The sequence below is a fragment of the Mauremys mutica genome, chromosome 5, assembly GCF_020497125.1.
Source record: "Mauremys mutica isolate MM-2020 ecotype Southern chromosome 5, ASM2049712v1, whole genome shotgun sequence".
Lineage (NCBI taxonomy): Eukaryota > Metazoa > Chordata > Testudines > Geoemydidae > Mauremys > Mauremys mutica.
The window spans coordinates 3,706,993-3,767,940 of NC_059076.1; the positions used below are offsets into that span (position 1 = coordinate 3,706,993).

General features: G+C 50.0%; 1 protein-coding gene across 1 annotated transcript; it reads left to right on the forward strand.

The window, feature by feature from the left end:
• Positions 1-21,461: 21,461 nt before the first annotated feature.
• Positions 21,462-54,136, forward strand: LOC123371945 (class I histocompatibility antigen, F10 alpha chain-like). The gene is made up of 8 exons (XM_045019860.1): positions 21,462-21,618; positions 29,730-29,993; positions 38,641-38,916; positions 42,275-42,550; positions 44,423-44,524; positions 44,942-44,974; positions 53,286-53,327; positions 53,878-54,136. The coding sequence occupies exons 1-8, from the start codon at positions 21,525-21,527 to the stop codon at positions 53,880-53,882; spliced, it is 1,092 nt and encodes a 363-aa protein (XP_044875795.1). The 5' UTR covers positions 21,462-21,524; the 3' UTR covers positions 53,883-54,136.
• The last annotated feature ends 6,812 nt before the right edge of the window (positions 54,137-60,948 follow it).

The following is a 60,948-nucleotide window of genomic DNA, read 5'->3' on the forward strand; positions in this document are numbered from 1 at the left end:
CCCCTCTAGCCTTTGGTTCAAAGTTACAGCAAACAGAGGTAAACCCTTTAGCAAAAGGAACATTTACAAGTTGAGGAAACAAAGATAAAACTAACAGGCCTTGCCTGGCTGTTACTTACAAGTGTGAAATATGAGAGACTGATTCAGAAAGATTTGGAGAGCCTGGTTTGATGTCTGGTCCCTCTTAGTCCCAAGAGCGAACAACCGTCAAAACAAAAAGCACACAACAAAAGCCTCCCCCTCACCAAGATTTGAAAGTATCTTGTCCCCTTATTGGTCCTTTGGGTCAGGTGTCAGCCAGGTTACCTGAGCTTCTTAACCCTTTACCGGTAAAAGGATTTTGGTGTCTCTGGCCAGGAGGGATTTTATAGTATTGTATACAGGAGGGCTGTTACCCTTCCCTCTATAGTTATAACAGGGCTACCCTGTCCTTGGTATTCCTCTTGCTTCTAATGTATTTGTAGAATATTTTCTTGTTACACTTTATGTCTCTAGCTAGTTTGATATCGTTTTATGCCTTTGCCTTTCTAATTTTGCCCCTACATACATATGTTATTTGTTTATTTTCATCCTTTATAATTTGACCGTGTTTCTACTTTGTGTAGGACTCTTTTTTGATTTTTAGATCATGGAAGATCTTCTGGTTAAGCCAGTGTGATCTCTTGCCATTCTTCCTATCTTTTCTAAGCACTGGAATAGTTTGCTCTTGTGCCCTTAATAATGTCTCTTTGAAAAACTGACAACTATCTTCAATTGTTTTTCCTCTCAGACTTGCTTTCCATGGTATCTTACCTACCAACTCCCTGAGTTTGCTAAAATCTGCCTTCTTGAAATCCATTGTCATTATTTTTCTGTTTTCCCCCTTATCATTCCTTAGAATCATGAACTCTATGATTTCATGATTACTTTCACCCAAGAGGCCTTCCACTTTCAAATTCTCAACCAGCTCCTTCCTATTTGTCAAAATCAAGTCTAGAACAGCCTCACTATCTCAAGACTCTCTCCTACAAACTCCCTCTCAAACTCCCCTGGTCACTTAGCCTCTGGCTTTTAAGGCCTTTTCTGCTAGGGCAGTCCTACCCCCCGCGTTAATCACACAGGGGGAGGGTGATCACTAGGCTGATTGAGGCTGAGGGACAAAAGCTCAAACAGTCCCCAGACACACAATCCCAACTGACCCAGTAACTGAAATAATTGAAATAAACCTAAAAGAGAAAGAAAGAAAGAAAGAAAGAAAGAAAGAAAGAAAGAAAGAAAGAAAGAAAGAAAGAAAGAAAGAAAGAAAGGAAGAAACCAACCTGGTTTACTGTCTCTGCTCCGGGCCCTGGCCAGGGTGGATGACACATTTGGGGTGTGGACAGGTGAATTTCAGGGGACAATTGAGCTTTGGAGGGATGAGAGTGAACAGTTATGTTCCCAATATATTTTACATTGGTTCAGAGCGGGGTTACTGCGGTGTGCAGGACAGCCTAAGGCCTGTTTCAGCTGTGGCTCATACGAGCACTTCTGTTATGGGTGCTCTAGCCTGTGCTGTGAGACCCCAGAGTACAGGATGGATCACTGCCGGCAGGGAACTAATGCAATTTGTGTGGTAGCCTCCTACTCTTCTACTCTGAGCTCAAACCAGACGCAGATGGGGTACATCTTTCTGCGGAGACAGGCGTAGAGTTTCATCGACCGGATTTATGTGAAAGAGAGCACGTTGACAACCCAGTGCAGGGTAGTGCCAATGGACTGTTCCGATCATGCTGTATTTACCGTGTGCCTCAATGTGGGCAACTCCTTGATCCATGGCAGAGGATATTGGAAGTTGGAACACCCAGAACTTGCAAGATAAAGGGGTGGTGCACAGGCAGTGCTGGCCGAACGAGACACCATCAGACAGTTCTATGGCAACCAGGGGGGTTGGTGGGAGTCGGTAAAGGAGGAGCTGGTCGGGTAAACCTCAGAATATTACAGAATACCAAAAGTGCCAAGTCCTGCAGTATTGCCTGTGGGATTTCCACAAGACCATCCAGGCAGGGGAGCCAGTCAACGTGCAATTGCATGACCATATCAAGTGACAACTAGCCACTATCTGGGAGATAAGTTGGCAGCAGGCCCAATTTAAGTGAGACCATTGAGTGAAGAGAGAGGCAGCCTCCCCAGATATCTTAGCAGCCTGCAGGGAACTGTAGCCCTGAGGATTAATCTGTTGGTCTGTATAAAAATTTTTTTGATAAAGTGTGTAAGCTGCATAGATTAATAGAAATTTGCAATAAGCTGTAATGCAAGATACCTAGAAGCTTCTAGGCCAGACATCCTGGCCTATTTCCTCTGTGACGCTGACAGCAACCTTTAAGACCCTTACTCAGAAAAGTAATAATAGGAGACAAACCTACGCAAATTGTCTAGGGACTTTTTGAATGTCTGCTAACCTTTCACCTAGTTAGGGTATTTCTGCCCACAAAATCTAACACGTACACCACAAGATACGTAGATATTTGTCATCCATACGCACATAAAAGGTCAACCTATGAAAACAGGTACCCTCACCTTTCCATGGGGGAAAGACAAATTTGGGCATAGGAGGAAGGATTTCTCCCTATAAAAAGGTTGACAATCCTCCATTAGGTGGGCGATACATCTCTCTGTTTCCTTGTCGTCTCAACCTGCTTCGAAGCCTCTTTCTCCTACGAAAGCTGTCAATACTAAGTCGTAGTATTAATTCTTTTCAAAGTTGTGAGTATGAACAAATTCTTATTTCTGCTAGAGCATCTATACTAAGAAGGGTTTAACTCATAGCCAGTTTCTTTGTAACTTCCTCTAGCAGAGGTGTAAAATTCACTCTAGTGCTATTGCTGCAAAGTGCATTTAGAACTGTGTAATATCATATCATATCTCTTAAAGAACTGTGATATTTTCTAACTTTGTAATCTCATACTGCTTTTAACATTTTACATTTACTTCTTGTTTCATTGATTTTAAATAAAAGGTCTTGTTTGACTAATTCTGTCTCAGTATAGTTTTTCTGTCACATACCCCAATCTCCTTGTATAAATTCTGTAAAGCCTAATTCAAAACGAACTTTATCTTCTGATCACACATATTGGCAAGCCATACCCATATTATTAATATCTATCAATTATTACTAACATTACTAATTAATTAGAAAATTAATTATTAAATAAAACTAAATTAAGTGGATAAATTCCACTGTCCCTATTAACCCTCCCCAAATCAGGCTACAGAACGGAGACAAAGCAGGGAGATGTGGGGACTCAGGGCAGGACCTGCAGATCTGGTAGTGCAAGACCACAGTGCTGGCCATTGTGGAGGCCTGTTATGCGGACCTGTTCCGGGGTTGGGACATTGCTCAGCCGGTGCAGGAGCAGTCTCTCTGCTTAGCCAGGAACTGCTCAGAGCTGCTGTCAGGAAACAACCAGAGGAGTTTTACTGAGCTGATCCAGGAATGTGATGTGAGGGAAGGGGTCCATCACAATATGATCCTACCCTTGTCTTGCTGACTAAGACAAAAGACCTGGCTGAAATGCAAAACTGGAGGCCCATTGCCCTGTTGTAGTATTCCAACTACAAGATCTACTCAAGAGCAGGCTGGGAGGGGTAGCAGACTGATTAGTGCATTGTAGCCAGTCCAACGTGCTGCAAGATCAGAATGTCACAGATTCTTTAGGCAGCATGTGGGAGGTCTGCAAATTTACATGTTGGAGGCAGTGGGATGGGTACCAGTTGGCCTTGCAACAATTCAAGGCTCTTGCTCAAGTCAACCTAAAGTATTTGTGCAAGTACTCCAACAGTATGGAGTTCCTGGGGACTTTATCGGATGGCTGCAGGGGCTGTACAAACCGGCCTTGATCTGCCCGTTAGTGAACGGTTGCCAAGGGAACAAAATCCCTGTGCCCTCAGGGCATACAACAGGGCTGTCCCCTGAGTCACCTTCTGCATGTGTTCTCCTTGGACCTTTTTCTGGGAGTTCTCCACAGCAGTAGGGCAGTGCAGGGCATGGTTTGCCCTGACCAGAGCCTGGTGGGACTGAGTGATGGAGCTGATGCATTGAAGGTGGTCGCTCATGCAGATGATGTGACTATGATAGTAAGTACTCCAGGTGACTGCTGGACTTTGGTGACACTGTTGGAGGGGTATTAGGCTGCAGCCAGAGCCATGGTGAACCTAGAAAAGAACAGGGCCCTGGGGGTGGGATTGGACTCTGGTGGCAGGTTTCCCTCACCCATCAGGGATTTGTGAGCAGTAACCAGCCAAGATGGGAACACCCCCATAGTAGTTAATATCTTGGGGGTACTGTTTGGTGTCAGCAACAACATGGGGAACATGACCTGGGAGAAGTAGCTGTTGACTTCTGAGGAACAGTTTGGTCAATGGCGTAAGTGGACTTTGTCATTAGCTCAGAAGGTCGTCATGCTCAAGACCTATTTTTGGCTGCAGGAAATTTCCTCTGCCATGTAATTCCTCCTGCTCCATGAGTACTGCTGCTATTGAACATGATGGCCTCCCACTTGTTGTGGGGCAGTCGGGCGACTTTAATTAGAATATGGAATCCCGATCACCTGTAGGACAGTGGCAGCAGTGGTACAATGACCCCAGAGCACTGGACCATACTACTGGCCCCACATCAGATGCTTCTGGCTCAGACTGTGTATCTGTGTCTAGACTGAGAAGAAGTGCAGAACTAAACCAGATTTAAACCACCATCTTAGATGCCTTTGCGATCACCCTTAAATGCAGCACCAATGCTACTATCAAGAAAGATTCCCTGTAGGCGCTGGATCCCAGGCCATGACTCAGCACCTCAAAGAACATTATTGGAGGTGGCTGCAACAGGAAAGGTAAACAGGGGAACAGGTACTGGAACAAGTGGCCCTGGAACCATTCACCCAGGTACCCCAGATGGAAGTAGGGATACCGGCTCGGAACGTTTGGCAGAAGGCGCCATAGGAATGGCCACCCATGTCAGCGGCCCTAAGACTAGAAGTGTCATGCCTGAGGGGTCCCAAGGCTACTGGGGATGATGTGCACATGGGTGACTGGGCTCAGGCCTTGACCCATGGCCCAGCAGGGGGCTGGACCTGATCACTGGTACAAAGTCCCAGATTTATGAGACCCACAGGCCCTCATCTGGCATGAGAGAGGAGGCCCCTGATCACCCTGAGCCCCAGATGCCATGGATGGAGATGGGGAGCCCCTCGGCCAGCCCCTGCTACTCCTGCAGATGCCCTGGTAATTTCTGGCATAACTGCCCCTTTATGCATTGCTCATATGAACAAACCTGGATGGCAGACAGCTGGGCCAGGAAGAGAGGGGCTGCCAAGCTTACCATTAAATTGTTGGTCAATGGAAAGTCTGCGATGGTGCTAATAGACTCGGAGTATAGCCAGACCATGGTCTGGCAACAGCTGGTAGATTCAGGAGATGATGTGGACACAGTTTACCTCAAGTGTGTCCATGGAGATGTAGACGCATGTCCTGTGAGAGAAACTGAACTCAAGATAAGTGGGCACACTAGGATGGTGTGAGTTGCAGTCACGCAGACTCTCACAGACCAGGTGGGATTTAGAAGAGTTTAAAGAGATCGTGAAAACTTGGGGCAACTGCTGTTTCCAGGAAGAGGGAGGTCCCTAGGGGCAGAACTCCATTCCCCCAAAGGTGGGGACCCTGAATCAAGCAAGGGGTGATGATGCCGACCCTGGAAAAGGCCTCTCTGTACAAGGACTGACAGAGGGGAGGAAGAGGAATCCTAATCCCCAAGCCTCAGGCGCTCTGATGATGGAGGTGGATTTTATCAGCATCCAGAAGAAGGACCCGACACTAAGCCGAACCTACGAACAGCTTGTCAGTGTTAATGGAGAGGTGGTCAATCCTCATTTGGGGAAGCTATGCCATTTCAATCTGCAAAAGAAGACATTGTATCAGGTGACCAGAGACAAACAGAGAAACTAGACTAGAGCCCAACTCCTGGTCCCCAAGAGGTTCCAGGGGCAGGTGTTACAGCTGACCCATGCAATACCCGCTGGGGGCACCTCAGAAGTTAGAAGATCCTGGACTAAGTAACACTCAGGTTCTATTGACTGGGGGTACATGCCCAGGCCAAAGGCTATTGTGTCTCCTGCCTCAACTATCAACTAGCAGGGACCAAGAAACTCCTAAAGACACCACTGGTCCCTCCCTGTTGGTCAGGTTGCCATTCAAGAGGATCAGGATGGACCTGGTGAAAACCATGGAGAAGACAACGACTGACTACCGATACATACTGGCGATACTGGATTACGTCATCCTATACCCTGAAGCCATACCTCTCCGGTTGACAACTGCTGCCCACAACACACCCAGGTTGCTGAAGGTGCTTGAGTGGGTAGGGGTGCTTAAAGAGATGCTGATGGAGCAGGGGACCAATAGTGACAGAACCATGTGCCCCTTTAAAAATAAAAAAATACGAAAGACGTCTTTCACTTGAGAGGAGTTACCTTGTTTCCTTCCTGTTTATATTTATTACTACACGGGGAGGGTTCTTACACTGAAAGTGGAGGATGCTGTGTTTCAAGTTAGGGAGTTGCGGGAGGGATATCTCAGTGGTTTGAGCATTAGCCTGCTAAACCCAGGGTTGTGAGTTCAATCATTGAGGAGGCCACTTAGGGATCTGGGGCAAAAAATTGGTCCTGCTAGTGAAGGCAGAGGGCTGGACTCAATGACCTTTCAAGGTCCCTTCCTGTTCTAGGAGATTGGTATATCTCCAATTATTACCTTTTAGTTGGCATAGATTTTTCAGCATTTATGGGATATTTTGCCAGTAGTTTATCTAGTAGACAAGCCCAAATTCAGTACATCAATGAAAACTGTACTTTCTATTATTTGGATTCCCTATAGATCTTTTATAAGTGTTTTGCTTTCATTTGTAAATGGTGTTTTTTTACTAGATCCGCTATTTAAATTAAACAAAAATTCTTGTTTTGGGAGTATGATGTCCCAGGTTCAAATCCCAGAGAAGCCCTGCCAAAGTGAGTCTTTACCAATGGCAGGCAGGGCGAGCCTGGACAGCAGCCTTGGCCACCCTTGGGAAAAGTGGATTGAGGTGATGACCCGTGAAGTCAGTTGCAGTGCCACCAGGTTGACCCATTGGGATGTCCCGCAAATGTAGCCCAGTGCAGACCATGCTCCCGAGCACAATTGACAGAGGAAGTACAAGTTGAGCTGTAACAGAGGGTGGGGAGAGTTTTTCCTGAGCACCCCATTGAAGGGGAGAGGCTTAATATTTGGCCTCAGGAGGGTGAGGTTGAGGTCCCTAGACCAGATCCACCCACCAGGCAGAGGCAGACTCCCCTCCCTCTACCAAAGAAGCAAATAGAGCAGCTAGCTCAGCTAGAACGGAGCAGCAGGAGCTGGAGGTGCCTGGACTTGCTCTGACCTGCTCTGGGGGTGCCTGGACCTGCACCCTGTTCAGCTGGAAAGGAGAGATATTGAAGCTTTCCTGGAGTTGTCTTTTACACATTCTTCTCCTAATTGGCATGGGATCAAAGTATCCCTCCCTGGGAAGCAAAGACATAGACATGGAATTCTACCTGTCAGTAGCCATCTGTGCACACATACACAGATTGTTTCCTATTTTATTGTGGCACTGTAGAAGCGCCATTTAGAAATGGTTACATTTTACAGTTAGATTTGTCTGTTGTATTTTAGACCAAAAAAAAACAACAATAAAATCAGGGACCTGACAATGTCAGCCGTAGCAAAACCCGGGTTTTTGGTCTAGGGGTATGATATTCCCTTCTGGTGTGAGCTGTTCTGGGTTCAACTCCTTTACAAGCCCTCCCCAAGGTGAAGTTTGCTGCTGTACCTTCAAATTCCTGAGCTCATTTTGCCTCTGTGTGTGGCTTTGTTCCTTTGTTTCTGAAAATTTCTGAGGAATGCTGGTTTCCTTATAGTTCTAAGAGGGCACATGAAATCCTGGGTTCCAATTTCATCTGAGCCTTTGTCAAGGCGGAATTTGCTGCTGTCCCTTTCGGGTTTTTTTGCCTGTGTTTTTCTCCAACATCCTGTAGACCAGGGGTGGGCAAACTTTTTGGCCTAAGGGCCACATTAGGGGTGCAGAACTGTATGGAGAACCGAGTAGGGAAGGCTGTGCCACCCCAAACAGCCTGGCTCCCCCTACCTGCCCTCTCCCACTTCCAATCCCGACTGCCACCCTCAGAACCCCCAACCCATCCAACCCCCCTACTCCTTGTCCCCTGACTGCCTCCTCCCGGGACCCCACCCCCAACTGTCACGCTGGGATCCCCTGCCCTTTATCCAACCCTCCTCCGCTACCTGTCCCCTGACTATCCCAACCCCTATCTGCATTGTCACCACCTGACAGGCCCCCCGGGACTCCCATGCTTATCCAACCGCCCCCTGCTCCCTGTCCCTGACTGCTCCCCGGGACCCCCTGTCCCTTATCCAACCCCCCCGTTCCTTGTCCCCTGATCGCCTGCCCCCAGGACCCCACGCCCTATCCAACCACCCCTGCTCCCTGTCCCCTGCCTGCCCCCCCCAGATCCTCCACCCCATCCAACCACACCCTGTCCCCTGACTGCCCCCCAGGATCTCCTGCCCCTTATCCAACCCCCCCTTCTCCCCACTCCCCGCCCCCTTACCATGCTGCTCAGAGCAGCTGGACTGGCTTATTGGAAAGCCTGGGAGGTGGGCAGATGCAAGCCGCGCTGCCCATGCAGCGGCGTGGCTGCAGGGGAAGGGGGACAGCAGGGGAGGGGTCGGGGGCTAGCTCAAGGGCCGGGCAGGACAGTCGGCCCGCGGGCCATAGCTTGCCCACCTCTGCTTTAGAGTGAGAGCTGCATTAGGGTCTCAGTTCATTGGTCTAGGAGTATGACTCTCACTTAGGGCACGAGAGACCGTGGGGAAGACTTTGGAAAGGTGAAGTCAGGTGCAGTATTTTTTCATTCTATGCCTAGCTCTGCCCTGCCTGTTGTTGTGGAGCTTGTTTGGTTTTTTGATTTGTTTCTTTTCTTTTTGCCAAAGTTTTGAGAAATTATGTTCACTTTTGCTGTATCTCATGATCCTTGTGTTTGTATTTTTCATGGAATTGAGCCATTAGAGAGGGATAGGGTCCATAATCTGCTGGAAGGGGTTTCCCAATAGGCGCTACCTCCGAGCTGCAACCACCCATTTCACCGCCAGTGCCTCCTTTTCTATCATTGAGTACTTGGTCTCTCATAGGAATAATGTCTGACTCAGGTGTAGGATGGGATGGTCTTCACCATCCAGTTCCTGGGATGACACTGCCCTGAGACCCACCTTGGTGGCATCCATTTGGAGGATGGTTGGTTTTATGAAGTCCGGGTGGAATAGGACTGATCCCTGGCTTAGCCACTCCTTTAAGGTCTGAAAGGTCTTTTCACATTCTTCCATTATACCCTCCGAGGTCAGGAGCCCATCTTGAGGTCTGTTTAAGGGGTGGCTCTTGTTGCAAACTCAAGTACAAAGGTCCTGTAACAATCAGACAGTCTGAGGAATTACCTCACTCATGAAATGCCAGGAGGGCATTTCAAGTGGGAATGCTCCTACATGGATTTTAGTTATGGCCAAGTATGGATGGCAATCCCCTGGGCTCGGAAGAGAGGCCCAGCCAAACTCCTGGTCCTAGTGTGAGTCAATGGTACGCCAATGATGGGCTTGGTTGACTCCAGCTGCAGTCAGATGATCATTTGGGCCAACCTGGTGGAGTCTCCATACCTAGCATGGGCCTCCCATCTACCTCCAGTGCATTCATTATGATGTATGAACTTACCTGGCTACCAGGCTGTGGCTGGAGGTAGGGGTATGTGAGGACATATGCTGGGTCGGCTTAGCAGTGGCTCTATCATACCCAAAAATATTGGGGCAAGTCTGGAGGTGGTTTGGAGAGGTTCTACAAGGCTGGAGTAACAGTCACCCTGCCAAAACCAACCCAGAACCAAATCAGAGGGGGAAACTAGGCCAGAAGGGGCCAGAGGACCTGGGTGAACGCCCTTCAAGACAGGTGGAGACCTTGGTCTTATGCCCCACAGAGGTGGAAATCTCGGATGAGACTGGCCATGATTGGCTGGAGGACAATGGAGATTTCATAAGGGAACAATAGGAGGACCAGACTTCAAGTCACACCTGGGAATAAGTGGTTGACCCTGAGGAGAAGAGAGATGGAGAACAGTGGGTACTGCAGAGCCTCATTTTGAGATACACAATGAGTGTCTCTACAGCATAACCAGGGACCTCCAAACACAGAAGGTGTTGCGACAACTGCTGGTTCCTTTGAGGTTCTGGTGCGGCTTACTATGGTTAGCCTAATCAGTGTCCTGGGCCAGACACCTGAGGCAGGAGAAAACACTCCAACGAGTGGCCCTCAGGTTCTTCTGGCCTGGCATTCATAGGGAGGTATAGGACTTCTGACCTTCTGACCTGAATGCCAGCTTCCCTGATCCCCCTAGTGGTTGTCGGGGTGCCATTTGAGTGGATTAGAGTCGACTTGGTGGGACCCTTAGAGAAAAGCACATTGGGATTCCATCATATCCTAATGGTTGTGGACAATGCAATGTGGTGCCTGAAGTCAGTCCCATTATGGACCCACACACACTTACTATAGCAACAGAACTTATGAAAATCTTTGCTAGGGTTGGAATCCTGAAGGAGATCTTCACCGACAGGGGATCCAACTTTTCATCTTGTCTAATGAGGAAATGAGCCAGTTACTGGGGATATGGGACCTCAAAACATCTGTTTACCACCCACAGACTGATGGCCTCATGGAATAATTTAATGGTACCCTGAAGGCGACACTAAGGAAGTTAGACACTGACCCATGGACTGGTAAAAATTGTTACCCACAGTGCTGTTTGCAGTAAGTCAAGTGCCTCAGGCCTCTATGGGTTTCTCCCCCTTCAAACTTATTTATGGGAGACAGGGCCAGAGGATCCTGGACCTCCTTCAGGAGACATGGGAGGAGCAGGAGCCCCAAGTCATGTGCACAGTGACCTATATCATACAGCTCTGGGAGTGCTCAAGATCTTTGGAGGTTTTGCCAAGGAAAAACTTCTGTGAGCCCAAAAAAACCAGGCATGCTTATTGAATCCGGGAGCCCACCTATGAACGTTTGAACCAGGGGATTGAGTTCTGCTGTTATTACCATCAGCTGAGTCGACGCTATTCATGAGGTGGCAAGGACCCTTTGAGATGGTTCAGAGAGTGGAACCCATGGATTACAAGATATGATGGCAGTAGAGCCAAACATACTATGTCAACCTCCTGAAAGCCTGGAAAGCCCCAGAGGGCTTGTTGATAGCCCCATGACTCTCTGAACCAGAACTGGGGTCTCAAGCAGTGGTTCCACCAGGTCCAACTCCAATAGCAGTAGGACAGGACCTCAGCCTGGAACCAGGGCAGCTGAATCAGCTGGCCCAGACCTTTCCAGCAGTACCAGGAAGGAGGGGCCTCACATACCACTTATAGCCACCACCCCCAGGGGAGAGAATTTGGGTAAATTGCTCCAGCATGACTACCTCAGCTACCTGTGCCCCAAACAGTACCCCTAAGATGTTAACTACTGTGGGGGTGTTTCCATCTTGACTGGCTACTGCTCAGAAATCGCTGATAGGTGAGGGAAATCCCCCACCAGGTTCCAATCCCACCCTCAGGCCCCATCAACTTCTCAGGGTTGAGCCAGCACCAGCAGTAGTCCCAGAGGTGTTGAGCGACTGCCTGCGATTGGGTCCATGGGGATCTCTCCCCCTACAGAACTGCTGGAAAAACATCTCAGGGTTGATGCCTGTGGGGTCCACCTTCACCTCTGTGTAGTCCATCACACCAAGGGGGTAGAGCTGCCTGTTCTGGGCCAGTCAAATACAGGGACACTAAGGCAGCCCAATGTTTGGGAGCCCAGTGGGCCACAGTGACCACCTGCTTGAAGATGACCAGAAAGGCGTCACAATTGCCCAGGGCCCAATCTTTGCCAGCTACACAAGCATTGCCAAAACTGGGTTGTCACCTCCTGGCCCAGTTGTGGTGGCATTGGATATTCCGGGTCAGATATAAAATAACCACCATTTGCTAGATTAGATACTCTTGTTGCATCTGGTGTTGGACTGCCAGCTCACAGATTAGCTGCTTGTGCTGTTTGTCTTCCTGGGCCATCTGCTGCTGGGCAGCCATTTGCTCCAGCAGCTGTGCCTGTTGCTGTTGGCTCCCCAGCATCCACTTCAGAGCTTCTCCACGTCCATGGTGACTGCGTAGCTTAGTCACTCTCTCTCGGTTATCCTCAAAGGACTGAGTGGCTGCCCTCATTCTCCAACACGCGTCAGGAGGCCAGTGCAGGTCTGAGGTGTGGCTTCATTTCAGAGCCTCAACTGCCCATTTCACCTCTTCACTGCAGGGCTGTAGCAGCAGGTGGCAGGACTCTAAGAGGGCACCTCCTCTGGTGAGAGTAAGTGGGGAGAGTCCAAGGGGCTGCTCTCTCACTGGTAGCAGCAGCATCTAGTGGCCAAAATCCAAAGGGACCACCACTCTCTGGCAGCAGTGCCTGATGGGCCATATCGATATGGGGCAGCCCTGCTCTCTGGTGGCAGAAGCACATATGGGTCTGCGCAGCAGTGGCTAGAGTTTAAAGAGCTGCCCTCCCATGTGGCAACAGCGATTAAGGGCAAACTCAGGAAGGGTAGGGGAACCAAGATGCACCCTGCACCACTGCTTTCTGACCCAGGGCCCTATGACAACCAAATACTGTAGCACAGGGTTTCAGTCGCAGAATGCCCAAATTCATCGCTGGGTCACTTCCTACCATTAGTCCTGACTCTGGTAGCTCCTTAGTCAGTAGCGGCCAGGCGTCCCAGTCGGTCTCCGCAATCGACTGGGCTCCGTGGCATAGTGAGGGTGCTCCAGTTTAGCTCTTTGGAGCTCCACTAGCTTCTAAAAAGAAATTGCAGTGCACTTCCACTCTAAGACACAGCCAGCCCTGACTGAGCCAAAATGTTTCCTTATATATGCTCCCCGCTTTAGGACCATGCCAAAAAAGGGAGCAGGGGTGTGGCCTCTTGGTCAAAAACCAGGAGGTTAACTATTGAATTGCCAGTGCAGGATTGATACACCAATAACAAGGTAAGAATCACATTTTGGTGCAAGAGCATGAGTTCAAATCCTGGACAAACTCTACCTGTGGCTTTTATTTCAACTGTAATTTCAGTTTGAGAACTGTTTTTTCCTACAGCTGTCTGTTCTTTCTGCCATAATTCTGAGGCATGCAAATTGCCTCCATTGTAGGCGTGGTTTGTTGGTCTAGGACTAGGATTCTCACTAAGGGAGCGAGTGGTCCTGCGTTCATATCACGGACAAGCTCTGGCTGTGTGTTCTGTTTTTGCTGTAACGTAAATTTCGGGGCTCGTTTTCATTGTGGTGATGGTGATATTTTCATTTGGTTCATGTTTTCTTGAGCTCATTCTGAGGAATGATGATTGGAGGGTGGCTTTCACATGGGGCTTATTTGTCCAGAAACAGGGTTCTTCCTTCGGGTGTGAGAGGTTGTGGGTTTGACTCCCAGCCAAGCCATGCCCCGGCAGTGTTTATTGCTAGGCTTGTTATGGCTGTTTCTTGGTTTAGGGGAACTCCGGACTAGTGGAGTGAGTGTTTCATTAGAGTCTCAGTTCGGTTCGTTGGTCTAGGTGTATGATTCTCACTTATTATGTGAGAGAGCATGGGGAAGATCTTGGAAAGGTGAAACCAGGCGCAGTACTTCTTCATTGTTTGGCTAGGTCTGCATATTGTTCTGGGGATGGGGGCTTCTTTTCTTTTCTTTGGGGGTGGGGTTGTTTCTATTCTCTTCTTTTGTCTTTGCCCAAATTGCAAGAAACAATGTTCGTTTTTGCTTCAAAGCTTGGTTTGTTGAGTTTGGGAAGTCCGATTGTCGCTTAGGGTGCGAGAGGTCCTGGGGGCAAATGCCCAGAGAAGCCCTGGCAAAAGGGTGCCTTTGCAGCTGTCCCTTTCTTTTTTTTCCCGGCTTTGGCCTGTGTTTTTTCCCCACATCCTGTGGCATGAGAGTCTCTTGGACTATCAGTTTGGTTTGTTGCTCTAGACCTGTGATTTTCCCCCCTTTGGGTGGGCTGGAGAGTGGAGACGACCTTGGAAAGGTGAAGTCAGGTGCAGTAGTTTTCAATTTTCTGGCTACGGCCGCCTGTTTTTTCTGCCACTATTCTGAGACATTCAGATTGCCTCCCATGCATGGGTGGCTTGTTGGTCTAGGAGTAGGATTGTCGCTCAGGGTGTGAACGGTCCTGCATTCAAATCGTGGATGAGCTCTGGCTGTGTATTCCGTTTCTCCTGTACCTTGAATTGGGGGGTTCATTTTTCCCCTTGGTGGTGGTGGTGGTGGTGTTTTCAGTTGGTTAGTGTTTCCTTGGGCTCATATAAACATATAAGCATATAAACCCTGGCGGAAATCAAGGGCGGGGAAGTGTGCATCACCTCTGCACACATGCACCCCATACATCCCAGGTCCTTTGTTTTCAGATTTTATTTTGTTTAAATTTTCCTGGTAATTTATCAATGTTTATTACAAAAAAAATTAAAAATGGATGAAAACCAGTGCTGAATATTAACTTTCCAGTTGTCTGGGACAATATCAGGGTGACACCTGGGGGACAGGAGGACAGAAAAAAAGCAACAACGAGGGAAACCTCTGAGTATTGAAAGTCAAAGGATGTTAATGTTGTGTTTTATATCAGGAACTGCATTTTAACGATCTGCACATGGGTGTATGTGTAGATGTTTGGGACCTCCCACAGGCAAGCTGCCGAAGGCAGCCTGCCTGCCGTGCTTGGGGCGGCAAAAAAGCTAGAGCTACCCCGGCCATGTTACAGCGTGGGACAGCACTCAGCGAAGGAGACCCAGGCATAGGCCTGTGCTGGTAACTACCCAGGTCATCTACACCAATGGGAGCAGTGTGAGTGACTCTGCAGAGGGGATTTATACCAGATTAACTAGCTCCACTTACACATCAGTGTAAATGGGTGTAGATCAGGTCTCACACACACGTGAGTACTCAACACACTGCATGGCCTCTATCTCTTGTCTGTTACATTGTCCCAGTTCCTGGCATGTGGCTCATGTTCTGTGTCTCCCCCCAGTACCCCCCATGATCTCCATTTCCTGCATCCCCGACAACTCTGTCACCCTCTCCTGCCACACCAGGATCTTTCACCCACATCCCTTTCATGTCTCCTGGGTGCAGGGTGGAGAAGACATCCTGCTGGAGAAGGACTCCAGTGGGATCCTGCCCAATGGCGACAGCACCTACTGCACACAGTCATCCCTGGAGATGTCCCCACAACAGGAGGAGGGGCACTGCTACTCCTGCCAGGTGGAGCATAGCAGCCTGCCAGAGCCTGCACTCATCTGGGGTAAGGGTGGGTGAATGGTAGGGCCCAGGGGTGGGGGCACAGCCCTACGGGAATTACAGAGATGGAATGAGGCCCTGCAGAAGGAAGATCAATATCTCTGCCTGTTGTCAGTGTGAACTCTTTTTGCTCTAGGTATTTGTGTGACTCACAGAAATGGCTGATCCATCAGTGGATCTCGTTAAGTTCCTGAATATGGTCCCTTCTTATGGCAGAGAGTTTCACAGGCTGATGACATTATGAGGGAAGGGCCGGGTTGCTGTATTTGCTGCCAATCTGCATGTCTGGCCGTGACTGGCAGACTGCCTGTCCTCTGCACCCATCCCTCTCCCCATCCCGGCTCAGCCTTTCCTCTCCCCTGGAGGCCAGGTCTCTGCAGAGGCCCTTGGGGAGCAGGTCAAGGCAAAGGTCTGTGGCTGCCCCAGGAAGATGCCCCAGCGGCTGCTCCCCTCAGGGCCCAGGCCCTTCTCCATCCCACAGCCCCTGGGAAGAAGGGCCCCCCATCCCTCGGGGTCCTGACCGCCATCGTCTTGGCCATGCTGTCTGGTCTGGTCTGGCAGGTGCCTGTGGAGGAGAAAATCAGCAGGTAAGAGCCAGTCCCCACGGAGCCGGGATATGGGAAGGTCTGGGGACTGCGGCGGCCCAACCAGCCCAAGGGGGGGGGATGGATCCTCCCACTGCCCCCCAAGGAGAGGTGACACAGGGCCATGGGGCAGGGCTGATCACCCTAACCTGGCCTTGCTGGGGGCAGAGTGGGCTCTGTCATTGGCTGGGTGCTGTGTGTCCTGCTGGTGGGGGGGCACTGGGGTGGGGCTGGCCTGGGTGAGGTGTATCTTTGCTCCTGGATTCCCAGTATCAGCCCTACAGATAGCCGTACTGAAAAAGGGTCAGCTGTTTAAATGGCTGCACGGCCGATGTTGGAATCAATCAGTGCTTTCTAGTCACAGCAGCCTGTGGGGATGATTCAGGACTGTGAGTGTCAGGGTGATACACTGGAACTGCAGGGGGGGAATCCCAGCTTCCTCCCCCTTGGACTGAGCTCCCAGCAGAGAGAGAGCGAGAGAGAGAGAGTGTGTGTGTGTAGCTGGGGGCAAGGGGGGTCTTAAACCCCAAGGCCTGTCAGATGGGTGTAGGTTGAAGACTTTCTTCTGGGGCACTTTCTATAAAAGCAGGAGTTTGCCCCATAAACCTTGATTGACATTTCCCCTGTGTGTTTGGCTGATGTGCTCTTCACCAGAGGTGGCTGCATCTCCATGGGGCTGTGGGTGCTGTGCATAGTCAGTGAGGCACGTAGGGGTTAAAGAAGCTATAGAAATGGAAGGAAAGCAGTGAACCCCAGCGTGGGGGGAGCTCACCCTGCTGATAGGGGGCTGGGAATACAGGACTCCCCCCTCCCTGGCTCTGTGCTTTGCCTGGAGGGCTCTGGTGCTCTCAGGGTCTCTCTGTGATCACAACACCCACCCTGTGTGGCTCAGAGGCAGGTAAGGAGTTCACTTTCCCAGCTTAGCAATGGTAACTGTAAATTCCTGGCCTGGCTGAGGGAACCTGGAACTGTCCTGGATCCACCGCCCCCTCTTGCCTACGTCTCGGCCCAGGGAGGGTTTTTTTCCAGGCCACATTCCCAAAGAAACCCACCCGAACACATCCCGTCTCCTGAGCCTCAGGAGCAGGGGGAGAGAGAAGAGCTCCCCGATGGGGGTGGGAGCCCCTTGGAGAGCGGACGGGCTGCTGAGCCCCGTTCCATGCAGGAGGCCCCTGGGGTGAAGCATTTAAGGCCCCACTCTCAAAAGTGGCCCCTAATTCTGGGTGCCTCCTTTTTGGGGTGCCCAGCTTTGAGCCACCCCAAGGCTGATGTTGCAGGGTGCTGGGCACCCACAATGCTGGAGGAAATCACATGGAGCTGGGGGAGTGCCGCACCTCTGCAAGTCAGGCCCCGGGTGTCTCCATTTGGGCTCCTAAAAATGTAAACCTGCTGATGCAGAGCCCGTTTTGAAACTATGGGCCCTAGGGCACAGCTCTGTAAGGGCACCTGAAGGGCTGCCCCACAGCCCTAAGCCACTGATCCACAGTCTGGGACAGACTTTTCAGGGCAACTGCCAGATGAAAGGGAGATTCCCATTGAGGTGATCATCTTGCATTCACTCATGCATGTAGGGTGACCAGACGTCCCGATTTTATCGGGACTGTCCCGATATTTGCTTGTTTGTCCCGCGTCCCGACCAATGTTCGGTCGGGACACTGGACAAACAAACAATTTTGCCCTCCGCTCCCGTGCACAGGCGGAGCCCGGAGGGGCTCTTGCCCCCCGGCCCCACTCCGCCCCTTCCTTCCCCCATTGGATCCCTCACCAAATCCCTGCCCCCAGCCCCGCCCCCTCACTGCCCCATTGGATCCCAAGCCGAACCTGGGGAGGAGACGCCCCTGTGCAGCAGCCTGGGCACACGGGCCATGGCTGGCTGGGGCCGGGAGCGCTGCAGTGCAGCGCGGAGGCTGCTCCAGCCCTGCAGTCCACGGGGCAGCATGGTGGGTCCAGGGGCAGCGCGGAGCAGGCAGGGCCCGGGTGAGCGGCGTGGCCCGGGGGTGTGGGCTGCCCGCCGGAGACATGTGGTGGAGAGGGGCTGCGGGGGCGAGATCTGTCCCAGGCGGGGCGGCTGGCGCGAGGAGCCGGCCAGGGTCCCCCGAACCGATAAACTTCCCCGACGCTGCTGGGGAATCCTGCGCCTCTCCCGCTCGGCTGCGCTCCAGCATCTTGCCCTGCCGGGAAGGAGCTGCTGGAGTGCAGCTGAGCGGGAGAGGCGCGGGGCTCCCCGCCTGCGGTGGGACGAGTCTCATGTGCCCGGGGTGGGAGGCTCTGCGGGGAATGCAGTGCGCGCGGCTGGGGCGCTGTGTGCGATCCGGCGGCGCGGCTGGGTCCTGCTAATGCCTCCGGCCCCTGCAAAACTGTTTTTTTTTTTTTTTTGCTCTGCCGCCATTTTTTTTGCCCCCCCCCCCCCCCCCCCCGTGTCCCGATATTTCATCCCTGTGATCTGGTCACCCTACATGCATGTCAGATATACAAAATGGCTGCCCGGCCTAGAACAGGTGCCAGCAGCCAGGGCCGCCCAGAGGATTCCGGGGGCCCGGGGTCTTCGGCGGCGGGGGGCCCTTCCGTTCCGGGACCTGCCGCGGAAGTGCCCCGAAGACCCGCGGCGGGGACCCCCCCGCCGCCGAATTACCGCCGAAGCCGGACCCGCCGCCGAGTTCAGCCCAGTCTTTGGCGGTAATTCGGCGGAGGGGGGCCCCCGCCGCGGGTCTTCGGGGCACTTCGGTGGCGGGTCCCGGAACGGAAGGGCCCCCCGCTGCCGAATTACCGCCGAAGACTGGGCTGAACTCGGCGGCGGGTCCCGCTCCGTTTTCGGCGATAATTCGCCAGCGGGGGGTCCTTCCGCCCCAAAGCGGAAGGACCCGCCGCCGGCGAAGACCGGGAGCGAAGAAGCTCTGGGGGCCCCTGCCCCGCAAGAGTTTTCCGGGCCCCCCGGAAGGAGTGAAGGACCCCGCTCCAGGGGCCCAAAAAACTCTGGTGGGGGCCCCTGTGGGGCTCGGGGCCTGGGGCAAATTGCCCCTCTTGCCCCCCCCTCTGGGCGGCCCTGCCAGCAGCAAAGAGATCCAACCAGGGGAGACAGTCAGTCTGGAAGTCATTGGGCTTGCGGTTGATCATCACCCTCAGCCAGTGTAGGGGAAGCTCTGAGCTGGGCTGTGGGAAGTGAGGGGTGTGTAGGGCAGGGGGGCAATGCTGGTTTCTGTCTAAACTGCCCTAATGTGATACAGCGGAAACCGAAAGCAAGTGGGAGACCCTCTGATAGCACTGGGAGCTGAGAAACAGGAAGCTGCTCTCGGGGATTTCTCTTATGCTGAACGGCTCAGGTTTCGTTGTCCGACCGCAAAGAGGCAGGCAACGACCAGCAAAGATCCAACTATCAAGCTCTTTATTGTAGGCATGCAATACAATAAAGAACTGCCCATCTCACTCCATACAGAACCAGCCCCTCCCTCTGCAGATGCAAACTGTTTTTATTAGCTAATCTGAGGCATCATAGCCACTTCCTCTCGTCATCACTATACTTTTCCAGCATACAAAGGAGGAACAAAGAACAACTGTTATGTTTTGATAAGCTTCATGGTTAGTACAAAAAAGATACAAGTTGCTTCAAAAAGCATCTGCAAGCATTTTCCCCAGCCTCTGCAAGCATTCTCTTATCTAGCAAGGTCAAACAGTCAGCAACCAAGCGCCTGACTGTTTCAGCTAGTATATTTTTTTCAGTAGGCCTTTGCTGTTTGCTAAGCAGAACAGGCCATCAAGGCAAACTCATCACTGCCTTGGGGCTCAGCCCCTGTGAACACCCCCCCCCCCCCAAGTGGGGTGAGCGTCCCTGACGGTGGAGTCTCCCATTAGCCTGGCTCCCAGATCAGAGAGACCGGTCCAGGGCACTATCCAAAGCCCACCAACACTAATGGCCATAGTGTGTGTACTGCAGCACTGGGAAAACGTCACAGGCCTCAAAGCCTTGGTCTCCTTCCCCCCACCCCCTCTCCAGGAGACTAACCAAAAATAGTTCCCAGAAATGTTGTAAACAGCTGAGTTACTTGTAAAAGCAAAGAAAATACAGGGGTTGGGTCATTGTTATCCCCCTGTGCTTAGAGCAGGACTCCTGGGTTCTATCCTGTGCTCTGGGAGAGAAGTGGCATTTAGTGGGTTAGAGCAGGGGGCTGGGAGCCAGGACTCCTGGGTTCTATCCCTATATTTGCTGCTCCCCTGGCAAATCACTGTCCTCTCTTTGTGCCTCTCTCCCCAGCCACACACTGGGAGTAACGATGCTGAAGAAGTGCCAGGGATGATGGGGGTATCACTCACCGCAAAGGGAAGGGCTAAGTTCATAAAGTGCTGAAGTCCCTCCTGTTGCCGGCTCAAAGAGCCCGAGGCGGAGCAACAGCAGGGTTCGTTGCCCGGTGTGCGTCGCACTAATTATCACACCAGGGTGGAGAAGCAAAACCAGGTTTATTTGAGCCCAAAGAAAGGTGCCAGGGAGAAAAGCATTCTCAAATCCTGCACCCCGATACAAGCGGTTTTCCTCTCTTTATACAGAACTTCAGTTAAGCATTCCCATTACCCCCACACTCCTCCTCTCCCCCCACCTTTCATTCCCATGCAGCAAATACACTTTGCAATAGCAATCACATGAAGCAGTTAAGTCATACTTGGCAAAAAACCACCTTAGCTTGTTAGCAACTTTTCTGTGATCAGTTATCTGTACTTTCCCACCGTGGGGGCTACGTTCTCATGCATATAACTTTAATTACAGCACCTGCTTTCCGCCTATCTTATTTAATATTGGCTACATCTAGTATCCAGCAACCTTGCCACTGCCAGTAATTAGCACATAACACAAAAGGTTACAAAAGTTTAGTAAGGCTAACAAAAGCACTTTACATAAAGGTACTTTGGGTCACATAGGCCCAAAGTCACAACTTTGGTTTACTCAGGCCTAGTGGCACCAACACTCCTGTGACAGACAAGTTACCAGCAGTGCCGGGAAGGTCTCAGGCCTGGGTGTTGGGGAGGTCAGAGTAGATGAGCGAAGGGCGCCAGGGGCGCACGGGCAGTGTGTGTATGGGGGGGGCTGAGAGCCACTGACCCGAACTGGGACCCCCGTGTGCGATGAGACCCACTTCTGGGGGTGGGAGCCCCCCTGGTTCCAGCCCCATGACCTGTGCAGTCCGGCTGGCCTCAGAGCCCCTCTCACAATGACATCGCTACAGCAGGGGCACCACGCGCAGAGCAGCACTGGGCTGCTCGTTAATTGCTGCTCATCACAGCCCCGGGGCCAAGTTCTCCGCGGCGCCAAACCCCCCCCCGCCTCAGACTTTCGCTTCCCCTTCGCCCCCGCCCGCCCGGCCGGTTCTGCCCAGCGACCGGTGACGCAGGCGAGTCCGTGCGTCGCTATTGGTGGGATGTTCCCCTCTCAGCCAATCCCCGCGGCGCAGAGGTGCCGCGGCCGGTAGCTGGGGCTCGGGCGCTGGCAGCGCGCAGCGAAGTTCCCGGGGCCGGGAGCGGCCGAGAGCGGGTCCATGGGCCGAGTCCTGCCGCGCTGCGGGGCGGCGCTGGGCCTGGCGCTGCGCCTGCTGCTGCTGGGGGCTGTAGCCCTGCGGGGGGGCCACTCCCGTGAGTATCGGGGGGAGACCCCGGGCCGGGGGGGGCAGTCGAGCCGGGGGGTACGGGGAGGGGGGAGCGGGGGGCCGGGGGGGCAGCCGGGCCGGGGGGAGCGGGGAGGGGGGAGCTGCGTGCCGGGGGGGGCAGCCGGGCCGGGGGGGGCGGGGAGGGGGGAGCTGGGTGCCGGGGGGGGCCGCCGGGCTGGGGGGTGCAGGGAGGGGGGAGCTGGGTGTCGGGGGGGGGGCAGCCGGGCCGGGGGGGCGGGGGGGGGGGGGAGGGGGGGCTGGGTGCCGGGGGGGGCAGCCGGGCCGGGGGGGTGCAGGGAGGGGGGAGCTGGGTGCCGGGGGGGCAGCCGGGCCGGGGGGGTGCAGGGAGGGGGGAGCTGGGTGTCGGGGGGGCAGCCGGGCCGGGGGGGTGCGGGGAGGGGGGAGCTGGGTGCTGGGGGGGGCAGCCGGGCCGGGGGGGGCGGGGAGGGGGGAGCTGGGTGTCGGGGGGGGGGCAGCCGGGCCGGGGGTGCGGGGAGGGGGGAGCTGGGTGTCGGGGGGGCAGTTCTGGGCTCTGCGTTCAGAGGTGTCGGGATAACCACCCCGCGCCCCCCCCAGCACTGAGCGGTCACTGACAGGGAGCAGTGACGTTGCTATAGTGACTGGGGGGGTCCCGGCCCCCCTGTGCCAGGGGCGCTGCTGGGACAATGTGTGTGTGTGGGGGGGAGGGGCTGAGCGCCGCTGACCCGAACTGTGACCCCGTCAGCTAATGCCAACCGCCCCCAGCCAGGGGGTGCGGCACCGTTAGGACCAGCACCCATGGGTGCTGCACACGCTGGCAAGCCCGTGGCAGCCCTGTGAGGCGCTCAGGCTGCGGGGAAATCCCCGGTTCCAGGCGCTGCCCAGGCTGTTCCATTCCCAGCGTCTCAGGGCAGTGCGGGGTTTTCAGACCCAATTCCTGTGTGCAGAGCTCAGGCTGCTGGTTAGCGAGAGGGAGTAAATTAACACTCCTCCCCCCCCCATAGACCAGGGTTAAATGGAGGGAAAAGGCCTCTTGGATCTCTGACCTTTAATGGCTCCCAGAAGGTTCTTCAGGGTGGGTTTCACCCCAGTGCCTGGAACTCCTGAGTGTGGCTTGTCCTTGGCTAAGGACGGTAGTGGAAGCAGGTCCTTAGAGGTGTCAGCCTAGGGAGGGGATGTTAACCCCCCTCCCTGTCTCTGGCAGCGTGTTGGTGCCCCAGGATGGGGGGAGAGTTTGGAGCCCCTGGATCTGTGCATTAATGAGGTCTTAGTCTGCACGTGAGCTCCTGTTGCAGAGCACAGAACAGCTACTGTGTTTGTGCTCTTAGGATCTCCTGTAATTTGGATAAAGAGCTTCTGGATCCCAACAGGGTGGGGTGAGGAGAGGGGAAGGCACATCCTGCTCTTCCTAGCATAGATTTGAATCTTCCTTGTTCCCCATGAGGCTGCAGGTCAGACCCTGGGGAGCGCAGCAGCCTGTATTGAGCTGGGTGAGGCTGCAGGGTGGGTTTGGGGGTTGTTTGAAGTGGTTTAAAGCTGTCATAACTATAAAGGGAAGAGTAACAACCCTCCTGTATACAATACTATAAAATCTCTCCTGGCCAGAGACACCAAAATCCTTTTACCTGTAAAGGGTGAAGAAGCTCAGGAAACCTGGCTGACACCTGACCCAAAGGACCAATAAGGGGACAAGATACTTTCAAATCTTGGTGTGGGGAGGCTTTTGTTTGTGCTCTTTGTTTTTGGGGGTTGTTAGCTCTTGGGACTAAGAGGGAGGGGACATCAATCCATGTTCTCCAAATCTTTCTGAACAAGTTTCTCATATTTCAAACTTGTAACTAACAGCCAGGCAAGGCGTATTAGTTTATCTCTGTTTTTCTCAACTTGAGAATGTTCCTTTGCTAGAGGGAGGTATCCCTGTTTTGCTGCAACTTTGAACCTAAGGCTAGAGGGGGTTCCTCTGGGCTCTTTGAATCTAAAAAAAAAATAAAATAAAGGGAGATATACCAATCTCCTAGAACTGGAAGGGACCTTGAAAGGTCATCTAGTCCAGCCCCCTGCCTTCACTAGCAGGACCAATTTTTGCCCCAGATCCCTAAGTAGCCTCCTCAAGGATTGAACTCACAACCTTGGGTTTAGCAGGCCAATGCTCAAACCACTGAGCTATCCGTCCCCCCAGTAATCTGATTACTCTGTAAAGTTATTTTCCATCCTGATTTTACAGAGATGATTTTTACCTTTTCTTTATAATAAAACCCTTCTTTTAAGAACCTGACTGATTTTCCCATTGTCCAGAGATCCAGGGGCTTGGGTCTTTGAACACTTTTGTAACCAATTGGTTAGGATATTATTCTCAAACCTCCCCAGGAAAGGGGGTGTAAGGGCTTGGGGGGATATTTTGGGGGAAGAGGAACTCCAAGTGGTCCTTTCCCTGTTTCTTGTTAAATCACATGGTGGTGGCAGTGTACCAGGTTTTAACCTAAACTGGTAGGAATAAGCTTAGGGGGCTTTCATGCGGGTCCCCACATCTGTACCCTAGAGTTCAGCGTGGGGAAGGAACCTTGACAAAGGTGCATTGGTGCCCTTGTGTCACCTCAGTAACAGGCTTGGTTTGACATAACCAGGATTAGGCCCCAGTGTAGCCTGGCCCTACGGGGTCTTAGAATCATAGAAGAAAGGGGTTGGAAGAGGGGAAAAGGACACTGCCCAACTTACTTGGGGGTGGGTCTTTTTGCTCCTGGTTTATGTTTAGGAACCTAATTACGGTGTTTTCCCAAATTAATTTATTCAAAGTTTTTGCTACACTCCGACTCTGTGTTTGCGAGAGAGGAAGCATTGCCTCTTAGAGGCACCAGGGAGGTGGTATGTAATTGTCCCAGGTCACTGTGTGGGGGCTCGAGCCTGTTTTGTGTTGTATTGTTGAAAAGGAACCGCTAGATACTGAACCCAGCCCTTGTTGCTGCTGGCTCCACCTGGCAGAAGGGTTACACTTAGATTCCTCATGACACAGAGATTGGGCAAGTCCCATCTCTGATAACTCAAGTGATCAGAACATCATCACTCTAACTCCAGGCGCCTCACAGTGAACTACAATGTGGGGGAGGGGTAGCTCAGTGGTTTGAGCATTGGCCTGCTAAACCCAGGGTTGTGAGTTTAATCCTTGAGGGGGCTACTTAGGCATCTGGGGCAAAAATTGGTCCTGCTAGTGAAGGCAGGGGCTGGACTCGATGACCTTTGAAGGTCCCTTCCAGTTCTAGGAGATTGGTATATCTCCAGTTATTACCTACAGTAGATTCTCCTTTGGGGGCTCTGCCAATCTTTGGGTCCCAGCCCTTCCCCTGATCCTGACTCTTCTCTTCCTACCCCTAGAAAGCCTCAGCAAAGCCTGTCTCTCTAGTGTTGCTGGCTGTGGGTGTCTCCCGCTCTGGACTCTCTCCAATGTATTTTCATCCTTTCTGTAGTGGGGGGAACCAGTACTCCAGATCTGGCCTCACCAATGTCAAATAGAGGGGAATAATCACTTCCCTCAATCTGCTGGCTGTGCTCCTACTAATACAGCCCACTATGCCATTAGCCTTCTTGGCAACAAGAACACACTGCAGACTCATATCCAGCTTCTCGTCCACTGTAACCCCTAGGTCCTTTTCTGCAGAACTGCTGCTTAGCCACTCAGTCCCTAGTCTGTAGCAGTGCATGGGATTCTTCCGTCCTAAGTGCAGGACTCTGCACTTGTCCTTGTTGAACCTCATCAGATTTCTTTTGGCCCAATCCTCCAGTTTGCCTAGGTCACTCTAGACCCTATCCCTATCCTCCAGCATATCTACCTCTCTCCCTAGTTTAGTGTCATCTGTGAACTTTCTGAGGGTGCAATCCATCCCATCATCCAGATCATTAATGAAGATGTTGAAGAAAAGCAGCCCCAGGATTGACCCCTGGGGCACTCCGCTTGATATCGGCTGCCAACTAGACATTGAGCCATTGATCACTGCCCGTTGAACCCAACAATCTAGCCAGATTTTTATCCACCTTATAGTCCATTCATCCAATCCATATGTCTTTAACTTGCTGGCAAGAATACTGTGGGAGACTGAATCACAAGCTTTGCTAAAGTCAAGGTATATTATGTGCACCGCTTTCCCCATATCCAGAGAGACCGTTATCTCATCACAGAAGGCAATCAGGTTAGTCAGGCATGACTTGCCCTTGGTGAATCCATGTTGATGGTTCCTGATCACCTTTCTCTCCTCCATGTGCTTCAGAATGGATTCTTTGAGGATCTGGTCCATGATTTTTCCAGGGACTGAGGTGAGGCTGACCGGTCTGTAGTTCCCCATATTCTTCTTCGTCCCTTTTTAAAAGATGGGCACTATATTTGCATTTTTCCAGTCATCCGGCACCTCCCCTGATGGCCTTGAGTTTTCAAAGATAATGGCCAATGGCTCTGCACTCACATCAGCCGACTCTCTCGGATGCATTAGACCCAGATGCATGGACTTTTGCATGTCCAGCTTTCTAAATAGTCCTTAACCTGGTCTTTCACCACTGAGATCTGCTCACTTCCTCCCCATACTGTGCTGCCTAGTGCAGCAGTCTGGGAGCTGACCTAGTCTGTGAAAACCAAGACAAAAAAAGCATTGAGTACTTCAGCTTTTTATTCATCATCTGTCACTAGGTTGCCTCCCCCATTCAGAAAGGGTCTCAAACTTTCCCTGACCACCTTCTTGTTGCTAACATACCTGTAGAAACCCTTCTTGTTACCCTTCACATCCCTTGCTAGCTGCAACTGCTATTGTGCTTTGGCCTTTCTGAATACGCCCCTGCATGCTCGAGCAGTATTGTTATACTTCTCCCTAGTCATCTGCCCAAGTTTCCACTTCTTGTAAGCTTCCTTTTTGTATTTAAGCTCATCAGAGATTTCTCTGTTAAGCCAAACTGGTCGCCTGCCATATTTGCTGTTCTTTCTGCACATCGGGATGGTTTGTTCCTGTGCCCTCAGTATGTCTTCAAAATACAGCCAGCTCTCCTGGACTCCTTTCCCCCTCATATTAACCTCCCAGGGGATCCTGCCCATCAGTTCCATAAGGGAGTCAGTTTGCTTCTCTGAAGTCCAGGGTCTGTATTCTGCTGCTCTCCTTTCTTCCTTTTGTCAGGATCCTGAACTTGACCATCTCATGGTCACTGCTGCTCAGGTTGCCACCCACTTCTATTTCCCCTACCAATTCTTCCTTGTTGGTGAGCAGGTCAAGAGGAGCACACCCCTGGGTTGTCTGTGCCCTGCTGTATTGCTCTCCCAGCACATGTCAAGGTGCTTGAAGTCCCCCGTGAGAACCTGGAACCTTGTTGGTTGTCTGAAGAAGGTCTCATCTACCTCGTCCTCCTGGTCTGATGGTCTATAGCAGATGCCCACCGTGACATCACCCTTATTGCTCTCTCCTCTAAACTTAACCTAAAGATTCTCAACGGGTTTTCCATTAGAGCAATGGTCCCCAATCTTTTTCATCTGGTGGGTGCCAGACGACGAGCCACAGAGGACCGTGGTGGCGGATGAGCATCTGCCGAAATGCCACTGCCACTGACATCCAGAGGCGTCGCCGCCGAAATGCCGACAAATTTCAGCCACATTTCGGCGGATGCTCGTCCACCAGGCAGTACACGGGCACGCTTAGATGCCCCGGCGGGCGCCGTGGCGGGCACCGCGTTGGGGACCCCTGCATTAGAGAATGGAAAGTTACAGCAAAGTTCATCTGGGTCTGTTCAGAACCCAAAACTTTCTCTTTTGTCCCAGTCCAGAAACTTCTCCTCCCTCCAACAACCCACACTTAGCTCCAAGGGGCCCCTCCTTAGTCTTCTATTCTTGTTCCTGCCAAACATTGTCACCTGGCCTCATCCTCAGCTCTTTGTTTCCCAGCTGGTCACAGCTGGCTGGCTTCCTGCACAGGATGGGTCATCATGGTAATTAGTTGCAAGGTGCCAAGTGTCTGAGCAGTTGTCTTCTGGGACTCCCCATCAACATGGAGCCCAGACCCCAGATAGTGAAGCATCAGTCACACCTGGATCTTTGCAGAGCCGTTAATCTTTTTCCCCACCTTATTAACCATGCAGCTCATAGGGGAAACTGAGGCACACACAGTATTCATTATAAAACATGGGGAGAGATGACCGATGGGTGATGCGGAGAGAGACCTGGTGATGGTCAGAGAAGGGGAATCAGCACCAGAGAGCTCAGAGAACAGGACTTGCTGAACACAAGTCCAGTGCATGGCCCTTTTGGAGAGTGGGGGAGGTGACCCAGGGCTGCTGGGTGAATGCAGAGGGGAGGGTGAGGAGATGGGGAGCAGGGGATCGGATGGGCCATTGACTTGGAAGCTGAAGTTACCAAGGATGAGTGTGGAAGGGAGAGCCAGGTGTGTGTAACTCCCCTGAGCAGTGTCTGGTGTCAGTGAGACGCTCACCAGAGCAAAGGGATCTGGGGTTCAGTCTCCACCGCACCAGGCCCTTTGTCTGGGAGCCGTCGCCCTTCCTTCCCCCCCCCGCTTTGGCCCTGATCCTGCCTGTGGATGTGTGGGGTGAACCCGACTGTAGGGACGGGTGATCAGCCTGTGAGCTCCATGGGGCAGGACCCATGCAGTGACTGGCACAACAGGGAACCTAGGTGCATCCACAGGGTGAATAAGGTAAGTCCAAAGCAGACTGCGAAGAGTTACAAAGGGATCTCGCAAAACTGGGTGACTGAGCAACAAAATGGCCGGTGAAATTCAGTGTGGATAAATGCAAAGTAATGCACATTGGAAAACATAATCCTAACTATACGTATCAAATGATGGGGTCTAAATTAGCTGTTACCACTCAAGAAAGATCTTGGAGTCATTGTGGATAGTTCTCTGAAAACATCCTCTCAATGTGCAGCGGCAGCAAAAAAGTGAACAGAACACTGGGAATCATTAGGAAAGGGATAGATAATAAGAAAATATCATCTTGCCTCTATGTAAATCCATGGGATGCCCATGTCATGGATACTGTGTGCAGATGTGATCACCGTATCAGAAAAAAGGATCTGATGGAACTGGAAAAGGTACAGAAAAGGACAACAAAGATGATATGGGGTATAGAAAAGCGCCCAGAGGAGGAGAGATTAATAAGACTGGAACTTTTCAGCTTGGAAAAGAGACGACTAAGGGGACTATGATTGAGATCTATAAGGTCATGACTGATGTGAAGAAAGTGAATAAGGATGTGTTGTTTACCCCTTTCATATAACACAAGAACTAGGGGTCACCAGATGAAATGAATAGGCAGCAGGTTTAAAACAAATAAAAGGAAGTATTTCTTCACACAATGCACAGTCAACCTGTGGAACTTCTTGCCTGAGAATATTGTGAAGGCCAAGAGTATAACAGGGTTCAAAAAAGAATTATGTAAATTCATGGAGGATAGGACCATCCATGGCTATTAGCCAGGATGAGCAGGGATGGTGTCCCTAGCCTCTCCTTTGCCAGAAGCTGGGAATGGGCGACGGGGGATGGATCACTTGACGATTCCTGTCTCTTCATTCCCTCTGGGGCACCTGGCACTGGCCACTGTCGGTAGGCAGGATACTGGGCTAGATGGACCTTTGGTCTGACCCAGTAGGGCCATTCTTATGTTCTTAATAAATTATGGTAAATTGTGTGCACAGCTGGGGCCCTGGCTCCCACTTGCAGTTCGGACACGTTCCCCCTGCCCCCCTTGTACTCCTAGCTTCAGCTCCTGCATTTCCTACAGCCCGAGCCCTTCTCCTGCCCCCCCCCTCCCCCATAACATCCCCCTCCATCTCTACCCTTCCTCCTGGGGCCCCTTTCCTTCTGTACACTCCTTCAGCCCCCGTACCCCAATACACTCTCCCGTTTTGTCCCCTACTCCTCACACGCTGCAGCCCCCCTCTCTTCTCCCCCTCACGCCCCCCTCCTCCTACCCCAACCCCTCTTTCTGCCCGGCCAGGCTGTTCTGTGGGCCATTCCGCAGGTCTCCCTCCCACAGGAGCGCTCCTGAGGGCCAGGGCCGCCTCTCATGTATTGCCAGGGGCTCCCTGGCAAGGTTGGGGCAGGTCTGACCTTCCTTCCCCCAATCTTGCCTCCTCAGGCCTGCACTCCAGGCGCATATTCCACACGGTGGTGTCGGAGCCCGGCCCAGGACTGCCCTGGTACAGGTTTGTCGCCTACATGGACGATCAGGTCGTCTTCGACTACAGCAGCGGGATGCAGAGGGTGGAGCCCCGCACAGTGTGGATGGCGCAGAATGAGGGCCCGGAGTTCTGGGACCATCAGATCTTTTGGGCACGGCGCTGGGAGGCCTGGTTCAGAGCGAGTCTGAACACCCTGCGTGAGCTCTACAACCGGACCGAGGGTGAGTGTGGGACATGGCCTGACCTAGGGCCACAGGACACAGGGACGGAGCGGGGGATGGTGGTATCAGTGTGAGTGGGGGGAGGGGATGGAGGGGACAGAGGGGCCCGCAGTGGCATTTTCTTGCAGGAGTCAGTGTCAACATGGGGGACAGAATGACATGGGGGGCGGAGGGCTGCAGGATGGAGGGTACATGCGAATGACATTTTTGACACCTTTCAAAATGGGACTGTCATGCTGTTCCCTCACCAAAAATGGGACTGTCATGCTGTTCCCTCACCAAAACATCCCAGATTTCTGCTCCCAGTTCCACTTGGAGCTGCCTCTGCTGCCCTCCGGGGACCCCCTGCCCCTCGTGTGTAGTTGTTTCCCAGGCAGAGGCAGAGGTGCGAAAGCCAGAAGTTCCCATCAGATCCAGCTAGTCCGGCCTCCTGGTCACCCAGGCGAGAGAATCGCACCCAGTGATTCCTGCACGGAGGGGTTTCTTCCTCCCAGCTTCGACAGTGATGCTGTCAGACCCTATAGGTAGAGCAGGGCTCTGAGATGTCTTGTCTCGTCTCAATTCCCAGACACCGAGTGATGGGGAATCCCAATATTGACAGCCCCAAGTGTTCAGATATCACGAGTCAGGCCCCCAAAATCCTGAGTTTGGCTTAAATATCGTGAATATTTTGGGAATAATATTGGAACTTATTTTTATTTTCCCTCTGGTTTGAGACTTTAGGGGACAAAGCCTGCACTGGAGAGCTGCTGTTCCATCCCCACTAGCCCCTCCTGCCCTCCTCCCCCCATTACCCCCTGCTCCTCACAGTCCTGGGGCTGCCAGCTCGCCGGAGACTGTCCTGAGTCCTGTATCTTGGCCAACAGTGTTCCCCTCTCTAGCTGTGTCTGCCCCCAACACGCATGTGAGGGAATTTGGGGTCTGGTCCCTCTGAGACCTCATCAGTGCCCCCACCCTGCTCATCCCTGTGGAGTGCAGTAAGGAGGAGAAGAGGGGTGGGTGGGGAGGCCTGACTCACTCCACTCCTCTCGGGCGCCTGGCTTGGGTTCTCTGCGTGTTCTGTGACCAGCCTCCCCGCACCTCTCCAGATTCTCAGTGATTCTCTCTTTACTCCATCCCTTTTCCCCACAGTTGTTTTCTCACTTTTTGACTTTAGTTGATTGGTATAAATAGTTAGTTGGACTCTCGTAGCAGAGATTCTTCTGCTCCTGAAACTGGGCATGTCTCTGTCTCTAGGCTTCAAACCCGGAGCCTCCTGTGGCAAGCCCATGCCTTTGAGCGACCTGCACTTTAGCAATGTCTAGAATGCTTGGGTGAGACTCCTGTTGTGGATCTCTGTCAGCTCTGCCACCAGTTCAGTGCACATATGAAAAAGGACAGGGAGGCCAGGATGAAGTCCCTCTGGGTGGAAGCGGCGCTCAGACCTGCTTCAGAGCCGAGCCAGTCAAACTTGGCACCATGTACCTCAGTGTTGGTATGAAGAGCTCCTCCAGAGAGAGTCCATACGGGACTCCCGGCACCGTTCCCCATGCCCAGTGCCAAGAAAGAAACATAAGAAGCAGCTGTCTGAGAGGTTCCCCATCTCTACGAATGGACAGTCATGGGGAGTGCAGGCGAGTGCGACCTGTGTCTGGCCACTCCTCTGCCCCTGCGCCGCAGGCGATACCATTCACAGGCTCTGTTGAGTCCAGTACCAGACCAGCCGCCGGTATCAGAGGGGCAGTGAGGCACCAGCAGGGTTAAGGTGCCATCCAGCCCGGAGGCATTTGTGGTGGCCAGGGACTTGCTCGCGTGTTCACTACCACCATTGCTGGCAGTGCAACAGTTGGTGCCAGCAGTGTGGGCAAGCAGAAGGGAGCATGTTGCCCTGAGCTGCCGTTTGGTACCAGGCCCCTTGCTCTCTGCTTATGTCGAAGCAGGCTTCCCCATCTCGGCACCGATCCCTGGATCCACAGCACCGTCCCCTGGAGCTGACGGGTACCACACTCCCCTCGTCCCCAAAAGATGACTCATCATCCAAGTTGGAGTTTGAATCTTGCACCCAGCCCAGGGACTGATACTAGTACCTCACCAATCAGCCCTATGCGATGGTGGATCCCAGGTTGGGGGTTCCTCCGAGCACCTGCCCAAGAGAAGGATTCCTCTGTCACACCGAACAGCAGCTGATCCCGATTACGATACCAAGCCAGCCACCGACTCTCAGAACCTGGAGCTATGGGATCCGGTTGGTGCAGAAGGAGAGGAGGAAGTTCCCATGCTGGTGCAGGCTGCTACCCTCCCCCCATCCCCGAAGAGGCAGGGATGGGTGTTTCCCCTCCCCAGGACACTCCAGGGCTCACCAGGAGTTATGGAAGAAGGTGACTTCGACTATAGGGCTGAAAGTGGAGGTAGTTAAAAAGTCCTTCATCAGCCTGTTGAACATCTGGGCTGTAGTGGCCCTGTCGAAGGTAGCTCTGCCTCTCAATGAGGCCATCATGGGTCCAGTTAAAACTGAACTGAGCTTCCTCCCTTTATACTGCTAGAGCATTTGGAGCATGCCCAGTCCCGCCAGGGAGGCAGGACTTTTGCTGTCAATAATATGGGCTTAACCCTGTCTGGGCTAGTGCGGGATAAGCAGACCCCATCACACAGACCCCTTCCTCACTGCCCCCCATGTCAAGGAAGGCAGATAGGAAATACTATGTCTCCACCAAAGGGTAGGAGTACGTATGTTCGCATCCCCCTCCCGAATCTTTGGTGGCCTTGGCAGCCAATGAGAGGGAAAGGCCAGGGTTGTAAGGGGCAACGCCCAAGGTGAATGACTCAAAAAAGCAAGAACTTTTTGGTAGGAAAATCTATTCTACCAGTGGTCTCCACATCTCCAACCAACAGGCACTGCTGTGCAGATAGGACTTTAACATCTGGGACTTCATGTTGAAATTTAAAGACTCACTTCCCCAAGAGTCCAGGCAGGAGGTTGTTGCTCTGGTGGAAGGGACGGTTGTGGCCAGAGCTTCCCCACAAGCCACCCTTGACACAGTGGATGTGGCAGCCATGGCTATGGCATCAGCAGTGTCCTGGCTTCAGTCCTCTGGCCTACAGACAAGGGTCCAGCAGTCTCTTCAAGACCTTCCGTTTGAAGGGACTTCGCTCTTCTCAGAGCAAACAGACGCCAGACTCCACAGCCTGAAGGCCTCCAGGGCCACCCTCAAGTCCTTGAATCTCTCTGCCCCGGTGCCTTCAAGGAAGCATTTCAAGCCCCAACAGCCTGCCCACTTCCCAGGCCCACTGCCTTGTCAGGACCTGTTCAAAAAGCAGAACAGAAGTTATAGGTGCAGACGGCCACCCCTATCTGCCTCAGCCTCGCTGCCTGACCCTCTCGGATACTCGGGGCTCCAAGCAGAACTTTGACAGGGCACCCGAGGGCATTACACCAGTTCCTGTCCCCCTTTTGTTTTTGGACAATCTCTCCTGCTTCAGCTCAGCATGGTCCCTTATCACCTCAGACCATTGGGTGCCTCAGACCATGCCTCCCTCCTACCCCTCTTCAGGGACCCTTCTCATGAGCAATTTTTAGCCCAGGAGGTGCAAGGTCTTCTCCGGGTAGGAGCCCTGGAGGAAGGGCCTCAGAACTTAAGAGGGAAAGGCTTTTACTCCCATTATTTCCTAACCCCAAAGGGCATCTCTGACTCATTCTAGACCTGCAACGCCTCAACTGTTACCTCAAAAGTTTAAAGTTCTGCATGGTCTCCCTGGCCTCCATCATTCCTTCCCTGGATGCAGGGGACTGGTACGCCACCCTCAGTTTCTGCCTATTTCCATATCTCAATTTTCTGACACAAACAGTTTCTCAGGATTGTTGGGAACCAGGCTCATTACCTGTTTACCATCCTCCCATTTGGCCTGTCAGCAGCCAAATGGGTCTTCATGAAATGCATGGTAATAGTGGCAACCTTCCTGAGAAGGTGAGGGGTGCTGGTGTATCTGTACCTCAGTGACTGGCTGGTCAATGGCCAGTCCAAGTCACAGGTAAAAGCCAGTGTCCACCTCATCCAAGCAACCTTTCGAGCACTGGGCCTGCTGATAAAGGAGCAGAAGTCAACACTCCTCCTGGCTCAGAGGATAGAGTTTATTGGTGCGGTGCTTGATACTACCCAGGTTGGGGCCTTCCTCCCAGGAGTCCACTTCCAGTCAGCGTTGTCACAGGTCAAGGCCCACTCAGACTGTTGGGTCACATGGCCTCGTGTATATATGTGGTGTGGTATGTGAGGTTGCACCTCAGACCCCTTCAGGCTTGGCAGGCCTCGGTGTACCGGCCAAACAGCCATCATTTGGACTCGGTGCTCACAGTGCCTGCCCATTTTGGGCACCTCAAGACACAAGGTCAGTGGTCCCAGCAGGAACCTTTTGCTACGGATAAACATCAGAGCTCAGGGTGGTCCGCCTAGCATGTCAGGTGTTGTTACCTACAATCACAAGCAAGGTGGTGTGAGTTCTTACAGAAAACATGGCAACCATGTTTTACATCAACAGGCAGGGAGCGTCCCGCTCTTCTCCCCACTGTGTCAGGAGCCATTTGCTTGTGGGAGCTCTGCATAAAACACTTGATCCACCTTGAAGCTTCTCACCTTTCGGGAGCCCAGAACAAGCTGGCAGATCAGCTCTTCTCACCGCAAATGGTCTCTGTGCCCCAACATAACAAGGACTATTTTCCAGTGGCGGGGTATTCCCCTCGTAGACCTGTTCACAACCAGACAGAACAGGAAGTGTCAGCAGTTCTGCTGTCTGTGTGACTGCAACCTGGGCTCGCTCACAGATGCCTTCTGTCATAAACAGATAGTTAAGGGTTAATGCCTCTTTTACCTGTAAAGGGTTAAGAAGTTCACCTAGCCTAGCTGACACCTGACCAGAGGAACCAACGGGGGAACAAGTTGTTTCAAAAGGAAGGAGGGAAGTTTTCCTTTGTTTAGAGTTTTCAGTTTCAGCCGGAGTGGAAAAGATCAAGGACCCAGCCTCTTATCAGAGTAGTACGTTTTAGAAAGGAATAAATAGGTTTATGTTTATTTTCTTTGTAACTTGTCTTGGTATCATTAAGGGAATTATCAAAATTGGGTATTTTTGTGTAACTAAATTTGTGCCCAGGGGAACATCCTCTGTGTTTTGAATCTGTTGTCTTTGAGAGTAGCTGGTATGCTAATCTCTCCCAGAGGGTTTTCTTTTACCTTTCTTTTCTTTAATTAAAAGCCTTTTTCTTAATACCTGATTGATTTTTCCTTGTTTTAAGATCCAAGGGGTTTGGATCTGTGTTCACCAGGAAATTGGTGAAGTCTCTCAAGGCTACCCTGGGAGGGGGAAGGTTTTGGGAGGAATGGGGGAGTTCCAGACGGAGGGATCTGGATGGTGGCAGCGATACCAGATCTAAGCTGGTAATTAAGCTTAGAAGTGTCCATGCAGGTCCCTACATCTGTACCCTAAAGTTCAGAGTGGGGAAGGAACCTTGACACCTTCTTACTCCCTTGGAGAAAGCATCTGTTCTGCGCCTTTCCCCCCATTCCTTTTGTGCACAAGGTCTTGCTGAAGGTCAAGGATGAAGGTTATTCTCATAGCCTCAGCCTGGCCACATTGGAACTAGTTTGGCTTATTTCTAGACCTGTCAGTAGCAACTCCAATGCTGTCCCTCCCCTTCCGGACCTGATCTCGCAAGATCACGGCCAAATGCTCCATCTGCCTGACAGCTCCATGGTTAAACCTGCAGAACTGGCCTGTTCAGAGCAGGTCTGCTAAGTCTTGCTAGGCAGCAGGAAACCATTTACCAGAGCTACTTACCTGGCCAAGTGGAAGCGTTTCTCCATTTGGTCTCCCCAGCAGGGCCTCTCACTGGGGTGCCAGAACCTCCCTATGAGTGGGGGGCCACCGGTGCTGAAACTGTGACTCTGCCCCTGACCCCCCCCCCCCCGCTCCACCTCTTCTCCTGAGGCTCCTCCCCCTCCCCCCCCGCTCTCACCTGCTGCTGAAGTGGCAGGGCCATGGCCCCTTGGTCCCCCTGTTCCGGCACCCCTGCCTCTCACCCGCTGAGTCATCTCTCAGATACTCCAGAAGCAGATACTCCAGAACAGTCTGGAAACAGCCAGGTCTAGTGATTTCCTCTGTTAAGGCACACACAGTCGCGATCTCCGCATTCTACCCCCTGCTGGGTGGTTTATCAGTTTTTTCACATGAAACATCCATTCACTTCCTCAAGGGCTTTACCTACAAATCTGGGAACCCATCCCCCTGGGGGACTTAAACCTGTCAGAGCTCACAGGGCCTCCCTTGTGCCATTGGCATTGTGCCCTCTGTTGTACCTTTCCTGGAAGGTCTCCTTTCTGGTAGCAATTACCTCAGTCAGGAGGGTCTCCGAGATTAGAGCTCTTATGTCGAAACCTCTCTATACAGTGTTCCTGAACGACAAGGTACAAAGTCACCCTCACCCCATGTTCCTCCCAAAGGTAGTTCATTGTAATCAGGCTATTTTCCTGCCCATTTTCTTCCCGAAGCTGCACAAGAATAGGGAGGAGCGACATCTCCACACTCTGGATGTTAGGTGCATCCAGGTGTTCTATATAGAAAGGACTATATAGAAAGTTGATCCATAAATCCACGCAGCTCTTTGTGGTAGTAGCTGTTAGGATGAAAGGCTCAGAGAATTCCATCCTGGATCACATTGTGCATTCACTTGTGCTACGAGCAGGCACGTGTCCCACCACCTGCCTTCCTGACGGCCCGTTCTGTGAGAGCACAAGCTTCCTCAGTGGTGTTCATGGCCCAGGCCCGATCCAGGATATTTGCAGAGAGGCAAGCTGGGCATCAGTACATACTTTCTCTTCCAACTACACTATCATGCAGCAAGCTAGAGATGCACTGGGTTTGGTTGGGCAGTGCTGTAGTCCATGTGTCCATGAACTCCGAGCCCACCTCTTACGGTATTGCTTGGGAGTCACCGAACATGGAAAAAACATTTGAAGAAGAAAAAAATGGTTACTAACCTTTCTGTAACTGTTGTTCTTTGAGACATGTTGCATACGTCCATTCCACGAGCCACTGTCCTACCCCTCTGTTGGAGTTGCTGGCAAGAAGGAACTGAAAAAGTGCAGGGTCAACCAGTCCCCTCACACTGCACTAGAGGGTGCTAGAGCTGGCCTGAGGGGTATCACTCAGGGGAAAAGTTTCCAGTGACTGTGTGCGGGGCACGCACACCTAGCGTGGAATGGATGTGTGCAACACATCTCTAAGAACAACCATTACAGGAAGGTTAATAACTGGTTTTTGCCCAAACCTGTGGCATTGTTCAGGGACGCAGGTTAGCAGGCTTGACTCTCACCTGTGGGTGTGACACCAAATTGTATTTTAATCCCTTGGCCTACATTTTTCCAAAAGTGATTAGTGATTTTTGGGTGTCTGATATGCAGAGGCCGGGTGCTCCCACTTTCTGATCAGGCCGCTTTAAAAAGGTCTCAGTCGGGCACCCAAAATCACTAGTGATTGCTGACAATCTAGGCATTTACCTCAATGTATCTAATGTGGGGGGGGGAAGGAGTGAACATATTTGGGACCCTGTGTGGGTTATTTTTGTCCCCCCACATTCTGCCCCGTTTGCCAAGCTAGGGGTCTGATCCGTTCCCCACACGTTTCAGTCTTCCTCGTGATCCCCACAGTGATCTCTTTTTACCACAGCCTCCTTCCCTCTCTCTTAAACTTTCCTTCCTGTCCCCATCCCCACATCCCCCTGCCCACCTCTCCCTGTCTCCCTCCCTGCCTCCTGTCAGTCCAGGGGTGGCTGTATTAACTGAGTCTGCTCTTGGTTGTGTGCGAGATGGTGGCTGTTGTGACGATTAGCCTGGCTGTAGGAAAATGGTGGCCAGCTGACCTAAGGGCCATCAATGGCCTGATCCTTTCAGGGAATCACCTTGAGACAGTGGCTATGTGAAAAAGAGGCCAAGCATCCGAAGTTGGTTCTTTGCCGTTCCTAGATTGAGTTGGGGGCATGGGGGAGATGGGACAGGGAAACAGAGTGACCCTGGGGATTCTGTGAGGTCATATAAACCAGAGCAGAGGATAGTGTGGGGGACAGACCTGTACCCCCTTCCCACAGGGACATGGGGGTACTGTGAATGGAGGAGGTGGGAGACCAAGTGACCCTGAGGACCCTGCAAAATTAATACAGCCAGAGCAGGAGAGAGTGGGGTACAGACCCTCTGCACTCCCTCTCTTCCCTAAAATGACCCTGACTACCAGAAGTGGGGAAATCCTCAGAGAGCAGAAGAGAGCTGGAGAGGACAGACCCCTGCAGTATCCGGAGTGCTCCCTTCAGGGTCGTGCCGCCCTGCACCCTCTGCAGGGAGCATACAAGAACAAGCAGCAATGGGGTACTCCTTGAAGGTTGTGAGCTCTCTGCAGTGGGGGATCTCTAGTGTACAAGACCCCACAGATGGAGAGGGTACCCCCTGTGGGTCTGGGTTCCCTCCTGAAAGGAGCTGGGAGAGTATAGGACCTAATAGCATAAGTGGAACCCCATTTCTCAGGGGAGGGAGGGTCCAGTAGCAAGGGGAGGATCCACTGGGCTACCTGCAGTGGGGTCTTGGTGAGATTTTCAGAGAGAGGCTGCTGCTGACCCTCTGCTGTGTTTCAGGGTTTCACATTATCCAGATGATACGTGGCTGTGATCTCCGGGAAGACAACGTCATTCAGGGGTTTCACCAGGATTCATATGACGGACGAGATTTTCTTACCTTCGATAAGGAGACCATGACTTGGGTAGCAGCAGATATTGGGGCTCAGATCACCAAGAGGAGATGGGATACTGAAATAGGTGACAACCATTACTGGAAACGCTACCTGGAAGAGGATTGTATTCCCTGGCTAAGGAGTTCTCTAGAGTACGGGAAGGAGACTCTGCAGAGGAAAGGTAAGGCAGGGGGACAAGCCCCACCCAGGAGGTCATTACAAGTTAAATCTCCATTTCCCAATCCCAGTTCCAAAATGGAGAAGGAAACTAGGGAGCCATTCAGCTAACCTTGCACCAGGGATGGGTGGGGAAACAACCCCTTTCTCGCCCCCCCGCTGCGCTGGAAAAAAAGGTAAGAAATTGAAAATGTTAAAAGCAGTTCAATGCAGAGATGCTGACCAAAAGAGCCCAAATTCACACCACAAATTCTAGCTCTTCCCCTGGTGTAACACAGCCGTTATCAAGACAATCTGCCTATGCATTTTAGATCACTCTGAAAAATAGACTCTGTAGAGAAAGCTCCACTCAATCTTAATTATGGAACTGCCACCACTTCTATGGACACCAGCTTCAAACACCATGTAATTCTTCCTGATTCACTGTCTGCACCATCATATTTCTTGTATTACCGACACCCCCTGTGCTCCACCAATGATGGAAGCTTTGTTCTTGTTGCCTCTTTGTCCAAACTTTTCGCACAGTCATCTATGTGCTTCCTTCCATGCCATCCCCTACATGTGGAATTGCCCTCCCCATACTAATCTGAAAGAAGGTTCCCCTTGTCCTTAAAGTTTTCCCCCCTCAAGACCTACCTTTGCTGCAACACTTTCGTACTTACTTCTTGATTCTTTTATCAATAAGACATCAGATAATCACACTCAATTTTATTACCAAAGCTTTTTAGTTAAAGATTAATCAGCACAAACATAGAAGGGAAGAGGTTAAGTGCTTTAACACTTCATCTCAGGAGGACAGTTGCAGCATAGTGTGGAAGCAGGGAAAGAAAGAGAGGGTTTAAGTGCAGCCATTTAAGTGTCAGAGACAGAGCAACTGTTGAGCTAAGTCTTAGCGTAATATCATGAGATCTGTAGAAGCAGGGCTCATGTCAGAAGCGAGTGGAAAACAGCAGACTAGTCAGTGTGACCTAGCCTTGAGAGAAGGATATTTGAGAAGAGAAAGTGAGAAAATACTGGAATAGATAGCAAATAGCCTAAATAAAATGTTGATGTTTTTTAATTAATGCACGTCACAAAGAGGTATAAATGCTTGTGTGATTTTACTTGTACTTTGGAGCAACTGAGGCAGAGATGCTCTCTGTCAACTGTGTTCTTTCCTTGAAATTGCATGTCCTGAATAAAGCTGTCTGTGATATATTTGCTTCCAACCTGAGAGTGGAGTTCGTTTCTTCCACAGTAGTCTGCTTCAAAATGTTACATACAGGGGTAATAGTGAGTTACCTTGTCTGTTACCAAGGACACACATTTCCTAAATTAGTTAGCATCATTACACACCCTAATCTTTCTCTTCCCAAACAGTTTGCACTTGCAGTTGAAGGTTACTTGAAATTTGTACCCAGGTTTTTGCAAAAATTATACCAGTTGTTTATTTCTCTCACAAACCTCAGTAGAACATTATCTTGTCCTTTGCCATCTTTACTGACCTTGGCACAAAAAGTGGGAATGTGCTAATAAAGTTTGCAGATGACACAAAGCTGGGAGGTATTGCTAACACAGAGAAGGACTGGGATATCCTGCAGGAAGATCTGGGTGACCTTGTAAACTGGAGTAATAGTAATAGGATGAAATTTAATAGTGAAAAGTGCAAGGTCATGCATTTAGGGATTAATAACCAGAATTTTAGTTATAAATTGGGGACACATCAGTTGGAATTAACAGAGGAGGAGAAGGACCTCGGAGTATTGGTTGATCACAGGATGACTATGAGCCGCCAATGTGATTCAAAGAGCTAATGCGGTCTTGGGATGCATCAGGTGAGGTATTTCCAGTAAAGATAAGGTGTTAGTACCGTTATACAAGGCACTGGTGAGACCTCATTTGGAATACTGTGTGCAGTTCTGGTCTCCCATGTTTAAGAAGGATGAATTCAAACTGGAACAGGTACAGAGAAGGGCTACTAGGATGATCCGTGGAATGGAAAACCTGTCTTATGAAAGGAGACTCAAAGAGCTTGGCTTGTTTAGCCTAACCAAAAGAAGGCTGAGGGGGGATATGATTGCTCTTTATAAATACATCAGAGGGATAAATATCAGGGAGGGAGAGGAATTACTTAAGCTTAGTACCAATGTGGACACAAGAATAAATGGATATAAACTGGACACTAGGAAGTTTAGACTTGAAATTAGACAAAGGTTTCTAACCATTAGAGGAGTGAAATTCTGGAACAGCCTTCCAAGGGGAGTAGTGGGGGCAAAAGACATATCTGGCTTTAAGAGTAAGCTTGGTAAGTTTATGGAGGGGTTTGTATGATGGAATAGCATAATTTTGGCAATTAATTGATCTTTGATTATTAGCAGATAAATATGCCCAGTGGTCTGTGATGGGATGTTAGATGGGGTGGGATCTGAGTTACTACAGAGAATTCTTTCCTGGGTGCTGGCTGGTGAGTCTTGCCCACATGCTCAGGGGTTAACTGATTGCCATATTTGGGGTTGGTAAGGAATTTTCCTCCAGGGAAGATTGGCAGAGGCCCTGGAAGTTTTTCGCCTTCCTCTGTAGCGTGGGACACAGGTCACTGGCTGGAGGATTCTCTGCACCTTGAGGTCTTTAAACCACGATTTGAGGACTTCAGTGGCTCAGACATAGGTCAGGGGTTTGTTACAGGAGTGGGTGGGTGAGATTCTGTGGCCTGCATTGTGCAGGAAGTCAGACTAGATGATCATAGTGGACCCTTCTGACCTTAAAGTCTATGAGAAAAAGCCCTACACAGCAGTATAATGTGTATTTCAGTGCCAAGGGGCTGGGAAATTGATTTTTCAACAGAAGGGTAAATCCTTTTGAAATCCATAATATTGGGTAAATAGATTTGGTAACAACCTACAAGAAATTAGCCAATTAACATTAGCTAGTTTGAGGGGCAATTTAGCTCTGTGTGTGACTTTTTCTTAAATGGGCCCTTTCCATCTCTAATTGGTCAGCTTACCTAGTCCATTTTTTGCTCCTTGACCAGGGTAAGATTCTTCTCTCTTTCAGATCCAGGGACTGAGAGGAGATGGGCACAAATCTAGCACATGATTGACACTGGAGCTTGTGTCACTGTGGCTGGGAGCAGAGGCTTCTGGTTACCACACTCGTAGAATCTGGTCAGGGACCTGGATTCGGGATTCACTGTTGCTGATGCTGTGAATTCGGCACAGGAATCCTCTAACATGGTGGTTCTCTCTCATCAGAGGGATTCTGTCTCATGGACTCTCATCCTCTCCCACTGCTGGGGTCTCAGAATTTCATGCTGCAAAGCTCCAGCAAAGGCTGCCTGGATTAGAGCTTGAAAACAGCTAACTTCAGTTTCTTCTTTTTCCCAGTGCGCCCAACAGCTAGAGTGAGTGACAGGTCATCTCATGACGGCCTCACCATCCTCTCCTGTAAGGTCAGTGGGTTCTACCCCCGGGACATCACCGTGACCTGGCTGAGAGATGGGGAGAGCAGAGAGCAGGAGACCTACTCTGAAGGCATCCTACCCAGCGGGGACGGGACCTACCAGACCTGGGTGACAATGGAGATTGATCCCAAGATCAAAGCCCATTATTCATGTTACGTGGAGCATGAAAGCCTGTTAGAGCCACTCTCTGTCCCCTGGGGTAAGGAGTTTGTGTGTGTGTCTGTTTTCCAGTGGGAACGGGAGAATCTATTAAACTCAAACCTTGAAAAACTGTCATTCGGATTTATAGGCTGAAGCTGGAATTTCCTCAGGGTCTGTGAGGCCCTGTCCCCTTTGGCCCTGTCCCTCTGCAGTCAGGTTCTAGTGCTAGAGTTGGGACCCACAGTGCCTGGGGCTCGTGCCTTGCTCTCCAGTTTGCTGCCTCTGGGGCTGTTGGATACATCCCAGCAATACAGTGTCTCTGAAGGGAGAAGATTAACAATGAGACATTAAGGCCTGAAGGGACCATTCTAATCATCTGATCTGAGCTCCTGCATAGCCCAGGGCAGGGGGGAAATCACACCAGGGACCCCAGCATCCAGTCTGGTCATCTGTGGGCAAACGAGATCTGATCCTTCAGAAAGAGATGCCCATTGCAGATGTAAAAGTCTCCAAGGGATGGAGAATTTATCACATCCCAGGGGAAGCTTAAATCTGCCCCTTATTTCCAGACTGAATTGGTCTTGCTTCAGCTTGCAGCCCAGTGTCAACTTCATGCACTCGTGGTCCTGCCGTGAGTGCAGGGGATGGGACTAGATGACCTCTCAAGGTCCCTTCTAGTCGTATGATTCGGCGGGTTCTCGGAAACACAGCTCTGTGGGCCCTTCATTCTTGCCCATGTGGCCAGAGAGAGAGGTTTAATGTTGGGAGCAGCTTGTTTCTGTGCGCAGTGATGCTGGAAGGGAGGGTGTGGCCTTGGAATGGAACGAGGAGGCAGATTAGAGCCCTGCATCAAGGGGGAGAATCTCCTATGCCCCTAGCACAAGGAAGTCGAGGAAGAATTTTTTACACATGGAGCTGCCTTCCAGCCATCTTTTTTTTGCTTGGTTAATCGGGATATGGAAAAATGCAGGATTTGGAAGTACAAACAATTTCTAAAAGGGCAGCCTGCACTGGAAATCTAGTCAGCAGATGGTTTCACATCATAATCCTGTTATCACGTCTCCTGCCAATTTTTGTATCATAAACCACATTTCCTTATTCTCTTAGAAATATTTTTCTTTTTGCTGTATTATTATGTGGATCTTTCAGACAATAGGCGAAGCTGATTAGTGAAACTGAAAGTGTATAGAGAACTCGGGGTTAACCAAGAAAAGTATTAAAATACCTTTATCGTCCCCTCTTCACTTCCTGCCCCCTCAAAAAACATGCATTGTGTCTGTAACGCCATTCATGGCAGGGAAATCCAGAGCTTTGAGGTCAGTTTCCAGTTTGTCACCAGACTCCCACAATGGGACTGTGTTCCGTTAGTCATGAAAGTGAGCATGGTCAGGGGGGTTAGGGGCTGGGAGCCAGGACTCCTGTGTTCTATCCCTGGCTCTAGAAAGGGAGTGGGGTCTCGTAGGTTAGAGCAGAAGGTCTGGGAGCCAGGACTCCTGGGTTCTGTCTCTGGAAGGGGAGTGGGGGCTAGTGCATTAGAGCAGGAGGGGCTGGAAGTCAGGATTGCTGGGGTCGATTCCTGGCTCTTGCACTGACTCACTGTGTGATCTTCAGCAAGTCTTCCCCCTTTCCCGTTTAGGAACGATACTGACATCCCTCCTCTCTCACAGTTAGGTTTATGGAGATTGATTAATGTTAAAAAAGTCCTCTATTTTAAGTGTTAAATATTTATTATGAAGTGATAGAGGCTGTGTCCAGGACTTTCAATGGTGGGGTGCAATGCATGGTAGCTGCATTGGAAGGGGTGGAGGGTTGCAGGACTCAGCCCTTATCTGGGGAGCTGGCTGACTGATCCCTGCAGTGGGATGTAAGAGGGTTTTAGTGGTGCGGGGTGGATTTTTCTCCATTGATCAGTCTCTCCATTCCATTTCAGAACCAAATAACAGTCTGATTCCCACTGTGGCTGGAGTTATCACTGCAGTTGTCCTGATTGGTGTTATAATTGGAGTAGTCGTCTGGAAAAAGAAACGCTCAGGTAAAGAGCCTGGGATGGGGGGATTCCCTGGACTTGCCGGGCACTGCACATACCCCTAAGGACAACAGCAATACAGGAGCCAGTGTCAGTGCGGTGTAACTGCCCCACTGCGGGACTGAGCTAATGACACCCAATGGGAACTGCTGGAGGGCCAGACCCAGAAACTGGGTAGGGTTACAGTTTATATGGGGTTAGGTTTTCCAAAGAGCTCAGCACCCAGTGCACTGAGGTCTTTGGAAACTCTCTCATTGTGTCTTTCTCTCCTGCCAATTGTGAGCACCTGCGACCTTGAGTCCATTACTGAGCGCCAGGGGGCCGTGCCTGGCCCGGGGGCCCTGTTTCTGAGCTGTGGACACTGATTGCAGTCAGTTCCTGCCTTGGGAGCTGCATTCACTGAAATTTGCCTTTTCTCTGCAGGGAGGAAGGGAGACGGCTACGCTGTACCTCAGGGTAAGTGACAAGAGACCCATCGCCTCTTTTCAAGTGGTCACCTCTGAACAGCCATCAGTATTTGCTTGTGGATTTTAGCCTGGAACCACTGACAGGAGATCCTCGCTCCCACTCATAGGCCTTGTCTGCACTGAGGATTTTAGGGAAATCTCCAACTACTGCTCTAGTACCACAGAATCGTAGGACTGGAAGGGACCTCAAGAGGACACCCAGTCCAGTTCCCTGCACTCAGGGCAGGACTAGGTATTATCTAGACCATCCCTGACTAACCTGCTCTTAAAAACCTCCAATGAGGGAGATTCCACAACCTCTCTAGGCAATTTATCCCAGTGCCTAATCACCCTGACAGGAAGTTTTTCCTAATGTCCAACCTAAACCTCCCTTGCTGCAATTTAAGCCCATTGCTTCTTCTATCCTCAGAGGTTGATGAAAAGAATTTTTCCCTCCTCCTTGTAACAACCTTTTATGTACTTGAAAACTGTTATCACATCTCCCCCTCAGTCTTCTCTTCTGTGACTAAACAAACCCAATTCTTTCAATCTTTCCTCGCAGGTCATCTTTTCTAGATCTTCAATCATTCTTGTTGCTCTCCCGTGGACTTTCTCCAATTTGTCCACATCCTTCCTGAACACAATACTCCAGTTAAGGCCTAATCAGCGCGGAATAGAGTGGAAGAATTACGTCTCATGTCTTGTTTAGGACACTCCAGCTAATACATCCCAGAATTATGTTTGCTTTATTTGCAACAATGTTACACTGCTGACTTATATTTAGCTTGTGGTCCACTATGATCCCCAGATCCCTGTCCGGAGTACTCCTTCCTAGGCCATCATTTTCCAGTCCTTTATGTGTGCAACTGATTGTTTCTTCCTAAGTGGGGTACTTTACATTTGTCTTTATTGAATTTAATCCTATTTACTTCAGACCATTTCTCCAGTTTGTCCAGATCATTTTGAATTTTCATCCTATCCTCCAAATCACTTGTAAACCCTCCCACCTTAATATTGTCCACAAACTTTATAAGTGTACTCTCTATGCCATTATCTAAACCATTGATGAAGATATTGAACAGAACTGATCCCTGATAGACCCCACTCATTATGCGCTTCCAACATGACTGTGAACTATTGATAAGTACTCTCTGGGAATGGTTTTCCAACCAGTTATGCGCCCACCTTATAGTAGCACCATCTAGGCTGTATTTCACTAGTTTGTTAATGAGAAGATCCTGTGAGACAGTATGAAAAACCTTACTAAAGTCAAGATATACAACGTCTATCACTTCCCCCACATACACAAGGCTTGTTACCCTGTCAAAGAAAGCTATCAGGTTGGTTTGACACAATTTTGTTCTTGACAAATCCATGCTGACTGTTACTTATCACCTTATTATCTTCTAGGTGTTTGCAAATTGATTGCTTAATTATTTGCCCCATTATCTTTCTGGGTACTGAAGTTAAACGGGATGGTCTGTAATTCCTCGGGTTGTCCCTAATCCCCTTTTTATAGATTGGCACTGTATTTCCCCTCTTCCAGTCCTCTTTCCCATCTTCCATGACTTTTCAGAGATATTGGCTCAGATATCTCCTCTATCATTTCCTTGAGTATTCTAGGATGCTTTTCATCAGGCCTTGGTGACCTGAAGACATCTGACTTATCTAAATAATTTTTAACTTGTTCTTTCCCTATTTTAGCCTCAGCTTCTACCTCAATTTCACTGGTGTTCACTATGTTAGACGTCCAAGCGCTATGAAACGTTTGGGTGAAAACTGAAACAAAAGAGTCATTTAGCCCTTTTCCCATTTTCACATGTTCTGTTATTGTCTTTCCTTCCTCATTGACTAATGGACCTTCTCTGTCCTTGGTCTTCCTCTTGCTTCTACTGTATTTGTAGAATGTTTTCTTGTTACCCTTGATGTCTCTAGCTAGTTTGATCTTGTTCCGCACCTTGCCCTTTCTAATTTTGCCCCTACATACTTGTGTTACTTGTTTACAGTTATCCTTTGTAATTTGACCTAGTTTCCACTTTGTGTAGGACTCTCTCTTGATTTTTAGATCATTGAAGATCTCCTGGTTAAGCCAGCGTTGCCTCTTGCCAGCCTTCATTTCTTTCCTGTGCAGTGGTTTAGTTTGCACTTGTGCTCTTGATGATCTCTTTTTGAGAACTTTCTAACTCTCCTGAACTGTGTTTTCCTCTTAGACTTGCTTCCCATGGGATCTTTCTTACCAACTCCCTGAGTTTGCTAAAGTCGCCTTCTTGAAATCCATTATTTTATTGTTTTCCCTCCTACCATTCTTTAGAATCATAAACTCTATCATTTCATGATCACTTTCACCCAAGCTGCCTTCCATTTTCAAATTCTCAACCAGTTCCTCCCTATTTGTCAAAGTCAAATCTAGAACAGCCTTTCCCCTAGCAGAACCATCAAAGAATCCTGTGGCACCTTATAGACTAACAGACGTATTGGAGCATGACCTTTCGTGGGTGAATACCCACTTCGTCAGATGCATGCATCCGATAAAGTGGGTATTCACCCACGAAAGCTCATGCTCCAATACGTCAGTTAGTCTATAAGGTACCACAGGACTCTTTGCTGCTTTTACAGATCCAGACTAACATGGCTACCCCTCTGATACTTGTCCCCTAGTAGCTTTCTCCACCTTCTGAAAGAAAAATTGTCTCCAATACATTCCAAGAATTTGTTGGATAATCTGTGCAGTGCTGCGCTATTTTCTCAACAGATGTCTTCTTCAGTAGTGTAGAGTGGCTGTAGACACATGTTCTATAACCTTGCTCAGAAGAAGTCTAGATGGTAGTGGTTAAAAACACCTGAACCCTATCTCCTCAATTACTCCACCTTTGCTATCACTGGTGGAATTGCATTGCTTGCGGGTATGGGTCCCAATTTTGCTCGTGTAGACAAGGCGATAGGAATGTATATGATGGTTTGGGGCTGAATTATTATCCCCCTAGAGCTGTGCTGTGTATGTCTGAGTGTGACCCTGAAGGTGTCTGACCTGCTTTTAATGTTACATTTCTTTTGACTTACCTGAAAGTTGGTTTGGTGCTTGTGAACTCTGGGCCTGATCCAAAGCCTGTTGAAGCCAGTAGGAGTCTTTCCACTGACTTCAGATCAGCAGCACTCTGTCGCCTCGATGACAAGTAGTTCAGATCCCCTCCTCAATTGTCTTTGTTAATTGTAATTAGCTTTAGGAACAGGACCAAGACTGAAACTATGGGAAATACTTACATAAATTACCGACTGCATCTGAGGCCACCTAATGCCTGGCAGCAAGAGTTGGTATAAATGGCACAGATCTGCTAGGCCCTGCTAGGGTGTAGGAGTCCAGCTCTCTCTTTACCCTCTCAGGGCTGCTTCCAGCGGGTAATGGACAGCGTTTGAGAAGTGCCAACAAAACCTCCTCAGAGCACCACCCTTCCTCCTACAGTTGGCCCTCAGTCGTGCCTCCCTCTTTCCTCCTCATTACTCGAGAACAACAGAAATTCACATGCAAGAACTTTGTTAATGTGGAGGTAGGGTTGCAGGTGCTCAACCCTGCCCTGGGCTCCCTGTGTCCTTTCAGAATGGGAGTGTTTAATTCCCAGAAGTCAAAGGTTGGCAAACCAGGATATGCAGAGGTATCATGGCCAAATTCACAGGCATAAAAAACGCATCACGGGCCATGAAATCTGTACAGATTTCACAGGGGAGACCATTTCTCAAACTGGGGGTCCTGACCCAAAAGAAGGTTGGGGGGCATTGCAAGGTTGTTGTAGGGGATCACAGCATTGCCACCCTTATTTCTGTGCTGCCTTCAGAGCTGGGTAGCCAGAGAACGGTGGCTGCTGGCCAGGCACCCAGCCCTGAAGGCAGCGCCCCACCAGCAGCAACGCAGAAGTAAGGGTGGCAATACCGTGACCAATCTACAATAATCTTGCCGCCCCCACAGCCCCTTTTTGGGTCAAGACCACTACAGGTACAACACAGAGACGTTTCAGATTTAAATAGCTGAAATAATGAAAACTACAATTTTAAAATCCTATGACTGTGAAATTGGCCAAAATGGACCATGAATTTGGTAAGGTCTTAATTATGATGCCTCCAACACAACTCGAACTCTGCCCCAGTGGGTCTGGGAATAGGAACAGGAAGTAGAACAGCACCAGGTCAAACCAAACTTGCCCTTGTCTGTTTGCCCAGCACCACCCCAAATCAGCATTCCTCTTCATGGGGTAGGTACAGATGCTACAATAGGGAAAGAACAAGTTAAGAGTTACTTGGACAAGTTAGATGTCTTCACGTCACCAGGGCCTGATTAAATGTATCCTAGAATACTCAAGGAGCTGACTGAGGTGATATCTGAGCCATTAGCTATTATCTTTGAAATCATGGAAGACAGGGGAGATCCCAGAAGACTGGAAAAGGGCACATATAGTGCCTGTCTATACAAAGGGAAACAAGGGCAATCCAGGCAATTACTGACCAGTCAGCTTAACTTCTGTACCTGGTAAGATAATGGAGCAAATAATTAAGGAATCAGTTTGCAAACATGTAGAAGATAATAAGGTGATAAGTGATAGTCAGCATGGATTTGTCAAGAATAAATCATGTCAACCCAACCTGATAGCTTTCTGTGACAGGGTAACAAGCCTTGTGGATAGGGGGGAAGCAGTAGATGTGATATATCTAGACTTGAGTAAGGTTTTTGATACAGTCTCTCATGACCTTCTCATTAAGAAACTAGGGAAATACAACCTAGATGTAGCTACTATAAGGTGGGTGCATAACTGGTTGGAAAACTGTTCCCAGAGAGTAGTTATCAGTGGCTCACAGTCAGGCTGGAAGGGCAGAACGAGTGGGGTTCTGCAGGGATCAGTTCTGGGTCTGATTCTTTTCGGTGTCTTCATCAGTGATTTAGATCATGGCATAGAAAGTAGATATAAAGTTTGCAGATGATACCAAGCTGGGAGGGGTTGCAAGTTCTTTGGAGGATAGAATAAAAATTCAAAATGATCTGGACAAACTGGAGAAATGCCCTGAGGTAAATAGGATGAAATTCAATAAGGACAAATACAATGTTCCTTCCTAAATGGAGTACTATCAGATGCACACATACAGAATGGGAAATGACTGTCTAGGAAGGAGTATGGCAGAAAGGGATCTAGAGGAGTCAACAGTGTAACACTGTTACAAAAAAGCAAACATCATTATGGGATCTATTAGTAGGAGTGTCGTAAGCAAGACACGAGAATCATAGAATATCAGGGTTGGAAGGGATCGCGGGAGGTGATCTAGTCTAACCCCCTGCTCAAAGTAGGACCAATCCCCAACTAAATCATCCCAGCCAGGGCTTTGTCAAGCCTGCGAGTATTGGCCTGCTAAATCCAGGGTTGTGAGTTCAGTCCATAAGGGGGCCACGTAAGGATCTGGGGCAAAATCAGTACTTTGTCCTGCTAGTGAAGGCAGGGGGCTGGACTCAATGACCTTTCAAGGTCCCTTCCAGTTCTAGGAGATAGGTATAGCTCCAATTAATTATTATTATTATTATTATTAAAACCTCTAAGGAAGGAGATTCCACCACCTCCCTAAGTAACCCATTCCAGTTCTTCACCACCCTCCTAGTGAAAAAGTTTTTCCTAATATCCAACCTAAACCTCCCCCACTGCAACTTGAGACCATTACTCCTTGTTCTGTCATCTTCTACCACTGAGAACAGTCTAGATCCATCCTCTTTGGAACCCCCTTTCAGGTAGTTGAAAGCAGCTATCAAATTCCCCCTCATTCTTCTCTTCTTCAGACTAAACAATCCCAGTTCCCTCAGCCTCTCCTCATAAGTCATGTGCCCCAGACCCCTAATAATTTTTGTTGCCCTCCGCTGGACTCTTTCCAATTTTTCCACATCCTTCTTATAGTGTGGAGCCCAAAACTGGACACAGTACTCCAGATGAGGCCTCACCAATGTCGAATAGAGGGGAATGATCACATCCCTCGATCTGCTGGCAATGCTCCTATTTATACAGCCCAAAATGCCATTAGCCTGCTTGGTAACAAGGGCACACTGTTGACTCATATCCAGCTTCTCATCCACTGTAACCCCTAGGTCCTTTTCTGCAGAACTGCTGCCTAGCCACTCAGTCCCTAGTCTGTAGCAATGAATGGGATTCTTCTATCCTAAGTGCAGGACTCTGCACTTGTCCTTGTTGAACCTCATCAGATTTCTTTTGCCCAATCCTCTAATTTGTCTAGGTCCCTCTGTATCCTATCCCTACCCTCCAGCATATCTACCACTCCTCCCAGTTTAGTGTCATCGGCAAACTTGCTGAGGGTGCAAGTCCACACCATCCTCCAGATCATTAATGAAGATATTGAACAAAACTGGCCCCAGGACCGACCCTTGGGGCACTTCGCTTGAAAGCGGCTGCCAACTAGACATGGAGCCATTGATCACTACCTGTTGAGCCTGACGATCTAGCCAGCTTTCTATCCTCCTTATAGTCCATTCATCCAGCCCATACTTCTTTAACTTGCTGGCAAGAATACTGTGGGAGACCATATCAAAAGCTTTGCTAAAGTCAAGGAATAACACGTCCACTGCTTTCCCCTCATCCACAGAGCCAGTTATCTCATCATAGAAGGCAATTAGGTTAGTAAGGAATGACTTCATGCTGACTGTTCCTGATCACTTTCCTCTCGTCTAAGTACTTCAAAATTGATTCCTTGAGGACCTGCTCCATGATTTTTCCAGGGACTGAGGTGAGGCTGACTGGCCTGTAGTTCCCCAGATCCTCCTCCTTCTCTTTTTTAAAGATGGGCACTACATTAGCCTTTTTCCAGTCATTTGGGATCTCCCCTGATTGCCATGAGTTTTCAAAGATAATGGCCAATGGCTCTGCAATCACATCCGCCAACTCCTTTAGTACCCTCGGATACAGCGCATCCGACCCCATGGACTTGTGCTCATCCAGTTTTTCTAAATAGTCCTGAACCACTTCTTTCTGCACAAAGGGCTGGTCACCTCCTCCTCCTACTGTGCTTCCCAGTGCAGCAGTCTGGGAGCTGATCTTGTTCATGAAGACAGAGGCAAAAAAAGCATTGAGAACATTAGCTTTTTCCACATCCTCTGTCACTAGGTTGCATCCCTCATTCAGTAAGGGGCTCACACTTTCCCTGACCACCTTCTTATTGCTAACATACCCTTCTTGTTACTCTTAACGTCTCTTGCTAGCTGCAACTCCAAGTGTGATTTGCCTTCCTGATTTCACTCCTGCATGCCTGAGCAATATTTTTATACTCCTCCCTGGTCATTTGTCCAATCTTCCACTTTTTGTAAAGAAGAGAAGTAATTCTCATAGAAGTAATTCTTCCATTCTACTCCGTGCTCATTAGGCCATCACTGGAGTATTGTGTCCAGTTCTGGGCACCACATTTCAGGAAAGATATGGACAAATTGGGGGGAGTCCAGAGAAGAGCAACAAGGATGATTAGGGGTCTAGAAAATCTGACCTATGAGGGAAGATTGAAAGAACTGGGTTTGCTTAGGCTGGAAAAGAGAAGGTGGAGAGGGGACATAACAGTTTTCAAGTACCTAAAAGGTTATTACAAGGAGAAGGGAGAAAAATTGTTTTCCTTAATGATGATAGGACAAGAAGCAATGGACTTAAATTGCAGCAAGGGAGGTTTAGGTTGGACATTAGGAAAAAATTCCTAACTGTCAGGGTGGTTAGGCACTGGAATAAATTGCCTGAGGAGGTTGTGGAATCTCAGTTATTGGAGATTTTTAAGAGCAGGTTGGACAGACACCTGTCAGGGATGTTATAGATGGTTCTGGTCCTGCCGTGAGTGCAGGGGACTGGATTTGATGTCATCTCGAGGTCCCTTCCAGTTCTGTGATTCTAAACCGTCCACACTGTTCTGTGCAGCGCTATTGATTAAGGTGGGAATTGCTGTTGATAGGCAGGGCGTGAGGGTGAAATCTGTGGTCTGCTTGAGGGACCCATCTGGGCACTGATGGAAGGGGACAGAGTTGAGGTTGTTTGGCAGGAGTATCCTTAACCCAGCATCTCCTACTTTGCTAGCCATTGAATGTTGAGTATTCAGTGCTCCCATTCTGAAGAGGTATGAAGAGCACAGAGCAGTGCTGACCCCCTACAATGATAAAGTTTTTTTTGCATGTGATTAATGGAAATCCATGGAAGAGTCAGGTGATGACTGTTCCCTTGGGATAGGAGTCCCCGTATCTACTAACTACGCTGAAACCTGCCTTGTGAGAGATGCTAATATACTCTCTCTTCTCCTCCTCCTCTGCACAGCAAATGACCAAGGATCTAGTGGCTCTGATGTATCTGCCAAGGGTAAGTGACAGGGGCTCTAGCCTAGGGGTTCACTGTTCTCACTGAGTTCTCTGGAGAGGGACACACCTAGTCCAAGTCACTGGACCCTGAGTCTCACTGGCCCGTCCCCTCTAGCAAACCAGCCCCAAGGAGCAGAACAGGGACGTTCTGGATCTCTTATTTCCCTTTTATTCACATGGTGGGTGCAGGAACAGGTTTGCAGCCAAATCTGCCTTGTTTTCTCTGAGATTAATTTAGGTGTGAAAGACTCTAGTGAGAGGGATTTCGCTGTGGCTGCTGAGACAGCGTGGGCTGAGATCAGCTTTTGTAATGATAAATCCAGCTGCTTCAGAGAACAGTCTGCAGTGAAACTGCAGGGAGGAAGCAGGCGGGACAGAGCCCAGCACCTGAGGCCCCAGGAACACAGGGTCTCTGAAGCTTGAGCTAAGAGCTTTGTCAGCAGTGTTAGAGATTCTGTCCGATGAACATTGCAGCTGCTAAGGTGACCGTCCCATAGCAGTGTGAACTGTCATTCCCTTTAATATACATTGCCTGTGTTTAATTTCTGCAGCTTAACAGAGCCTGTTGGAGTCTGTGCCACAACCTGAGGGGATCCCAGAGAGGAAGATTGATGAGCTCTGCTCTTTCTCCCGACAAGAACCAATCAACCCCTCCCTAGCTTTTCTCTGGCACTTGGAGCGTCCCATGTGGGATTTCTGGCCTCATCTGTCTGCTCACTGGACCACTTTTTGCTTTTCAGATGCAATAGTAATGTTTTATTTGCAGAAAATAATTTTCAAAAGTTTAATGGATAAAAACTTTTAGTAAGATTTTAGTATTTTCTCCATTTAGTGTGTGCACTCAGTGCTCTGTGCAGTGCTCTTTGCACACCCTGTACGGTACGCTAGATATGTGAGCAGTAACTGCTTGTGTGTATATGGTGGGGGATGTTTTTTTTTCTGTAGAATTTCATGTTTATAACATGGTAAATGGCCTGATCTACTCTCAGCTGGTAGCGCTGTTGCCATCATCAGCTGAGGACGTCTGTTGGACAGGAAGAAGTGTCTACATTTAGTTTATAAGTGCCTCTAATGTCCTTTTCACCATTCATAGAGCCATAGACATGCTGGGCTAGAAGGGACCTCAAGAAGTCATCAAGTCCAGACCCTGATCTCAGGCAGCACGAAGTAAACCTAGACCAGTCCTGACAGGTGTTTGTCCAACCTGTTCTTAAAAACCTCCAATGATGGGGATTCTACATTCTCTCTAAGCAACCTGTGTGACGAAGTGGGGAATTTTCCTAATGTTGCATATGTATCCTGTGTGTGCGTCAGTTTCCCCCATGTGCTGCATGTCTAACCAAGGTGGGAGGGGACCAGTGTACCGATGTTGCAGAGGACCAGGTGTGACCCAGTCTAGCAGCCTGGACCCCAGACCATGGCCTGGACACTTCGTAACTTAGCGACTAATGACCCGAAGGCCCATCCCAACTTGGAGCCAGCCAGTTATGGGCAGCAGAGAGAACAAAGAGCTGAAGAGAGGGTCACCTGGAGATTGGTTTGCCCGGGAAAGAAGACGAAGGATGGAGGAGGGGCCTTGGAGGTGACACAGGGTGGGGGCCGCAGAAAGGAGGAGTCACTTCTGGGCTGGGAACAAAGAGGGGCCTGAGGTCACCAGGACGGGGACAGACCCAGATGGACGCCCCAGAGAACGTCTTGTGCTGTGCTCCAGACGTACGATAAACACTTCTGTGTTGCGCTGGCTGAGAATCACTGCAGGCTAGAGAGAGGCCGGCGTGCTGGAGGCTCAGAGGTGTGGTACTGGGAGGCGGAGGAGAAGCCTACAGCTTAAACCCCCAGCATAAGAACATAAGAAAGGCCGTACCGGGTCAGACCAAAGGTCCATCTAGCCCAGTATCTGTCTACCGACAGTGGCCAATGCCAGGTGCCCCAGAGTGAGTGAACCTAACAGGCAATGATCAAGTGATCTCTCTCCTGCCATCCATCTCCATCCTCTGACGAACAGAGGCTAGGGACACCATTCTTACCCATCCTGGCTAATAGCCATTTATGGACTTAGCCACCATGAATTTATCCAGTCCCCTTTTAAACATTGTTATAGTCCTAGCCTTCACAACCTCCTCAGGTAAGGAGTTCCACAAGTTGACTGTGCGCTGCGTGAAGAAGAACTTCCTTTTATTTGTTTTAAACCTGCTGCCTATTAATTTCATTTGGTGACCCCTAGTTCTTGTATTATGGGAATAAGTAAATAACTTTTCCTTATCCACTTTCTCAACATCACTCATGATTTTATATGCCTCTATCATGTCCCCCCTTAGTCTTCTCTTTTCCAAACTGAAGAGTCCTAGCCTCTTTAATCTTTCCTCATATGGGACCCTCTCTAAACCCCTAATCATTTTAGTTGCTCTTTTCTGAACCTTTTCTAGTGCTAGAATATCTTTTTTGAGGTGAGGAGACCACATGTGTACACAGTATTCGAGATGTGGGCGTACCATGGATTTATATAAGGGCAATAATATATTCTCAGTCTTATTCTCTATCCCCTTTTTAATGATTCCTAACATCCTGTTTGCTTTTTTAACCGCCTCTGCACACTGCGTGAACATCTTCAGAGAACTATCCACGATAACTCCAAGATCTTTTTCCTGACTCGTTGTAGCTAAATTAGCCCCCATCATGTTGTATGTATAGTTGGGGTTATTTTTTCCAATGTGCATTACTTTACATTTATCCTAGTGTGTGACCTTACGTAGGGTCAGTACTCTGACGGGTGGTTCCTCCTAGGGGCCATACGGAGCCAAGAGAGCACTGGCCTGTCAGTCTGTGACAACCTGTTCCACAGTGAACTGTCCTTATAGCTAGCAAGTTTTTCCTAATGTCTAACCAAAATTCCCCCTTCTCCTACTATCAGTGCACCTGGAGAACAATTGCTCACCGTCCTCTTCATAGCAGCCCTTAATGCAGGGGTAGTTTATTATTTTTTTGTCAAGGTCCAAATTTCTTGGTCAAGCTGTAGTCACAGTCCAGACTCAAGAGAAACATTTTTCATACCACAAGTGCCCCTGTTCAATGAACACATACACTGCTGTGAAATATACCCAGGGCCTATATTGTTTATATTCTTAGTGCATTAAATGAAAAATAAGATCAAACCACTGTATAGCCTAAAATAACCTCCAAGAAAGATGTAGTTTATCTGAAACTTTGAGAAAGTATAGAAAAAGTCAAATAAATGCAAATATTAGCATTAAAAATACTTTCAGGCAACAGTTTTAAGTTTTGTATGAGTTTTGTCAAATACGGTTATTGTAGGCATATCTGCATATAGTAGATAAACTTATTCAAAACTTTTTCAGCCTTTTGAGGTTTATTTACCATAAGTATCAGAGTTTGAAAGAAACACTTAGTACATATGAACGCTTTATCTTTTATGATTCAAGACTTTCCAATAAAAAACACACACACACCACAGCTCCCAGATCCTTCTCAGCAGTGCTGCTGCCAAGCCAGTTTTCCTCATTCTGTATTTGTGCATTTGGTCTTCCTTCCCTACCTGCATAGGCACCGACTTCCCTTCTGCTTAGTGGGTGCTCGACTCCCTCCCTCCCTCCCTCCCTCCCCTGGCCCCACCTCTTCCCGCCCCTGCACTGGCCTTGCCCCACCCCCTTTCCACTCCTTCCTCAAAGTTCCCGCCCCGCCCCCTTCCCCCAAGTCCCCGCCCCTGCCCTGCCTCTTCTCTGCCTCCTCCCCTGAGCACACCACATCCCCGCTCCTCCCCTTCCCTCCCGGAAAGTCCTAGGCGCCGCCAAACAGCTGTTAAGAGGCAGGGGGGCAGGAAGCACTGAGAGGGAGCAGGAGGAGTGGGGACGTGGTGCACTTGGGAGGGAAGGAGGAGGGGGGAGCTTAGCTGCCGGTGGGTGCTCAGTACCCACTAATTTTTTTCCCATGGGTGCTCCAGCCCCAAAGCACCCACGGAGTCGGCGCCTATGCCTATGTAACGCACCTCACATTTATCTTTGTTGAATTTAATTTTATGGTCTATTGCCCAGTTCTCCAGTTTATCAAGATCCCTCTGAATTTTAGCTCTATCCTCCGAAGTGTTGGCAACTTCCTTTCCGCCGCCCTGCACCACAGCTGTGTGTCATCTGCAGCATTGATCAGTCTGCTCTCTATACCTACATCCAGGTCATTAATAAAGATGTTAAACACTGGACCCAGAACAGATCCCTGTGGAACCCCACTTAAGACCTTCTCTTTTGCCCTCACAATTTACAGCTCTCTCCTCCCCATGCTGGTGCAATGACCCTCTAGAGGTTAACAGGACCTTTTTCCAGTGAAAGAGCCTTTCTCACACAGTGAATATTCTAAACATGTACATGTATTTGTGGTGGGCTACCACTGAGAACAACCCTCCTGCCAGAACGGGCGCCCCTCCACTCCTGTCATGCTGAGCCAGACACTCCACTCAGCTCCAGTGCAGACCTAGAGGTTGGGCCACACACCCCTGCAGATCACAGAAACTGAGATTCACTCAGCCCCAGGGCTTCTCAGTTAACAGGGACTTTCCCAGCGCCCAGTGTTCAGCCTTTCTGGGAGCCTGAACCCCAACTACATCCGTTTTACTCCGTATAAAGAAGCTTATACAGGGTAAATTCATAAAATGGCTGCCCTCTATGTCACCAATAGAGAGAGATGCACAGCTGTTTACCTCCCCCAGGTGCCAGTTACTTACTCTGGGCTTATTAATAAAAATAATTTTATTAAGTATAAAAAGTAGGATTTAAGTGGTTTCAAGTAATAACAGACAGAACAAAGTAAGTCACAAAGCAAAATAAAACAGAACACAAGGCTAAGCTGATTATGCTAAGAAATCAGTTACAAATGTTAACTTCTCACCCAAGTTGTCACTTCAGATAAAATGCTCAGGTCAGATCCCTTTTGTGATGTGGGTCCAGCCTGTTCTCACCCACCTCTGTGGTTACAGTCGTTTTGTTTCCAGGTGCTTTATGGGGTGGGGAGGCCATCTCTTAAGCCAGCTGAAGACTCCTATTGTTTGCTTCCCCCACTTTATATAGAACTTCCCTAAAGCTGGAAACCTTTGTTTGAAATCCCACCCCACCCCCCACGGCCCCTGGAAAAGCACCAGCTTCGTGATGGATTACCTTCGCCATATCAGGTAACAGGGGCAACATGTCTCTGTAAGACCCCAGCCTCCATTCTTCCTGGGTTAGCCCACAGGTACATAGTGTTAGGCCTGAATAAAGATGTAGCACAAAACCAGTTGTGCCAACCTGACTAAAGTCAAGCATCTAGAGGTTTCTGGGTAATCTCAGAGTGGAAAATACTGACAGGCAGCATTGTCTCACAAAGCCCTGGGAAAGAGTAAGATAAGTGAAGGGGCTGGGACCAGCTGTGTTATGTTGACAGACAAACTGTCTCAAGTACTCATAAGAAATACAAGCGTCTCACAGTTCTGACTTACTCCTTGGTTTAGTGTTCGGTGTGTTTTTAACTCCCTCACATTCCTAACCTTTGGCGCTTGTTGAGATATTAACAATATAATGCTGTAGAGACTAGGCATGCGTATATATTAAAAGGTGTCTAATTTCTAGTTGTTAGACAAAGGGGGTGGATTGCTCTAGTGAATGATCTATGACGTAATAAAACTGTCTATATAAGCTAATACTAAGCTGTAAAGAGGGGGCTGGTTCTCTTCGGATACGAGCTGTTCTTTTACTGACACGTGCACTTGTCAATAAAGAACTTTTGATCGGACCTTGCTGGTGTTGCCTGTCTCTCTGCGGTCAGACAACGAACTTCGCTGTTGGGGTTCGAGTCCCCGACAATAGGAAGGTTTGCAGGTAAACAGGGCCATTCAGAGCTCATTGTTTCTGGAGCACCCTTAATGGCTTCCACTTAATATGTTTACATCAGTGATACAAGATTATAGCTTATATTTCTAATTTTAGATATAAGAATGATACATGCATACAAATAGGAAAATCAAATTCAGCACATTATAGCTTTTTCAATGATATGTTACAAGAGACCTTTTGCATAAAGCATATTCCAGTTATGTCATATTCACATTCATAAGCATATGGAGTGCAATGTATTTTTTAGCAAACAACTATTGATTAGCTGAATACACACACCAAGCACAGCGCCCCCTTGAGGAGAACACCCACTACTGAGTCACCTCCGCTGCTTCCTAGCACCATGCTGGGACAGTGGGGTCAGCGCTGACTGCAAGAAGCACCCTCTACTGAGCGGAGCTGCAGATGGGGGCAAAGCTGGTGTGGGGGCAGTGTGGGGCTGGGTGGTGCTCCCTCTTGGCCCAGGTGGGGGCTGGCCAGCGCTCTGCCACGTGCTCCCCCCCCCTAAAATATTCCTCCACACCTCCCTAGAGGGACTTGTCCCACAGTCTGGAGACCACTGCTCTAATGAACCTTTAACACAGTGATTCTCAACCCGTGGGTTAAAGCATGGCTGATTGCGGGGATCAGCCATATGTTCTTGGCAGGTTTCATGAGTGCAGAGTTAATCTGGGAGGAGGTAAACGTGTGGATTATGACCAAGAGAGACTTCCTCTAAGGTTATCTGGAGCATGTCAGCAATTCGTTTGAAGAGCTCCTGGAAGTTCCTGCGATGATCCCCAGCAGTGGGTGGAGGAGGCATAACATTCTCCTCTGGCGAGAAGGAGTTACAGGTAGGAGGAGCTGCCTCCTGATCTAAGATTACTTCCGTCTCCTCAGAATTCTGTTCAGGAGATGCATCTGGTGGTGCTGTGCATTTTGGTTGAGAGCGTCTGTGTACATCCGTGGTGCCAGTTCTGGCATTAGAGCAGAACTGTGTATAAGCTGCCCACGGGTCCCAGAATGCCCACTGAGGTGGGAAGGGAATAGGTGGGAGGGTGATCAGACCACCCTTGAAATTCAGACCCTGGAGGAGGTGTAGGGCGCTCCTGATGTGCAGACCAAACACTGCCTTGCATTGGTGAAGAGTGTTGGAAGGAAAAAGCCTCATCTTCATCCTCCTCACGAGAGGAAGGAGGAGTAGCTGTAGCTGGTGGAGCGAGTGGAAGCGAAAGTGCTGAAGCAGTGTCCCTACTGAGGAGAGGTGAGCAAGGAACTGTGGAGGCTGTGGTGCCAAGGAGGAGGTTTTCTGCCCGCTCTCCTTAGCGCCTGCCCGCGTAGGGTCTGCAGCTTTGACGGTACCACCAGTAAGTCGGGGAACGTTTCCACTTGGACGTGGTCTTGGCAGGGGCAGGGTTAGTTCTCCTCTTCCCACATCCTTTAGGGGACAGGTCTCTTCCCTTCAGGGTTGGGCGGCGGGGGGCTGTCGGAAGTTGCCTGCAGCCATAGGGTGGCAGGAGAAGTTTGCCAGCCTGGGTGTGAAGTGGCGCCAAGGGACATCTCCATAGAATCATAGAATCTCAGGGTTGGAAGGGACCTCAGGAGGTCATCTAGTCCAACCCCCTGCTCAAAGCAGGACCAATCCCCAACTAAATCATCCCAGCCAGGGCTTTGTCAAGCCTGACCTTAAAAACCTCTAAGGAAGGAGATGCCACCACCTCCCTAGGGAACCCATTCCAGTGCTTCACCATCCTCCTAGTGAAAAAG

What these genes read in the sequence shown, in the direction of transcription:
- LOC123371945 (XM_045019860.1), top strand. Translation starts at nt 21,525, where the DNA reads ATGGGCCGAGTCCTGCCGCGCTGCGGGGCGGCGCTGGGCCTGGCGCTG. An exon ending in CCTGCGGGGGGGCCACTCCC is followed by an intron (nt 21,619 to 29,729) that starts GTGAGTATCGGG and finishes TTGCCTCCTCAG; the next exon opens with GCCTGCACTCCAGGCGCATA. An exon ending in GCCACTCTCTGTCCCCTGGG is followed by an intron (nt 42,551 to 44,422) that starts GTAAGGAGTTTG and finishes ATTCCATTTCAG; the next exon opens with AACCAAATAACAGTCTGATT.